This window comes from Martes martes, assembly GCF_963455335.1.
Source record: "Martes martes genome assembly, chromosome: X".
Taxonomy (NCBI): domain Eukaryota; kingdom Metazoa; phylum Chordata; class Mammalia; order Carnivora; family Mustelidae; genus Martes; species Martes martes.
Window position 1 is genome coordinate 18,245,275 of NC_137897.1, and position 72,089 is coordinate 18,317,363.

The 72,089-nt window shown below is 42.8% G+C and overlaps 2 protein-coding genes across 6 annotated transcripts; one reads left to right on the top strand and one right to left on the bottom strand.

The window, feature by feature from the left end:
* Window positions 1-7,867: 7,867 nt before the first annotated feature.
* Window positions 7,868-33,346, bottom strand: ACOT9 (acyl-CoA thioesterase 9). 5 transcript variants are annotated; one of them, XM_080795188.1, is made up of 16 exons: window positions 32,835-33,346; window positions 29,643-29,740; window positions 27,512-27,538; window positions 26,833-26,878; window positions 24,650-24,820; window positions 24,349-24,386; window positions 20,240-20,323; window positions 19,728-19,831; window positions 14,348-14,421; window positions 10,554-10,621; window positions 9,908-10,019; window positions 9,653-9,743; window positions 9,396-9,481; window positions 8,899-8,986; window positions 8,600-8,750; window positions 7,868-8,182 (listed from the first exon to the last, which is right to left on the bottom strand). In XM_080795188.1, exons 1-16 carry the CDS (start codon window positions 32,852-32,854, stop codon window positions 8,094-8,096), a joined length of 1,347 nt encoding a protein of 448 aa, XP_080651314.1. In that variant the 5' UTR covers window positions 32,855-33,346; the 3' UTR covers window positions 7,868-8,093. The 5 variants fall into 5 exon arrangements, with proteins under 5 accessions (XP_080651314.1, XP_080651316.1, XP_080651318.1 ...); XM_080795190.1 differs by having other exon boundaries at window positions 29,643-29,974; window positions 32,835-32,998; XM_080795192.1 differs by having other exon boundaries at window positions 29,643-29,721; window positions 32,835-32,985.
* A 35,338-nt stretch (window positions 33,347-68,684) lies between these two features.
* Window positions 68,685-71,787, top strand: SAT1 (spermidine/spermine N1-acetyltransferase 1). Its single transcript, XM_080795225.1, has 6 exons — window positions 68,685-68,972; window positions 69,191-69,242; window positions 69,337-69,420; window positions 70,795-70,896; window positions 70,994-71,034; window positions 71,175-71,787. Exons 1-6 carry the CDS (start codon window positions 68,907-68,909, stop codon window positions 71,343-71,345), a joined length of 516 nt encoding a protein of 171 aa, XP_080651351.1. The 5' UTR covers window positions 68,685-68,906; the 3' UTR covers window positions 71,346-71,787.
* Window positions 71,788-72,089: the final 302 nt, after the last annotated feature.

A 72,089-nucleotide genomic window follows, 5' to 3' on the forward strand; every position in this document is an offset into this window, starting at 1 on the left:
GATAGTGATTTCAAAAGGTGAATGTAGGGATTGAAGGAGAAACTACACTTGAATGTCATTAGCATAGTGCCTAACCCATAGTAAGACAAGTTGCCATGGACAGGAAACAACAAATGTTGGAGAGGTTGTGGAGAAAGGGGAACCCTCTTACACTGCTGGTGGGAATGCAAGTTGGTGCAGCCACTTTGGAAAACAGTGTGGAGGTTCCTCAAGATGTTAACAATAGAGCTATCCTATGACCCTGCAATTGCAATATTGGGTATTTACCCCAAAGATACAGATGTAGTGAAAAGAAGGGCCACATGCACCCCAATGTTCATAGCAGCAATGGCCACAATCGCCAAACTGTGGAAGGAGCCGATATGCCCTCCAACAGACGAATGGATAAAGAAGATGTGGTCCATACACACAATGCAATATTACTCAGTCATTAGAAAGGATGAATACCCAGTTTTTACATCAACATGGACAGGACTGGAGGAGATTATGCTGAGTGAAATAAGTCGAGCAGAGAGAGTCAACTATCATATGGTTTCCCTTATTTGTGGAACTTAAGGAATAGCATGGAGGACATTAGGAGAAGGAAAGGGAAAGTGAAAGGGGTAAAATTGGAGGGGGAGACAAACCCTGAGAGACTGTGGACTCTGGGAAACAAACTGAGGGTTTTAGAGGGGAGGGGAGTGGAGGGATGGGTGAGCCTGGTGATGGGTATTAAGGAGGGCATGGATTGCATGGAGCACTGGGTGTTATATGTAAACAATGATTCTTGGAACACTACATAAAAAACTAATGATGTATATTATATGGTGACTAACATAACACAATAAAAATTTTTTAAGAAGTTAAAAAAAAAACAAGTTGCCATGGGGTTCTGTAAACAAATAAAGAATCCCTAATTGCTCCCAAATGTTTTTGTGTTAAAGCATAAAACCTTGAATTTGAGCTTGAGGCTCTGGTCCAGAAACAGAAATTGGTACCAAACTTGTATTGTTGGTATCGAAATGGAAGAAAATGTAAACTAACCTTCACCGTCCCCCTCTGGCACTTCCTTTTGCCTCTCTCTTCCCATCTGCAAGGAGGTACAATGCTACAAGGTTATTGTTCAGAATTTGTTGTAAATTTAAATACATGTTCCTACAAGTTAATATTTTCTACCACATCAGCAGTGACAACAAGCAATTACACTCCCGTTAAAAGCAAGACTGTCAACACCTGAAAGCTGGAAATGTCAGTCAGATCTAACATGAGATCCTACATCTGGTTTTAAGAAATGTAACACTACTATTTGATTCTTCCTAGCAAAAGTGGGCATAAAGATTTACTCTTTGGACAACATACTACACTGCTTTTTCACAGCACAAAATAGAGAGTATGACCCCAAATTTGCACGTTATAAAAAATCTTTGTGTGTACAGTTTGTTAAAAGCTCTTTTTTTAAGATTTTATTTATTTATTTGACAGAGAGAAAGCCAGCACAAGCAGGGGGAGTGGCAGAGGGAGAATCAGGCTCTCTGCCCTGGAACCATGACCCGAGCCGAAGGCAGATGCTTAACTGACTGAGCCACCCAGGAGCCCTTGTTAAAAGGTATTAATAAGAAAAAAGACCATGGAAGGGACACCTGGGTGGCTCAGCCAGATAAGCCGCTGCCTTCAGCTCAGGTCATGATCCCAGGGTCCTGGAATTGAGTCCCACATCGGGCTCCTTGCTCAGCCGGGAGCCTGCTTCTCTCTCTGCCTCTGCCTGCCACTCTGCCTGCTTCTGCGCTGGCGATCTCTCTCTCTCTCTCTCTCTCTCCCCCTCTCTCTCTGACAAATAAATAAATAAATAAGTAAAATCTTAAAAAAAGAAAAAAAGACCATGGTCAAATAAGGTTCTTGAAAGCTGATTAAACAAAGTTAAACAGGTGTTCTTATGGGCCTACTTTTCAAAGAGTCTTTTGTAACCCAATATGCATTAAAAACTTCCACAGGACGGGTATCTGATGTAGTGTTTCTCAATGGGACTTGTTGATAAAATGTCTTTAGGAGAGTATCTGATTAGCACAGGGTCTGAGGAATTCACTCAGGAAAGAGAGCAGGACTCTGGGAATGACTCAGCCCATTCCCACCCAGCTCCAGACACCCAGCTCCCATTTTGAAACTTTTTTCTTACCAGTGACCTCTCAATCATCCCTCTGGGGGCCTTTACCCAGTGCTCATCTTTGTCAGCTCATGCCCCAACAGCTCACTCCCTCCACAGAGATGGCTCTGAGAGGCAGGAGGATGGCACAGTTTGGATCTGGAAATCTGGCTGGCCCTCTGTGGACCCCTCAAGCCACCTGTTTACAGGCCTGGTCAGCCCCCACCAATTCCAGCCACCCCAGCTGAGGTGGGAGATGTTCCAGGCCTGGCCATGCTCCCAGCTCAGCTCCCTGCTGCACACAGCTGCCTAAGGGACGGAACAGCCAACACCACATGGGAAAGAACCTTCCAGGTTCTTCCAGCCATCCCACAGAATCAAATATGTCTTTGATGGGCACCTGGGAGGCTCAGTAAGGGAAGCATCCAACTCTTGATTTCAGCTCAGGTCATGATCTCAGGGTCACGGATCGAGCACCGCACTGGGCTCCATGCTGAGCACAGAGCCTGCTTAAGACTTTCTCTCTCCCAGGGCGCCTGGGTGGCTCAGTGGGTTGAGCCTCTGCCTTCGGCTCGGGTCATGGTCTCAGGGTCCTGGGATCGAGCCCCACATCGGGCTCTCTGCTCAGCAGGGAGCCTGCTTCCCCCTCTCTCTCTGCCTGCCTGTCTCCCTACTTGTGATCTCTCTTTCTCTGTCAAATAAATAAATAAAATATTTGGGAAAAAAAAAAAAGACTTTCTCTCTCCTTCTGCCCCCCAACCCCACTCTTGTGCATGTGTGCTTGCTCTCTCTCAAAAAAAAAAAAATGCTTTTAGAAAGATAAAATTACTTTCTCTGCACAAACTTACAAAAAGAAAAATTAAATGTTGAACTCCCTGGGGTGGCAGTGCGGGGAAGACTTCAGTTCTTCAGCAGTCAAGCTCCTGGCCCTATTCAAAGAGATGAGAGAAAGCAGACCACATCCCAGAGAACACGGGGAGCAAAGGGAGCATGCAGTGTTCAGATTCGCAAGGAATGGATGCACAGCAGCACACAGGTACACACAACACAGCGCCAAGCACACTACCGTGAACTCTTCCCAAAAAGCAGCGCTAAAGACGCCATCGTCAGAGACGGCCTGCTGAAGGAATGCCTGAGCAGAAAGAAAGAACATGGTGATAAATAAGTAAATTGGGGGTATCTCAGCATGGACAACCCCGTACAAACCAGGCTGACTTCCGTGCTAGATATATTAACAATGCTGGGCTTAGTTTAAAACTCACTATTCTTTTTTTAAAGATTTTATTTATTTATTTGAGAGAGAGAGAGAATGAGAGCAAGAGAGATGGAACACGAGTGGGGGAGGGTCAGAGGGAGAAGCAGACCCCCCGCTGAGCAGGAAGCCTCATCGGAGACTGGATCCTGCCATTCCAGGATCATGACCTGAGCCAAAGGCACTCATCCAACTGAGCCACCCAGGCACCCAAAGCTCCCAATTCTTTAAAGAGGGACAGAACATTAAATACCTAGAGGCTCCTGTATGTCCTATTTGTTTGCTTCATCTTATCTTCTTAAAGCCCTGTATTAAAAATGAAAATCTCAGGGCACCTGAGTGGCTCAGTGGTTAAAGCCTCTGCCTTCAGCTCAGGTCATGATCTCAGGGTCCTGAGATCAAGCCCCGCATCGGGCTCTCTGCTTGGCCGGGAGCCCGCTTCCCCCCATCTCTCTCTCTGCCTGCCTCTCTGCCTACTTGTGATCTTTGTCTGCCAAATAAATAAATAAAATCTTAAAAAAAATGAAAATCTCTTTTTCTTATTTTCATGTGCCTGTTGGCCATCTGGATGTCTTCTCTGGAAAAATGCCTGCTTGTGTCTTCCATCCATTTTTTAGCTGGATTATTTGGTTCTTGGGTGCTGAGTTATATAAGCTCTTCATATATTTTGGATACTAACCCCTTACCAGATATGTCATTTGCAGATATTTTATCCCATTCCGTAGGCTGCCTTTTAGTTTTGTTGGTTGTTTCCTTCGCTGTGCAGCTTTTTATCTTGATGAAGTCCCAATAGTTTTTGCTCCTGTTTCCATTGCCTCAGGAGACATGTCTAGTAAGAAGTTGTTACAGCCGAGGGTCAAAGAGGTTGCTGCCTGTTGTTTTCCTCTGGGATTTTGATGGATTCCTGTCTCACACTTAGGTCTTTCATCCATTTTGAATTTATTTCTGTGTGTGGTGTAAGAAAGTGGCCCGTGCTTTCATTCTTCTGCATATGGCTTTCCAGTTTTCCCAACATCATTTGTTGAAAAGACCATCTTTTTCCCGTTGGATATTCTTTACTGTTTTGTCAAATATTAATTGACCATATAGTTGTGGGTTCATTTCTGGGTTTTCTATTCTGTTCCATTGATCGATGGGTCTGTTTTTGTGCCAGTACCATGCTGTCTTGGTGACTACAGCTTTATAATACAACTTAAAGTCTGGGAATTCTGATGCTCCCAGCTTTGCTTTTCTTTTTCAAGATTGCTTTGGCTATTTGGGGTCTTCTGTGGTTCCATACACATTTTAGAATTGTTTCTTCTAGCACTGAGAATTGTTCTTATCCTATGAAAACCCATATTGGGAGGTAACAGATTTTGAGTTAAGATTCTGATATCTAAAATTACTTGAACTAGTAATTTAACTAAAAAGATAAAAATTAATTTTTTAAAGTTCAACCTCAGTACAATTCAAAGAAAGGCCATTTGTGAATGTCCTTTTTCACCCATCAAAATGGCAAAGCTGTTTAAAAAGGACAAGATTTGGCAAATTTTAAGGAAACTGAGGCATAAATGAAGGTGTCCAACTGTTCTGGAAGGTTATGTCAAATGCATATTCAAAGCCTTCAAAGTCTGTATACTATTTGGACCTAGACAACACTTCTCTACAAATTTCCTAAGGAAGTCATTACAAGGTTAAGTATTTCAGCTATTTAGGATATTTTGTGCAACCCTGCTTAGAACAGCAAAAGTTCTAGAAAGACCTTCAGTGAAGAGAGCAATAAATACTTAAATGTATAATCTATGCAATAGCATACAGTAGGTCTCTTAACTGAACTGCACTTACCGCACTCACACAACTCTCAGGGTCACCGAGTCACGGGTGAACAGGCACAATGCTGTGCCACGGGCAGTGTGGGCAAACTAAAAGCTGAGCGAGCAAGCTAATGCCCCGCAGCCCTGACTGCTCTCCGGTAGTCAACCGGCATGCCTCCTGGGGGGCTGGTTCTGTTCCCCTGACCATGCCACAAGTGCCTGTTCATATTAACTGTGATTCCAGAAAATATTAACATAATATTGGACAGCTATGAAATGAAACTCGACCATTCTCTTACACCATACACAAAGATAAACTCGACATGGATGAAAGACCTCAATGTGAGACAGAAATCCATCAAAATCCGCGAGAACACAGGCAGGAACTTCTTTGACATCAGCTGCGACAACTTCTTTCAAGACATGTCTCCAAAGGCAAGGGAAACAAAAGCAAAAATGAACTTTTGGAACTTCATCAAGATCTTCTGCACAGGAAAGCAAACAGTCAACAAAACAAAGAGGCAACCCACCGAATGGGAGAAGATACTTGCAAGTGACATTTACAGATAAAAGGCTGATATTGAATATCTATGAAGAATGTCTCAAATTCAATACCCAAAAGACAAATAATCAAGTTAAAAATGGGCAGAAGACGTGAACAGCACTCCTCAAAAGAAGACAGACCAATGGCCAAAGACACATGAAAAAATGTTCATCATCATTAGCCATCATGGAAATTCAAATCAAAACCACATTGAGATACCACCCTACACCACTCAGAATGGCAAAAACTGACAAGGCAGGAAGCAACAAGTGTTGGAGAGGATGTGGAGAAAGGGGAACCCTCTTATACTGTTGCTGCAGATGCAGGTCGGTGTAGCCACTTTGGAAAACGGTGTGGAGGTTCCTCAAAAAATTTAAAATGAGCTACCCTATGACCCTGCAATTGCATTACTGGGTATTTATCCCAAAGATACAGATGTAGTGAAAAGAAGGGCCACATGCATCCCAATGTTCATAGCAGCAATGTCCACAATAGCCAAACTATGGAAATAGCCAAGATGCCCTTCAACAGACAAATGGATAAAGAAGATGTGGTCCACATACACAATGGAATATTACTCAGCCATCAGAAAGGATGAATACCCAACTTTTATATCAACATGGACGGGACTGGAGGAGATTATGCTGAGTGAAGTAAGTCAAGTAGAGAGAGTCAATTATCATACGGTTTCACTTATTTGTGGAACGTAAGGAATAACATGGAGGACATTAGGAGAAGGAAGGGGAAAAGGAAGGGGGTGAAGTCAGAGGGGGAGATGAACCATGAGAGACTATGGGAAACACACTGAGGGTTTAGAGGGGGAGATGGGAAATGGGTGAGCCTGGTGACGGGTATTAAGGAGGGCACGGATCGCAAGGAGCACTGAGGGGTATACGCGAACAGTGAATCATGGAACAGTACCTCAAAAACTAATGATGTACTGTATGGTGACTAACAACAAAATAAATAATGTGAACCTTTTTAAAGATTTATTTCTCTTAGAGAGAGAGAGCAGAGGCAGAGGGAGAGAGAGAATCTCCAGCAGACTCCCCACTGAGCACAGAGCTCCACACAGGGCTTAATCTCACGAACCGGAGATCATGACCTGAGTTGAAATGAAGAGTTGAGATCCTCAACCAACTGAGCCCTCCATGCACCCCAATATTAATTTTTTTAAAAGAAAGCACTTCAGCTAATTCTGTGACAGAACCAAGTTTGTGATCACTGATCCCGAACCCACACTGAGGACTGCTTCCTTCTTAGGAGCACCTGCTCAGGGAGGACTCTTCTGTGCGGCCTGGGTTTTGTCTCTTCCGGACTCAGCCGACCTCCTGTTCCATCCAGGAAGACACCGTCTCAGCTAGACTCATGGGAATACCTCCCTTTGGGTTCTTAGGTGACACTGTGATACTGGACACGGACTTCCTTGCTAGATTCCCAGGAAGCAGTACAGTGTTCTGGTAAGAGTGCTCACCACCTGTCTCTGAATGCCAGCACCACCACTTACAAGCTGTGGGGCCGTGAGCAAGTTACTTAACGTCTCTGTGCTTCAGTTTCCCGAGTGGACTGACCTGAGGGGGTTGTAGAACCTACCTCTAGCGTTGGTGGGAAAATAAATGAGCGAATACATGTCAAGTGCTTCAGACAGTGCCTTAGCACAGGGGCAAGCGTTTGGTAAGCATCCGCAGCTGTTATTATTACTGTTCTGTTTTTGAATCAGATACATCCTGGCCAGCCCCTGGCCGAGTGTGCTGAAGAGCTGCCTGGCAAATGGAAGAATGAACGTGTGGGTTCGGTGTGTCCTCATGTGCATCCGCTCTGAACAGCTCCTCTTGGTACGGCTTTAGATCTAAAGCTTCCCACAGATCCTTCCAAATTCCTTACCTTTTGTTGGATCCCTTCACCGACTTTTCTTCTGCCCTCTGTCAACAACAAAAGCTGGGAAGCAGAGGGAGGCAAAACACAGAGGAATCGTGTCGGGTTGACGGGATTTAGACAACACAGGGAAACTGCAAGGTCAGGCTTAAGGAATGCCCTCCAAATACCTTGGCAGGAAAGAGCACATATGGATATTTTGTGATAAGTGTAAGAAAGGAATGTTTCCAACTGCATATAAAGGCATTCTGCCCTAATTTCTTTACCACACAGGAGGCAACATGGTAGGGTCACAATTTAAACTGTCTTGAGAGTATTTATTGTTTAATAACTCCTCCTCCCTCTGTCCCACCCAGCTACCCTCTCAGTGTACTTTCTGATCATCCTAAAGGCTGAATCCATCCTTCTCTCTGGAGGAGGAGAATAAACGCAGAAACCAGGACACGTGATCAGGCCTCCATCGGGCACTATGTCCGTGTGGAGAGTCGCTCTTCAACAAATACGGTTTTCCTAGGGCTCCACAAGGTAGTTCTTCCTCAAGTTCACCGGTATGCTCATGGAATTGAAATGCCGCTTCCCGTCTAAATACAACATGGACTCTGAAACACAGAAGAGAGAACCGTGAAGAAACCGACGGAACCTTACAGTATCATTGAACAAACACGAGACTACGAGAACACGAGGACAGCAACGAGCGTGCACGTGACACTGGGCATGCCCTGTGGGGCCAGGGCCAGGGCCGTGCAAGGCTCCTGAGGGAGCGGGCCTCCACTCGCGCCCCTGTCCTTGGGCTGCACCAGTCTCTGACCACCACCAGTGCCGACCCCTCAGACAACGGCCAGCCCGGGCAGAGCAGTGACAGCCACCGGCAGGCAGCAGCCCCTCAAAAGCACAATCTTCTAAAAATATGTTCCTGAGCTAACAGGCAACGGTACACGTCCTACACAATTTAAAAGAAGGAAAATGTCTTTGAAAGTTCTTCCATTCATTAGGGACAAGCAGACACCGCCGCTCACCTCCATATGTTCTGGGGAAAACCAAGGGCACTTCTTTTTCCGACATGAACGTGAAATGAAAGACATTGGTGGTCATATGCTCTTTACTCTCAAGAGAGGCCACTTCACTGTGTACTCGGACTTGAATGTACTTGTCCTGAGTAAAGCAAACCTAGGAGATTTAGACATGACAGTCAGTCAAGTGCATTCGCGAGGCGGGGAAAGGCAGTCATAAGATAAACGGTGGCTTTAGAAAAACAAACTTCTCTTCTAGGCCCAAAGGATAAAAAACTGTGTTTTGCCTCTCATCGCACACCTACCTGCGAAGACAGAAACAGCAACGATCCAACATCCACAGGTTTTTGAAACATGATATCGTCCACTGCTACTACAAACGGTCGGGAGCCACTAACGGAAAAAGGCAGAACTGGGGTCAACCACAAAATCCACACGATCTCTATTTCTCCCCTAACAATGAGCTGAAGCAAAATTTCAATGATAAAAGAATAAACCTAGGGAAGGGGGAAATAATCCTACTAGTAAGAAATGGTAAGCGAGGCCCCTGAGACCAGACCACCCCTCTACCTCTTCCCTTCTGCCTGTCATCACTTCTTCTCAGGTCTTGAATGTACTAAGTGACAAAGGCAGAGCAACAGCCTTTGAAAAAGTAACACCAAAGGCAGGTGGTATCACTGTAATGTGTATCTAATAACAGAGCAAGTGCCCCAACACATCCAGACTGGGCCAAAATGTTTCAATTCAAGGGGGCAGTACACATTGCTTCTCAAAGGTTACAACCACCTTCCCCCTAACTCACCCAAAGTTACAAGCAGTAGCCCATCCAAGTTCATATGCTTTCCTCATAAGGAAGCCACCAAAGATCCGATTGAAAATGTTGCGCTCCTATTGGACATAAAATAAGGCTGAACATACACAAGCTCATGGCCACCCTCAAAGACAGAAGAAAGAACAATGCTGCGGAACGGAGGTCAGTTTAAAGGTGTGTCAGATTTTACGTGAGAACCACGAATGCGACTTATCCTATTTAAAGGATTTTTCATTAACTTACAATACCTGCGGGTGGCAAACTTCCAAGCTCTTCAGTTTTGAATTCTCCATCCACACTGCGTTGGGGGGCAAAACTCGACTTTGAAAACTTACAGTCCTGTACAAACAGAGACTTGGTAAACCCTCTTGAAATGCCAGGGTTTTGCTGACGAAAAGTAAAATATTTGCAAACAACTCCCAGTATGCCAAGGCAGGCCTAACTGTGGAGAGGGCCAAAGTTTAAACGCTTTCACAACCTAAGATCTCACCATGCTAACTTACTTTGGATCCAGCGTGTTAAGAAACATCTCGTGGATGGTAGTCCTCTCCTCAGCACTGGGAGCCATTTTCAGTAATGACTTGGCACTGAAGGCGACCCTTCTCCCCCTGTTCACTGGAACACAGGACAATAAGGAGCTACGAACAGGGTGGGGGTCACACTACAGCACTGGGGTCCCTGACCTGGGCTGCGCTGGACCCTACAAAGGGAACATTTCCAGATTTCGTAAAGCCCACGGGCAATTATACACATATCCCAGAGAAGGCTGCTGAGGCTACGTAAGCTGTCCGGCGATTCTTGGCCTCCAGGAGGAAACTGCACTGGCTCAGGTGGGACTAATTAAAGACCACACGGAAAGACGATCCCGGCCTAGACCCTTGCCCAGCAGTTATCTCACTGATCCATTTATTACAAAATGAGAAAGCAAATTCTTTCACTTAACGAATATTGTCTAATTGATAAAACTGTTCAAACTAAGGACTCCAGTGGAAAAAAAAATAAGGTATTTTTAATTTCAATAAATTACTGGCACGAGAAAGACACGTGACTGCTATGAGGAGCCCATCCATACTCTTCCATAACCTCCTCTGCAGTACAGTTAATGGGCTTTTTAAACTGTATCTTTACATTATAAACAAATTAATATACATTCTCCTTGTCTAAAGAGCTCTTCTTCCTCTGGGCTTTCAGGGATGAGTGGATTTACAAACGCCGGCCTAAAGAGAAGAAAAGAAAAAATTACAGTTTAAGAGGTGTCATGACCCAGTAAATATGGAAGGTGACCAATTACCCACTCATTTCAAGAAGTCTTTGCTGCTGGTCTTGGGTAATGCTGTCTGACTGCTTCCCTAATAACTCTAGAACAACTGAGGAGCTTTCTGGTCATGAACTAGTCTGTACACTAGAAAGTTCACATTTATAAAAAGGATACTGCCTCTCCCCGAAAAATTTCACCTGATCGCAGTAACGAGGAAACAGTCAAAAATAGGCTGTAGAACATTCTACAGGACACCTGGCCTGGACTCTTCAAAAAATGCCAATGTCCTTAATATCCAGTGGTGGGTATTAAGGAGGGCACGGATCGCACAGCGCACTGCGTGTTATATGCAAACAGTGAATCATGGAACACTACAGCAAAAACTAATGATGTGCTGTACAGTGACTAACATAATAAAAGCCAAATAAAATAAAAAATGTCAACATCTTAAAAAGACAGGAAATGGCAAGGGGGCTCTTTAAAAAAACAAAACAAAACATGTTAACCACATGCAGTACATGATCCCTGATCAGATCCTGACTCAGGGGGAAAAGCTATAAAACTAGGGACAAGTGGCCAAGTCTGAATGTGGGTCGTACATTAGATAGCACCACTATACCACTTAAATTTCTGGCTGTAATAAAGGCATCGAGGTTATGTAGCAGAATGACCTTATTATCAGGAGGTACAGGCTGAACCATCTACAGAAGTAGTCTCAAAACTTACTTTCAAGTGATTCAGGGAGAGAGTGTCTATGTGTGTACGTAGAGTGAGGGGGCCACAGAATAAGGCTGGTGGCAAAACGTTAACCGGTGACTCTAGCTGAAGCCTAATCGGTGCTCACTGCACTATCCTAGCTCTCTATAGGTGGCAAATTTTTCAAAATGGAAATAAAGATACTGAAATGGCAGCTCGGAAAATTCAAAAGCATCATCTGCAAGAGAGTTTAAATCCAGCCCTTTCCAGGGTTGGCAAGGAGGCCCAGGCCAGCCAGCAGCAGCAGGTCAGCCAGGCTGCTGGGAGGAGTGAAGAGCCGCGGGCTGCATTCTACGCTACCAGTCACCAGAGGACGGTTTGATCCTAACTCACTCTTCCGAGTCAGCTCTCCATGCAGCAGGAAAGGTTTCTCACTGCAGACTCCTTCAAGTTTCTAATACAAATCAGACTCCCCACAGGCCCCTAGAGTGTCCTGTACCAACAGCAATCCCATTCCATTCCGTCCCACCCCAGCACCAGTGCTTCTCCGTTTCAATGTCTTGGGTATGACTCCTGTTAGCAACCAAAAATACAACTTAAGAGAAAGAAAGTATAAAGCCAAAGAAGTTAAAATCTGTAAAGTTCAATATGACTTGGAATTGATGGTATAAACTCATGACGCTGGGTGTGTGTTTGTTGCTTTTCAACACGCAACCTAGCTCTGTCCACTGAAAAGGCATAGAGACAACGACAAACAAGAAACAACATACAGTTCTTATGCCCAGATTCTGGTCTCTGAATACCAGTGCTTGCTAAGAGGAAACCTTGGCCTCCGTGGAGAAATGGCTGATTCCAGACCCGAGGCAGGAAATGTGTTAGATGAGCCCAAACATCCCACTGTACCAGAGAACAGGAAGACTGGAGGGGAAATAGGAAAAGGGCTGTTCACAGAAGCAAGCTTAAAGGGGGTCCTACTGCCCAAAGATGGTACACTCTGAGCCCCAGGAAGAACAAAGGCTGCAACTTACTGACATACATACCATTACAATCCATGAATTCACAATGACGCTTTTTTTAAAAAGCCGAAAAGTAGACACGCCATGTCATCACTAGCTAGTCAAGCAACCCATTACTTGGAAAACGTGTAAATAAAGGGCAAGAATGAAACACTAATCCTGACTTTCCTTTACAAATCAAACTGCCCTAGTTAACAAAGGAAGGTTCTTCTTTCCAGAACTCCAAGTAGTAAATATAGGAGGAAAGACAGGATTTACCTTAATGATTAAAGCAATGATCAGCAATGGACATTCAAAGCACTGAAAGAAGGGGCACCTGGGTGGCTCAGTGGGTTAAAGCCTCTGCCTTTGGCTCAGGTCATGATCCCAGGGTCCTGGGATCAAGCCTCAAGTCGGGCTCTCTGCTCAGCGGGGAACCTGCTTCCCTTCCCCTCTCTCTCTCTGCCTGCCTCTGCCTACTTGTGATCTCTGTCTGTCAAATAAATAATAAATAAAATCTTTTTTTTTAATTTCTTTTCAGCGTAACAGTATTCATTGTTTTTGCACCACACCCAGTGCTACCCACGGAATGGGAGAAGATATTTACAAATGACAGTACAGACAAAAGGTTGATATCCAGGATCTATAAAGAACTCCTCAAACTCAACATACACAAAACAGATAATAAATAAAATCTTTTAAAAAAAAAAAAGGCACTGAAAGAAGACAGGGAGCTAGCTACTCACATGGTGACAAAGTACACTCTGGGAATACCCTGTACCCCACTAGGACCTGCAGATTATTGCTGATCACAAGAGGATCAAGTGAGCCCTCCAATGAGAAGGCCAGTTCAGTCACCACTGATCCGCCACACACCAATCTCAGCAGCACAATGAGCGGGACAACCTGTATCTGACTTGATATGTGAGATTCATTATAATTTTGAGATGCACAGATCTCATCACCTACAAGATGCTCTCATCAAATAAGCTGAACCCGAATCCGATCAAAGCTTTAGATCTAACTTCAGTTTACAGAAAATACTAGGGATACAGAAATAAGTAAAAAAAAAAAAAAAAAAAAAAAAAAAAAAAAACAAAAACCATAAGGGAGCCACGAGACAAATCCAGAAAGCCGGACACCGTACAGAAGAACCCATCTGGCCTTTCAACAAGTTGATATGAAACACTAAAGGGGCAACGAGGACACACAACTGTTCTGGATTAAAAAGCCTTAAGAGATCATACAATTCTGTGAATACACTAAGAGACATTAAACGGTACCCTTTCAATAGGTGAATTGTATGGTATGTGAATTATATCTCGATAAAGCTATAACAAAAATAAAAGTCTTAATAGACATAAAAATCAAATATAGTACCTGAACTTTGTTTGGATCCTGAGTCGAACAGATCATTAAAAAGATATCTGGGGGGGCACCTGGGTGGCTCAGTGCGTTAAGCCTCTGCCTTCGGCTCAGGTCATGATCTCAGGGTCCTGGGATCGAGCCCCACATCGGGCTCTCTGCTCAACAGGGAGCCTGCTTTCCTCACTCTGTCTCTGCCTGCCTCTCTGCCTACTTGTGATCTCTGTCTGTCAAATGGATAAATAAAATCTTAGAAAAAAAAAAAAAAAAGATATCTGGGGAAAACTGAATATGCATTGACCATGAGAGTATATTACAAACATACTATTATTTTTGCTAGGCATTCTAATGGTAATGTATTTTTTTTTTTTAGGAAAATATCCTCATCTCTAAAGTGACCCCTACACAAAAGTATTCAGAGTGAAAGGTCATTATGTTTAGGATATGCTTTAAAATATAACAAAGAAAGTAATATAGTTTGGAAAAACAGATGAAGCAAATATGGCAAAAAATGTTTAAAAATTCTAAGTCTAGTTGATGGGTATATGGAAATTCATTACAGTCTTCTCTCTAGTTTTAGGTCTCTTTGAAATTTTCAAAATAAAGAATTAGGAAAAAAGAGAAGTTACCCTTTATTTTCAGAATCACGAGCCACCATTACAAATGTCGCATCCAGAACAGGACAAAATTCATTGCCATGTAACTAAAGAACAATGGAAAGAAAATACAGATGTAAGAAATGCATTTACTGGGAAGACTTGCTGCAATTCTAACAGCTAGCACGCAGGCTTTGAAAAGGCTGCAATTAGAAAAAAGCGCATGCATTAACCACCATCTGCTGAGCTGCCAGGCACAGAACTAAGCTCTGCGTGAAAGGGCAGCAAGACCAAGGAGCCTGTGGTGTGAGAGAGGAGAAAAACTTCCTAACGTTCAAACAGCATCCATGAGAGAAGGGCTGGGATGGCCATGACCCACAGGCTCTGGAACCACGCGTGACTGAGACTCAAGGGCAAGGGTCACAGAGGGACCGGCCCCATCAGCATCATGGGACCGTCGGGCAGCACGCAAGATTCTGCATTCTCCACGCCCGCCCACCCTCACGAAGGCACACAGAGCCAGGTGAAGGGCCCACTGCTCCCACAGACGTCAGTGTTTTCAGTTGCCAATGACCAGCCCATTTGGCTTTCCTTAGCTGAGCCTGGGGGCTCCCAAGGAAGGGTGAGGATCAGTGACAATTCTGTGGATGAAGTGAGACATGTACAATGCACAAGGCTTTGAGGTTTTAAGGCATTTCTTATCCTCTAGGGGTCTGTACTTGCAGGAAAGTTATGCCGTGAAGTCCCATCATCAGCTGGGGGTGCGCGAGGCTCGCTCGTCAACAGACCTCACCCCTCATCTTCCTCCCTGTGCCCGTTCAGGCCCCATCACCCTCCCCCTCGACCTTCTTCCCGCATCTTTTCTAAGCCCGAAGGCACTACATATAAAGCCTTCCACAACACGGCCCAGATTCCTTTCTGGCTGTTCACCGAACACCCCCCTCACACCTGCACCTTTTGCCCTAGCCACTGCTGACAACTTGGGAGGTCCTGGAACGTACTACGCTAGTGAACTCGTCCTGTCCATGCCCGTGCCTGATGCCTTCGTCACAGCCGCCCTCCTCAGGACACTCCTCCCCACCCCTGCCCCATCCCTCCTCCCAAGGCAGAGGTCACCATTCCCTCCTTGGTTAGCTACAAGAATGGAAACGAAATCCTCCCCTGAAAGTGGTTTTCAACACAACAGACGGATACCACCCCTGCTGGGAGTGTCTGGATATGTGTTGGAGAGGTTCTGGTTGTCACATGACTTGAGGGACATCACTAACGGGGCAGGGGTAACCAAGGAGCTAAACACCTCACAACGCAGGGGACTGTCCTGCATAACTTCCTACATGCAATGCCAAGAGCGTCCCTGTGAAGAAATACTGTACAATGCTTCAATACTACAGAGCCTCCCCAATTCACAGTGAGATTGTATGCCAACAAACCCACCCTAAGGCGCAAATGTCATTAAGTCGAATACACATGACCTACAGAACGTCACAGCCTAACCTAGCCTACTGGAAGCATGCTCAAGAACACTGACGTTAGCCTATGGCTGGGCGGAATCATCCAACACAAAGCCTATTTTATAGCAAAGCGTTGACTACCTCAGGTCATTTATTGAATACTGTCCTGAAAGGAAACAGGGAATGGCTGCCCGGGGAACAGGCGGGTTGCAAGTGTATTAGTCATCTCTTCTCACGAACACGTGGCTGCCGGGGAGCCGCAGCTCACAGCTGCTGCTGTGTTGCCTATCACTCGCCCAGGAGGAGATCAAAATTCAAACTTCAAAGTACAGTTTCTACTGAACACTGTTTCACGCCATCGTAAAGCTGAAAAATCAAACCATCCTAAGTTGGGGGCCAAATATCACGGTCATTTACATACGTGGCGGAGTCCCTCCACAGCACGCACGCCCTGAGGACCAAGACCATTTTCGCTCACATCTGCATCTCTAGCACCTAGCACAAGCACCAGCAGAGAGCAGATAATTGCTGATGTATTAATTAAGGCAGAAAATGATTGAGCATTACTAGACTGTAAACTCTAAGAGAATGAAACTTTGTTTAGCTCACTGCCGCATGCCTAGCACAGAAGAGGCCCTCCAGAAACAGTGGCTAAGGGAACAACAAATGAATGGATGTCAGGAAGTGGGCTGGCCGACTCACGCCCAGATGCTGTTGTGAAGACATGTATAGCCTAGCAGATAAACAGATGTGTTCATACGCAGCTCGGTGGAGAAGAGATTCGCAGGCACCAGGAGGAAGGGTCAGAGCGGGGGTGGTGGGGAAGGAGGCATGGGAAACGAACAGGGGCTGCGAGCTGCAAGGATGAGGGAAGCATCCGGGCATGAGGGGACCTGGGAGCAAAGGCGGAATTCAGATCTGTGGAGCCAGAGCATGAGGACGTCAGGCCAAGAAGAAAGCATAAGCAATGGTACTCATCCAACCCACTGTTCAAAGTACATGTTATCAGAAGGAACACCTACTAGGGCTAAACATCGAGAATGCAAAAATGAACAACGCTCTACTCTTAGGAAGTTCAAAATGTCCCGCAGCAAGCCCTAGGAAGGTATATAAATGCTAAGTTGGTGCGAATACGGTTGTGGAGCTAGTTTATGGAGCGCCTTGGATCTTAACTAGTCCAAAGAGTTTAGATTGTAATGCACAGAGAACGGTCACAGAAGGTTTTTGAGAAGGAAAGCAAGGTGATTTGAGGTCGGCTCTGGAAGGTCTAACTGGTCCCTCAACAGAGGGACAACAGACTGCAGCAGGGAGGCTCACTAACTAGGCCCCTGTGCTTCATTCAAGGCCTCACTGCCTCTTGTGTGACAAGAACGAAGTCTGGTGAGCTGTTCTGGGTGATGAATTTGTAAGGCTTGCCCAAAGGCTGTGGAGGCAAAGGCGAGAATCGAGGAGGATTAGGACCGCAGAAGAAGCTGAGGTGCTCAGTTTGTAACACGCTGGATTTGAGGCAGCAAGAGCACAGGCAGGGGCAGAGATGTAACAGGTGCTCGGAAGATAGGTCTGAAGGTCAATCCCAGAAAAGACTTGGGACCACCTCCACAGGAGTGATAACAAATTAACATTACTGCCAACATAGCATTAGTGGTCACTGTGTGACAGGCAATTATACCAAGTAATTAAGACAGTTGGGTTGGTTTTTTATTCATACTTACCAAACAATATAACACGGTACTGTTTCCATGCTACACTTGAGAAAACAGAAGCTCAGACAAGGTACGTAATCTACCCACAGTCTCATGGCTAATAAGAAGCAGAGCTGGGACTTGAACCTACAGGTACTCAAACCAAAGGCAAAGCACCTACCACCAAGTTTCCTCTCTGGAATGGAAGGATCACTCAGCTCTTGAGTTATTAGCCAAAATAGCCAATGAGAAACACAAACTTAAAACAGAAGTCTGTACTTGTCTGACATTAATTTTCATTGGCTCTGTCCTCGCAATAACTCCTGCGTCTCTTTTCAACCTATTTGGCCAAGATTCAAATTACCAAGAATCCTCCAAAAAGCAGATCCGACAGCAGGAATCGGAGCAGGAATCAACCATGAAAGTGGCTCAGTCAGGTAAGTGTCCAACTCTTGGTTTCAGCTCAGGTCACGATCTCAGGGTCCTGGGATCAAGCCCCATGTCACGCTCTGTGCTCAGTGCGGAGTCTGCTAAGATTCTCTGTCCCTCTGCCCCATAAATAAATAAATCTTTAAAAAAAAAACAACACTCTCTGCTCACCAGGGAGCCTGCTCCCCCCCCCCTCTCTGCCTCCCTCTGCCTGTCTGTGATCTCTCTCTGTCAAATAAATAAATAAAATCTTAAAAAAAAAAAACAGTGTGGACAAATCATAGCTATATCCCCTACGATCTGCATTTTGTTCTAAAAAGTGTTACTGTCAGTTATAGCAACATGGGAGTTAAAGAATCCAACTGCTTATATATAGCATCAAATAAAAAACTAAACTATTCTGATAAAACTTTAATTACTGCAGAGTAAGTTTCAGACTTTTCTAAAAGGTGAAATGCTTTATCATTCCAGAATAGAAAAAATGTATCTGAATAATGGGCCTACTGAATACCTTGGCATAACTGAAGAAGCCATTCTTTTTGTCCCTTATTATTTCTTTTTGAGTAAAGTTGACACACACTGTTACATTAGCTTCAGGTGTACAACACAGTGATTGAACAAGTTTATCCATTATGCTATGCTCACCATTCGTACTCTGAGTTATCTGATTTCTGTGCTACTATCCTCCTTGAGGAACCTTTTCTGGTCAAATGTCTTTATTTCTTTATAATAGCTACTCTGAATTCTGCTCATTAGAGGACCTGTTCCTAACTGCTGTATTGGTCTAAGTGACTGTTACGGGTTGAACAGTGTCCTGGAAAAAGATATGAAGCCCTACCCCTCAGTACCTGTGAACATGACCCTACTTGGAAGTCGGATGAGGTCATACTAGAGTAGGGTGGGGCCTTACTCCAACATTACTGATGTTCTTGTAAGAAGAGGGGCACCTGGCTGGCTCACTCGGTAGAGCATGTGACTCTCAATCTCGGGGTTGGGGTTGTAAGGTCGAGCCCCACGCTGGGCATAGAGATCACTTAATTAAAAAAGAAAAGAAGAAGAGACACAGAGACACAAGAGGGAAAGAGTATAGGGCAATGGAGGCAGAGATTGAAGTGTCAGAGCTGCAAGGAACGCCAAGCACTGCCAGCAAACCACCAGAAGCGAGGAAGAAGCAAGGAAGGATTCTCCCCCTACAAATGTTAGAGGGATCATGGTCCTGCTGAGGCCTTGATTTTGGACTTCTAGCTGCCAAGCGGTGAGACAATTTGTTTGAAGCCACCTACTTCGTGGTACTTTGTTACCGCAGCCCTAGGAAACTGACAGAGTGACCATTACCATTCATGCCTAATGGAACTCAGACTTGTGTGAATTCTCTGGGGTAAATAGCTATATGTGATTTGAAAGTAATACACACTGAACATAAACACCAAATAATGTGTCAGTCTTTACAGAGGAAGAGGACGTTAACAACCCACCATTTACCGGGCGCCTGGGTGGCTCAGTCAGTTGACCGTCCGACTCTTGATTTCGGCTCAGGTCATGATCTCAGGGTCCTGGGTTGGAGCCCCTGGTTGGGCTCCGGGCTCAGCAGGGAGTCTGCTTGAGATTCTCTCTCTCCCTCCGCCCCTCCCCACATTCACTTCCTCTTTCTCTCTCACTCTCTCTAAAAATAAATAAATAAATCTAAAAAAAAAAAAACCACCATCTGCATGACATGAACTTTCAATTATTTTTTTCTAGAAGTGGTGAGCTGTATACCTGTCTATTCACAGAGAGGTAAACACGCTTTTCTTTCACCAGGCCTGGCCGGTGGTGTTGGAACAAGCAGGCAAACTTTAGATGCATACACACCTGCAACATTTGCATCTTCACTTCCATGGATGTCTTCCCAACCCAGCTAACATGGCCACTGAACTTAATGTCCTGTTCTGGGCTTAAGCTCATCTTACACATATCTACAAAACAGAAAATCAATCTGAGTTCAAACCATACCCAAAATTTTCTCTATTACAACTGGAAAATTTCACTTGAAATTCTGGCAAATTCTACCACATTTCCTTTTTTCTTTTTTTTTCAGTCTTCAAAACCAAAAGAACTTTTTTGACATACAAAAGAAATTTATGTATCTTTTGGAAAACTGCAGACAATGCAAAGAATATAAAAAATAAAATGGAATCACGCAAAACCCTTCCACTCAAAGAATACTATAATAAATATGTATCTTGGTATACAGCATTCTAGACATTTCCCTTTGTATATATACATAAAGATACCCCCATAAAAGGAAAATATTTCCCCTAATTTTAATAATCTCTTGTAATTACTAAGAATTCTAATTATGTTCAGAAAACAATATCGCTTACCAATCTTATCCACCAGGGCTGTAACTATTGACAAAGGAGACATCTTAGCTTCATGAATTCTGGTGTGCATGTAGCAAATAAGAACTATTAGAAAAGAGAACAAAATAAAGGAAAAACAAAATTATTTCTCAACATTTACAACTGATTCCCTGAAATTATCTTGTTCTGAAGACCCAACCCCCCATATCCCACTAGTGGTCTTATCTGAGGACCAAAGACTTTTCATACATTGAAGAGATTTGGGGATTCTCTAATCTAACTGCCCACTCAATTTTAGATTTGGTGAAGAAACCGAAGCCCAAAGCCCAAGCCTACCAGGTGGCCTGTTACCGCTGCCCAGAGATGCAGTGCCTCAATTAGAGAAAGACCCCAGCGCATGAGTCTGACAGCGTCAAACATCTTCAGAAAAGAGAAACAAATCACAAGGACTCAGCTATCTAATTTCCCTCTGATTCTTTCCTAATCATAAAGCAATTATTTCACTTAAGTTTTCCCTCCTTCCCCATAACACCCTTGACTCCTACACTACCCTGTGGCTGTGTACTTTCCATATTTCAATAAGCTTAGCGTGGCTCTATGCATCTTATGAATAACAACCCATTTAAAGTTGCATTATACTTCTGTGTTTGGTGGCCTCATTGCTTCCCCATGATTCATTCAAACTTGGATCAGTAACCCTCAGGGTCCAGGGTCTGCATCCTATAAATATTAGTTAAGTGAGAATAAATCCTTCCATCCATGCACCTGCTAAAGGATGCACTGGGGGAATGAGAGGCTAAAGGCAGGAAACTCCATTAAAAGCCTCTGTGGTGCTCGTAAAATAAATCGCGTGTGGCTGACCTATGGCAGTACCAATGGAAATGAAAAGATCCTAGAGTTAAGAAGAAGGTACACTTGACAAGATTGTCATAACCCCAGGTCTTTAGTTTGCCTGAGTGAATATGGTACACCAGTCACTGAAAAAGAGAATACGAGAAGAGTAGAATGGACTATTTTCAACATGTTAAATTTGAGAAGCCTATGGCATATCCAAATGGAGATGTCCAGGAGGACAAATGGGTCTAGAACTCAGAAAAGCAAGGCAAGAAACACAGCTTCCTAAGGATTCCACATACAGAGAACAAGTGAAGCACTGGCAGTAAACGCGATCATTTATTGTGAGCGTACAGACAAGCAAGAAAGCACAAAGGACAAAACCCTGGGCATAACCAACATTGAAAAGGTTACTAGAGAAAGAGGAACCCACAAAGGAGACTGGGAAGGAACAGCCAGAGAGGCAGGAGGAAATGTCCCCAAAGCCCAAGGATGAGTTTGGCAATATTAGGAGCCACAAGGGGATCAGGTAAACCTTGAGCACCCATTAGATCATGAAATAAGGGGGCCAATGGAGGGCTTGGCAAGAGCAGTTCAATGGCAAGGAGGAGCAGAAGCCAAAACATGTGAGACTGGGAAGTAAACAGGAAGTCAAGACATAAAGGAAATAAGAGCAAATGACTTTTTCTAACTCGTTCCAGAAAGTTAGCTCTGAAGTGGGGGAGAAAGTTCGACAGTGTTGTAAGGGAAGGTGGCCTTACATAGTCTTCCTTGTAGGACGGAAGAACCTTGAACATGTTTATAAGCTGAAGGAAATGTGAACTTGAGAAAAGGCTTGAGATATGAGAAAGCATAGGTGATAAGGCAAGTTGCTGGAAGAACTAGAAAGAACAGAATCAAGTCAACAGGTGAAAGGAATGGCCATTAACAGGAGCCAGGGAGCCCGATGTGGAGCTCGATCCCAGGACCCCGGGATCATGACCTGAGCCAAACGCAGACGCTTAACTGACTGAGCCACTCAGGCGCCCCTGACCAAGTTTATTTAATCTGGAGGGACAAGCAGCTGGGTGTTAAGCCTAACAACGGACTCAATGTCTATATTGTAGAAGTCATTAGAGCCTTTCTTTAAATCCTTTCCCAACAGTTCAGTCCAAAAGTCATTAGAAAGCGCAAGCAAGGTAGCCCAGAGTAGGATGCTGAAGCCCATATGGGGTCAGGAGGACATAAAGAAGGAGGCAACAAGAGCAGTGGCCCAGCATGTTGCAGGCTGAGCACAATGAGGAAGGTGACCCTGCAGAAGGGGACCTAGGATGAATCCCAGTGAGATGAGGGGAGTATCCATGAGGGGTCCGTGAAGGGATGGGGTGGCAGAGGTATGAAATTAGTTTCATGCAGCGGACACTGATCAAATAAGTAAATGGATTTAGGACAATGGAGCCAGCTGGAAAGGGAATTACAAATACGAAAAGGGAAGAAATCAATGAACCTGTGGTGCTGAACCAGAATTGGAACTGTCAGCGTGAACCCATCATTTTCATAGATGGATAAACAGACAGTCAGAAAGACATAGATGTAAATGTATGTGCATGTGCATAGATTCCCCACCTCATCTACTGAAAGGGCATGGGAGCAGTGATACCCCAGCTGCGAGGACCACTCCCAGCACCGTTATCTTGGTTTCTAATTACCATTCTCCATCAAGAAGAACCAGAGCTCCTTGGAGCTTTGGCTGATTCTGGGATGAAGTCAGGGCAAGTACAAATAAGCCTAGAATGTCTTCCTGTGCCAGAAAGTGAGGACGTGCTCAAAGAATGACAGGGACACATGAAAAAAAAAAAAAAAGAAAGAAAGAAAAACACAAAAAACAAAGGCCAGTGTGAAAGGACTGGGACAGTCCCAGCCCAATCTGAGCACCATAAGAGATGAAAGTGACATATCATAATCCACTCAATAAAATAGGAATCCTTGAATCCATATAGATTTTAAAATAATAAATTGGAGGTCTGATGAGAAATGGACTGTTTGTAAGGTCTAAATTTACCTGCCTACAAGGTATGTATTCATTACAAAGGGGTAAAGAGTAACTTTACAGTGAAGAAGTCTGGCTGAATAACACTCCATCAGAAATGATGAGTACCCACCATTTGCATCAGTGTGGACGGGACTGGAGGAGATTATGCTAAGTGAAGTCAGTCAAGTAAAGAAAGACAATTATCGTATGGTTTCATTCGGAGGACCATAGGGGAAGGGAGGGAAATCCAAAGGGGGAGAAATCAGAGAGAGAGATGAACCATGAGAGACTATGGACACCGAGAAACAATCTGGGGGTTTCACAGAGGAGGGGTAACCAGGTGATGAGTATTGAGGGCATATGCTATGATGAGCACCGGGTGTTATACTTAACTAATGAATCACTGAACACTGCATCAAGGACTAACTATGTACTATACGGTGGCTAACTGGACATAATAAAAAAAAAAAAAAAAGAAGAAGAAGCCTGGCAGACACCACCTTCAACAAGGAATCAAAGTTAACATCCCAGTGATGGGACAAATGAGAATTATGTACCAGTTGATGAGATGCAGTAAGAACACACCATCATTTCTGTGATGTTCCTGCCAAAGATGCAGGTCTCAAATCTAATCTTGGGGAAGCATCAAATAAACTGAAACTGAGAGAAATTCCACAAAAGAACTGGCCTACCACCTTCAAAAGTATCAAGGTCTTGGAGATCAGAGAAACACTGAGGAGCTGTTCTTGACACAACAACTAAATGCAACATGGGATTCAGAACTGGATCCTCTCTACTGCAAAGGACCACTAGTGAAAGTTGAATGGGGTCCGAGGATTAAAGAATCTCAAGTAGCAGGGTTAATTTCCGGATTTTGATGACTGTATTGTGGTTATGAAGGAGAACGTCCTTGTTTGTAGGAAAGACTAATGAAAACCACCGGGGGTAATGGGCATCACATCAGCATTATCTTACATGACTCAGAGAAGAACAATTCTTTGCACTATACTAGCAACTTTTCCATAAATTTAAGACTTTTTGAAAAGTTATTAGAAAGAAGAATTAATGAGATTACAACTGTTAAACAGGAATCTACATTTTCAGGAAAAAATTTATGACAACTCAGAGATAACAGAGACTCTTCTTTTACTCCTCTTTTAGAATATCCTCATCTGTGCAAGTTAAAGAATTAAAAAGTCCCCTCCAGCCAAAGCATTCAATGTATATCTACAGAAATACTAAAATAGTAAGTATCTATTTAGAAATACTAAAATAATACCAGTACCTCCTAAGCTGTCAAGGTCCTCAAGAATCCTGCCAAATCTGTGAAAAAAAAGACAACTGCGATTAAATGAAAATCATGATGATCATCCCTTAAAAAGGAAGAACAGTTTGGAGAGATGAAAGGTTCTCAAACTGATTGTGGTGATGGCTGCTTGACTCTACGAATATACTAACAACCACAAAACTGCTCACTTTACATAACTGAATACTATGATATGGGAATTATATCTCAAAGTCACAGTAATTAAAGGAAATAAAATAAAAACAAATAAATGACACCAATAAAAAGAGCACTGTGTTACCTTATGGTGTTTTGAACAGTCAAATATTTCTCTCGTAATTCAGGCTGACTACCCAAAGGCAAGAGAACCTCAATATAACTGTCTCTCATTCTCCTGGGCGGCAGTCCTTTCTGTGACTCGGCCAAAAAACTCTGAAGTAATTTTCTCTCCTCCATTGCTTTCACATGGTCTCTGAGAAGAAAGGATGCAAGCTTCATGAAACACAGAGGCAGTGCTCTCCCGCATGCCAGTGACATGCAGGCACATCAGACACCATCAAAGGAGGAAAACAAAGGTCTGGACCTACCGCATCCACTCTTCCTTCCCTCCCGCCCCACCTGATACGTGGTGGAATTAAAAATTTTCTGTTAAAATGCCTTGGGCTTGTAGATTAAAAAAAAAGACTTATAAGTGTTAGAGATACACCCAAACAAACCATATATATTCTCCTCATCAAAAAGTGTATTCAAACAACAGAACACCTGACATCGAATTAAAAATGCAGCGATGGACACAAACATGTGTATGGGCTGAAGAACACAGTGGCCTTTGAACACCACATTCCCATTTCTCACCTTGACAATTCTCACATTCTCTGTGCCCCAGCTCCCTCTCTCTCCCTCTCTCTCTCTCTCTGCCTTCAATTTCAGAAGAGACAGAGGAAGAAAATGGAGCATATCCAAAATAAGTACGGAAGGCAGAGCAAAAGGTAAAGAGGAAGAGAACGTGAAAAGGAAACGGGAAGGGAAGAAAAAGAAGAGATAATTAAAGTGGGAGAGAAGAGAGAGAGACAAGGGGATAGGAAACTAAAATGTTGACAATATCATTAGTTCAGATGTCTTTCTAAGTTTCACTTACAAGGTATTATTGCCAGAAACTGCTAGCTTACCAAAACTAGAGGGGGTAAAGGAACAAGTTAAATGGCACCAGGTAAATCCTAAATATGGAACATTCTACGGGACAAACGGCTTGACCTCTTTAAAGTGAAGCTCACAGGAAAAAAAAAAAGGAGGGAGGGTAATTGTCTACTATTCCAGATTAGGGGAGACCAAAGAGCCATAACCACTAAAGGCAATATACAATCCTTTATTGGATCTTGGTATTTTTTTAAAAGCTGTAAAAGACATTTGAGGAATTACTATAAATTTACATCTGTAAGAGAATATTGTGTTTGTTAAAGTTACATAACGCTGATTTTGTTACACAAGAGTATTTATTTATCGGAGATATATGCTAAAGTGTCATGCTATCATGATACCTATAATTTACTTAGAAATAGTTCAGCCACGGGCGCCTGGGTGGCTCCGTTGTTAAGCGTCTCCCTTTGGCTCAGGTCATGAACCTGGGGTCTTAGGATCAAGTACCACATCGTGCTCCGCACTTGGCAGGAAGCCCACTTCTCCCTCTCCCACTCCCCCTACTTGTGTTCCCTTTCTCGCAGTGTCTTTCTCTGTCAAATAAATAGATAAAATCTTAAAAAAAAAAAAAAAAGAAATAGTTCAGCCAATACATGCATATTGGCAAATCTGGAAAACCCTACATATACAATCAAGATGGTAGGGACATAGGTATTTTTTTTCTACTTTTCAGTAATTTGAAAATTTTCATATAAACAGTTAAAAAGAAGTCCTTAGATAATTTCTATACCAACAATAGATTATTTTATGTCTAGTGACTGCTTTTTCTTTTTGTCTCATTTAGTCTCAAAATTTGGTACGCCAAGAAGGATATTATCTTATTTCACAACAGGGAAGTACTCAGAGACCAGGTTAACTATGGACTGACAAGAAGCAATAAAGGAGTCAGGATGCATGAAATAGAAAAACCAAGAAACTTGGGTTTAAGTCCCAAACCCTAAAACTTAATCCTTCAGTCTCTCTGAGTTTCAGTTTCATCATCAGTAAAAAGGATAGGAATATACGCCATAAGCATGTCACAGGTTTTGCTGAGAACCAGTGAGGTAAAATACCAGAATACACTGTGAAAAAGGCAGAGTGCGTGTAAATCACAATATTTTATGACAACAGTACATCAAATGATGAGTATGTTGGAATGCTGGTCTTCTCCCCCAAGGAAAAAAAAATACCTCTCAACCCATTTCCGAACACAGGACCCCTTCCATCCCTACAATGAGACCATCAGCTGGGCCTAAATACAGCCTTGCCTATAGGGATGAAGAATGAATGACCACAAAGCGTGCTTACCTCCAGTTTGTGGATGCTCCTACGATCTCCCGCAACTTATCACGAACTAAAATAAAAATGAAGAGGTTACTCTAAGAAACAAAGAAAAATTGGAACTGGATTACGGCAATGAGTTCAAGAACTATGAAAAGCAGTTAATAAAAAAAAAGAAAAGAAAAGCAATTCATGCACTCAAAAGCTTTAAAGAATGATTAATTTCCATTTAATGCAACAACAAACAGCTCAGGAAAGGGATCAAGCCTCTGCTTTCTAAAAACTTGAAACAACTATTGTCTCCTTCGAGCAGAAAAGAATGCTCTGGTGCCAATCACTGGGATTTATTTACGCAAACAAAAAGGGTAACTCTGATTATTCATCAGGTGGGGCAGTATCACGGTCAGTAGGAGCCCCTTTATGATGGAGATATTATGACCAAAATTGTCACCTCCTTTCTTATAGGCAGTAATAGATCAGATTGCTTAGTGCAGGGACTAACACTGATAGCCAAGTCTCATTCTGATTTTTTATACTATCCTAAGTGTTAGAAAAGTTTAAGCCACAAAAATGAAGCAAAGACATAGATCAAGGAAAAGCAAAGAAAGCAATTTAATTTTAGTTAATGCTCAAAATGTGCAAGAGTAAATTAATGCCAAAAAAATTAAGCACTTAAAAAAAAGTTGATACGAATTACCACACACACCGTGATTCACATGTATAGGTGAACATGCTATATGGATAAAGGGAAAATAAATTAGAAAAGCAGTGGAAATTAAAGACTAAAAAATAAATCTATTTACATGCATTTATACAGGATTCATAAAATATATATTTTAGTTATAGGAAATTAACTATAGCAATCCTTGGTCCTTCAATAACTAACTGATCAAAACGAAATAAGGTTAGATAAAGATGCACTTTAATGAAAAATAGTTGATTTTTCTGTCAAATAATTGTTATATGCCATAAATTTGGTACAAACTCTAATGACAACTAAATCATCAGGGCGTCTGGGTGCCTCAGTCGGTTAAGTGTCTGACTCTCGGTTTTGGCTCAGGTCATGATCTCAAGAGTTGTGAGATCGAGCCCCACACTGGGCTCTGCACTCAACCTGGAGTCTGCTTGGGATTCTCTCCCTCTCACTCAGTCCCACCCACTACTCTCTTGCGCTCTCGCTCTAAAATAAAAGAAAGAAATAAAATCTTTAAAAAACAACTAAATCATAGAGAACTGCAAAATATACAGGCATATCCCATGTTATTGCATTTCACTTTACGTCCCTTACAAATAGGATGTTTGTTACAAATTGAAATGTTGTGGCAACCCTGCGTCAGTGCCATTTTTCCAACAGCACTTGGTCACTTCATGTCTCTGTGTCACATTCTGGCAATTCTTGCAATATTTCAAACTTTTTCATAATGATTATATTTGTTATGCTGATCTGTGACCAGTGAGCTTTGATGGTACTATTTTAATTGTTTTGATATGTACACTGTTTTTTTGGACACAGCACTATCGCTAAAAGACTACAGTGTAGTCTCTACAGTATCGTTAACAGACTACAGTGTAGGGTAAGCGTAACTTCTAAATGCACTGGGAAACCAACAAATTGATTTGACTCACTTTGTTGTGATCTTCACTTTATTGTGCTGGTCTGGAACTGAATCTGCAATATCTCTGAGGTATGCCTGTAACCTCTAGGAGACTGGACTTATTTCTGACCTTTTTTTCCCTCCTGAGCTCCTTGAATAAAAGAATGGCCGGAAAGTATGCCAAACAGTACACTTGCTAATCCCCGCTGACATAAAATGATTATTACTAGTTTAGTCAGCATAAGAAGAAAGATGGGTACTGAGGGCCAAGAAAAACTAGAAATTTTAATTGTGTGTGTATATATATATATATATATATATATATACAAAATAAATTTGTACCTTTCCAAGAAGCCACAATGTTAATTATAATGAATATTCCTAAATCAATACAGACATCCATAATTTACATATCAGACTAGTAATTAACTTCAACTAAGCAAGGATTAATATGTTGTTTGTTTGTTTTTTATTTATTTGAGAGAGAGAAAATGAGAGAGCGAGCGAGCACGAGAGGGGGGAGGGTCAGAGGGAGAAGCAGACTCCCCACCAAGTGGGAAGCCCGATGCGGGACTCCATCCCAGGACTCCAGGATCATGACCCGAGCCAAAGGCAGTCACCCAACCAACTGAGCCACCCAGGCGCCCCAACTAAGCAAGGATTAATAGCTTCTCTAATAAAACTATAGATTAGGAGCATTTAGTTGCTACAAGTGAAGAGCCCATGTCTTACTTATACAACAGGTGTCTTTTGTCCATGTTTTCCCTGTAGTACTGATACAAGGAAGGTGGAAATCATTTACTGAAAGAGCTCCATCTCCCAGGCTCCCAGGAACAAAAGCTCCAAAATTCTGAATGTGGTTTCTACTCAAAGCTATACTGATCATTTTATAAATGAGAAGTTTATGAAAGGTCTACCTTTAAGGGGGCACCTGGGTGGCTCAGTTGGTTAAGCCAGTGCCTTCATGACTCAGGTCATGATCCCAGAATCCTGGGATCGAGTCCCATATCAGGCTTCCCCTGCTCTGCAGGGAGCCTGCTTCTCCCTCTCCTTCTGCCTGCCACTCCCTCTGTTTGTGCTCACTCTCTCTCTCTCTGTCAAATAAATAAATAAAATCTTAAAAAAAAATCTACCTTTAGTATGTCTCATTTGTCCTAAACTACCTATCTATATGCCTCCCAAGTAAGACAGGTTGTTTTTTTTTTAACCACGTGGGCCTAAAAGGTAAACACCTATGCTTGCCTTCATGCATATGGATGACTCCTTTTTTCTCTGGATTCTGGGATCCTTGAGTCAATCTTCTGCCAGGAATAAGCAGCCCCTTGTTCAAGGAACAAAACCTATGAGACAAGATAAAACACACTGGACTAGGTTCCACGGCTTCTAGGTAACCCCAAAAACCAGCCCCTCCTCCCAGAACACTTGGCCATCCCACATCCTTAGTATATACATTCCTGTAAGGGTCTGTACTTGTTTCTCCAGTGTATGTATATTTCCATATGATGCTATTCCATAAATCATCTCTCCAACTGGAGTAAACATTTCATGAGAGCAGAGACCAATTAGCTAACAATCTATAAAATAAATAAAAGATATCAGCCAGGTTTAATGGATCCACTCTTGCTTTTTTATTAACTTCAGAAGCCCAAAATCAATTTGGTAAACAGTTAAGTAAATTAATTATGAACGTTTATTTTGTTCTTTATTCTCACACCATAAGTTAAAGCCAATTGTAAGTTAATCAATGTGAAAACAGAATTAGCCCTCTCCAGACTCAAAGAGAATATTTATTGGGCTGGGGCAGAAGTCTCCTAGTCCCCAAACAAAATAAAAACTATTGCCCAAATGTGCCTAGCCTAGTCTGCCAAAATAAGTTAAGTTGGTTTTAGTTCACTGTTTACATGTTGACTCCTAATCGCTCACTATCATATCAGGGATAGCACACATATAATATCAGAGATTAACAAGACAATCTCCTGAATGCACAGTTGAAGAAAGCAAGGCAGTGGAGAGGTCCAGAACCCCCAATACTGTTACTCATTCTAGTTCAGATTATTAGTAAATTCTTACTACCTCATGCCAGGACAAGTGAGGACTAACTTCCCACCACCCCCAAAAAAGTTTTTTCATCTGTAAAATGGGGTGGTTATAGTGCCTTATCCTACAGGACTGTCATAAGGAGAAAGACGTTCACAGACACACATGCACGCATGAATGTATCTTCAGGAAGCTGTATTTTTCACAATCTCGGGCTACTTCCCTTTTATATATGCAGCACTGAGGTGGAGGGAGCATAAGAATGGTTTCATCACTACCCTACACCTCAGTATCTCAGGGATATTGGTTTATCCCCTGATTAGCTCTCTGGAGTTTTACAGTGAAATTCCTAGGTAGGCCTTTAGGAGAAACTGTCAAGAGCCTTTGAGACATTCAGGCCCTAGGACTCTGTGATTGAACTTTTCCAATGAAAGAAGATCAAGGAGGCCAATCTCTTCAAGTCTTGCCTAGGAAGTCACCGAAGTCACCTAAGGTGTGAGCAGAAGTGTCTTAGCTCTGTTCTGGGTCCCTAGCTTAGGGTAGGTGTCCAGGAAGAGTTTTCAGTACATTAACAGGCAATGCCACCCATATGCCCTGCAGTCTGGGGAAATGCCTCAGTTTAGAACCTGAACAAGGGGCGCCAGGGTGGCTCAGTGGGTTAAGCTTCTGCCTTCAGCTCAGGTCATGATCCCAGGGTCCTGGGATCGAGCCCCGCATCGGGCTCTCTGCTCAGCAGGGAGCCTGCTTTCCCCTCTCTCTCTGCCTGCCTCTCTGCCTACTTGTGATCTCTGTCTGTCAAATAAATAAACAAAATCGTTAAAAAAAAAAAAACCTGAACAAAAGTGACTCTCTGTTGAGTCTGGGGGAAAAAAAGAAGCTACGAAGACTGCCCACTTGTCAAATAACCTAATCATCTCAAACAGTCAGTATTCGTTGATGAACTCTTGCACTCACTGAACACTAACAGAGTACCTGCTTAAGGTTCAACAGAACTCACAAGAAAGGAACACAGGTTTGTGGGAGTTCAGGGCAAAGAAAGACACCTCCAAAGGGGAGAGGAGATCAAAAAAGGTCTCCTTGGGGAAAGGCACATGGCAAGACCATGTAGCTTTTTTTTTAAAGACTGATTGATTGGTTGATTGATTGACAGAGAGAGCACGCCATGCACAAGCAGGGGGAGCTGGAAAAGAAGAACCAGACCCCCCACTAAAAAGGGAGTCGGATGTGGGGCTTGACCCCAGGACCTCGAGATCACACCTGAGCCGAAGGCAGGCACTTAAGTGAGCCACCCAGATGCCCCAAGACTGTGTAGCTTTGTGGAAGGCCCCTCACATCATGTCCAATGTAACCTGAAGTCAACTGTGGCCCTTCCTGTAATGTAACACTGTCTAAACAATGTTAACAAAGCTTTTATTTTTTAAGTTCTATGAAAGCGAGGGAGAGAACCTTTTTCAGCCAACAGCAAGATCCATTAGGACAGTGAGTGAGAGAGAGAGAAAGAGAGAGAGAGAGAGAGAGAAATACACGATCCCCAAGAGAAATGATGGAGTTCAGTGTCAGTCAGCGCCGGTGTGGGCCACACTGAGTTGGTGGCACCTGTAGTGGGATGATTTCAAACGCTGTAACAGGGTAAGGCCCCTGGGGACCTTGCTAGGCACAAAGAACCTGGGGACAGCTGGAGTGCCTGGGTGAAAGGAGCTAGGGGAGAGCCAGACTTGTCCTAGAGTCTAAGTCCCTAGGCGTTAAGTGGGCAAGCTGGCATGTGACACATACAAAAAGGCATCCTCCTTGTCCAAGTAGCCTAATCAAGTCCCCCACCTCGCGCCCTTGCTGCTCATTAAAGGTAAAATTTAGATCGGCACCAAAGGCCCTAGGAACACGGTCCTAGTGAGGTCCTGACAGCCCAAGAGGTACCCCGCAATCTCTGCGCACATTAAAATACACTTTACCCAGAGTCCAAGTGGTCAAGCACTTAACCCCGAAAACGCTCTCCAAAGGAGGGCAAAGTGTTGGAAAGTTAATGTGGAAACCTAAAGGCGAGCTTTCCGACAAGAGGCTAACTCCAAACCACACCCCTGATGAACACAGAGAAAGGAATTTCAAGGAACACCCAACTTCCTCCCTTAAAGTGCCGCCTCGCTTTTAATACCAAACTCTGCTCCAGAAGCCTTTAAGGTGGGGGTCGCGGCGCCCCACCCTAAGCCAGACAGCACCGGTCCGGGCGCGGTAGCGGAAGCTGGGGGGGCCCCTTCCCACCCGGCCCCCCTTTCTGCCCCCAAACCAGGGCATTAGTCCCTGCAGCTGGCAGCCGGTTCCTTCCGCCCAGGCCCGCTAGCAGCCCGGAGCGCGAGCGTGGGCGACCCCAGGACGGCGCCACGCCGGCCCCCTGCTACCTACCGCAGCGCCGCCCGCCTCATCGCGCTCTGCGGCCGCGTGCACCACCAGAGACCCGGGCCACGCGAGCCGGTCGGCTGGGGGAAGTTGAGGGAATGGAGAGCGCGAGCGCGGGACCCGCCGTCGCTCCCCACGACCGCACCCTCGCGGAGCAGCCGCCCGGGGGCGGAGCCTCGCTGCTCCGGGGTGGGGGCTCGCGGCGGTCCGGGGGTGGTGCGCGGCGCCTGCAGCCTCTGTCATTGGCGGGAAGCCGGAGTCGGTCGCGGAGGAGCTTCCCACTCAGCCGGCGGCGTCGGGCGTGTTGCTGCCGGGAGGACAGACCAATCCCCGCCATTATCGATGAAAGGTACCACGCAGCACGGACAGAGTGTGACGTGGAGGCCGGGGGTCGTCGGAGCTTGTCTCCGTTATGGCACCGCGCCCTACGCCGCGCCATCTTGACCCCCATGCCTCGGCTCCTGAGCTGTGGTTCTTGCCCTTAGCGGCGCATCGGAATCTTCTGGGCAGCTTTCCGGAACCCTGATGCCTGAGCCCCACCCTCTGGGGATTCCTCTATAGCTAGGAGTGGGGTCTGGCCTTCAGGACGTCTAAAGGCACCCCGAGGTGATGCTTACGTAAGCGAAGTTAGAAACCACTGACCTTAAGGGAAACAATCGTTTCTATGCTAATCTCGGCCTGCCCCCTAGTGTTTGAAAGTTGGAGATTTTTGGCTGGCCTAGAGATTTCAAGGCCAGAATGAGTATGATTTTACCCTAAGACCTGATGCTCCATTTCATTCAGCGAATGCTTATTAAGCCGTGTGCAGTGCGCCAGACGCTGTTGAAGATGCTGGGGATGCAACAAAATGGACTAAAATCCCTGCCCTTAGGGGGCTTTAGAAGGAAAACAAGTCAGCAAGTTAGCAAAGGACATAATTTCAAACGTCATAAAGCAGTCTAAAGAAGAAACAAAACAAGATAATGAGACAGGATCCTTCCAGAATATACACAAATCTTGACTTTCCCCTGAAGATGTTTATTTCCTAGGAGGCAGTGACTGTACCGTTACGCTTTTTATGATACCTCATGCTTAGTAAAAATGTGTCCATTTTAACTAATCTGGGGTTTTTTTTAATCACTTCATAAATTACAAATGGAACATGGTCTTTGCTTTTGTCTTTCCTCTCTACCTACCTTTCCCTTTTATCAGATCCACATCCAGAAGGCTCTCAGCCTGCAGGGATACATAATCTTCCATTTTTGTTCACTCTGTACCTTTTCACTGATGGTTTTGATACATTTTGTGTCCCTTATACTTTTAACTACTCTACCACATCGGGGCTCCTGGCTGGCTCAGTCGTTAAGGGTCTGCCTTTGGCTCAGGTCATGATCCCAGGGTAACTGGGATGGAGCCCAGTGTTGAGCCCCATGTCGGGCTCCCTGCTTGGCTGGAAGCCTTCTCCCTCTCCCACTCCCCCTACTTGTGTTCCCTCCCTCGCTGTCAAATAAATAAATAAAACCTTTTTAAAAAATAACAATACTCTACCACACCTAACACAGTACAATAAATATTTAATTGAATTACACTATTTTTCTTCTTTTTACTTTTAGTTAAAGCAATGTTAGAAGTGGAGAGAAAAATTAAAAGAGAATTTTTCAGGTTACAAAGATAGTATAATAATGGATAGGGACAGCTCATAATTTTTGTGGGACCAAGTCACCTCCCAACCAGACACATTCTCAGCATATAAATGGTGTGGATTTGGACAGAACAGCTGAAACCTGGGACTCAAGGCCATGCAGATGCCTTCTTTCCATCACTTATCTTCGTTTCCCTTTGCACACTGGCCTCATTCTTTTTTCTCTGTATATTATCTTTCACCACATAGCAAAAGAAGTTCCTGAACTTTACATCTTATAGCTGTAGCTATATACATAGAGACTGACTCAAATTTCTGTGTCCCAAGTACAAAAATTCCTGAAAAGAAAGGGGATTGAAAAGTATAAATTTTCCATTATAAATTAAATAAGCCAAGGAGATGAAAAGTACAACATAAGAAATATAGTCAGTAATATTTTAATAACTTTGTATGGTGACAGATGGTGACCACACTTAACGCTGAGCACTGAATAATGTATAGAATTGCTGAATCAATATGTTGTATGTCTGAAACTAATATAACATCTTATGTCAATCAGACTTCAATGAAAAAAAGTCCTGCAAAGGGATTCACTGGCCCAAGTGGGATCAGGTACACACCCCTGGACAGATCAACTGCGGCAGCAAGGCAAGGTCATATGACTGGTCCATGTGACTTACCAGGAATCCCATCACCCAGAACCATGGTCAAGTACTAGGTCACAGTCTACTAACATGGCGATTTCCAACAGTCACCACATAGATAGGGAAATGGAGCACTTCCTAGAAAAGAAGAACTGAGCAACCAACCACAGAGATGTCCACTACATATGTAATTTAAATGGGAAAAAAAATGATCCTATCACTTAACCCACCTACCTTAATTCTAACCTCACAGAACCCCTATTAAACCCAGCCAGCCCAGCATTCACCCATGTGTCTACAATTTTTTCAAATGGTAGATGCATAAAATTCTGAAAACAGGGGCATCTGGGTGGCTCAGATGGCTAAGCATCTGCCTTTGGCTCAGGTCATGATCCTGGGGTCCTGGGACGGAGCCCCCACGTTGTTGTCCAGCTCCCCACTCAGTGGGAAGCCTGCTTCTCTCTCTCTCCCTCTGCCCTTACCGCCCACTTGTGCTCACTCTCTCTACTGCTCTCTCTCAAATAAATAACATCTTAAAAAATAAACAGAAATTCTTAAAACGGTTTAGCAACCCTGATTTCTGGGTATGTGTAATGTGTGTAAAGTATATATGGTATACCAAATTCTGGGTAGCAGGGATAGAAGGCAAAGTGGCCAAAAATCAGACCAGGAAACATCCAGCAGTTGTATAGTGGTGAGAACACTGTCCTTAAATAAAAGATTCTCCACCCCACCTTTCTGTTTTCTGTTCTGTTTCATTAGTTCTATTTTGATTTGTTGTCAGGGTAATGGAGATAGTACCAAGAAAAATCATGCATTGACAGATACATAAGATATTATCAAGGTCACTATTACAAGTAGAAGAATAAAATAAGGGTGCCTGGGTGGCTCAGTGGGTTAAACGTCTGCCTTCGGCTCAGGTCATGATCTCAGGGTCCTGGGATCAAGCCCCGCGTCGGGCTCTCTGCTCAGGGAGCCTGCTTCTCTCTCTCTCACTGCCTGCCTCTCTGCTTACTTGTGATCTCTCTCTGTCAAATAAATAAGTGGAATCTTTAAAAAAAAAAAGAATAAAATAAAATAAAATAACAAAACTTAAAATGTTGTCTGCTCGTTCATATAATATGAGTGAAAAGTATCTAGTAACCATCTTTCCTTACTTGGGCTCTTGAACCATATAACTTTTGGATATCTAATTTAGGTAGAATATGTTTCTGGAAAACTATGTCATCAACTTTCAAACAAATTGATTCTTGCTATGATTTCAATTAGGATCCAGAAATTACTTTTTAAAAAATTAGTTTATTTCCTGGATTATAGAGATTACACAGAGGGATCCAGAACTGGGAGGTAGAGGATGAAACAATGGAAAAGTATTCTCCCCCCAAACCTTAAAGAAAAAACTGGAAAGACTACTGAGCTGTTACATGAAAGCACTTAATACATACCCGCTTGCACGAGAAGCAAAACTCGGGGTAGGCAATTTTACTTTTTTTTTTTAAGATTTTATTTATTCATTTGACAGAGATCACAAGCAGGCAGAGAGGCAGGCAGAGAGAGAGAGAGAGGAGGAAGCAGGCTCCCTGCTGAGCAGAGACCCTGGGATCATGACCTGAGCTGAAGGCAGAGGTTTTAACCCACTGAGCCACCCAGGTACCCCCAGGGTAGGCAATTTGGAAACAGCAGTGATTTTTATCAATTTCCCTACCTTTCCTCAGTTCTACTTTTACGACTGCTTATCAAATCCAAGTGTTGAAAGGTTTGTTTCTTTAATGTTCTCCTTCTCCTCTAACAATTTCCTCTTGCTTAAAAATACCAAATTTTTACAACATGTCATATTATTACTGATATGGGATCAGAGGGCCTCCTTAGGATAGGTACATCTTCATTTCAGGGTGTCATCTTCAATAAAGATGCCTCTTTCAATAAAAGAGGGCTGAAACAGTACAATTTCAATGGTGTCTCCCCTAGCAATGCCTAACCTGATCGTTCTTCACCCTGTCATGCCCACCCTCTCTCCCAGTCAATCTACTTTCACCAACAAATTCCATTCTCTTCCATTTATTCCTCACTCTGCGTACTAATTCTCTCCACTCTCCTGCCCAGCCACTTTGCATATTTTGTCACACCACCCCGAGTTCTATCATCCCAGCTAGGAAATAGAGCCCCCCGTTAGTTCCCAGAGGAGCCTGATCAGCTGGGCCGGTGTAGAAGCCAATTCTGCCATTCCTCAGGCAAGGAAAACCAACAAGTACCTCCAAGACAATTACAGCTGCATTGGGAAGCAGAACCATGAAGGGAACGAAGCTGTAAATATATTTCATTCTCTTTGTAAAAGCTCATGCTTCAGAGTACATGCAAGCTTTTAAAACTTACTTTACAGTAAGATTTATATATTTCATATACGCTAAGATCATGCTGACTGTTTGAATTCATAAAACATGCTTTGGGGTATAAATCTGTATTTTGTGCTTTTTGGAGATGGGTCACTCAAAAACAGGGCAGTGCCAGTAGTATTCATTTACTTTATCTTTAGAAACACTGATATTACTCTAGCTGGTTTCATCTCTATGTGTGATATTCATAGGATTGTTAGACTGCTTTGTTTGGTTTATAAAAGTAATTAACTAGCACACTGCACAAGACACCACATATGGGTTGTGTTTGGCTTCATCTGTGGGGAGGAAAGATCCTTATTTCACTCCTAAAAGGCTCTTCAAAGCGCCCATTTCTACCTTGACTCTAGTGCCTACTGTTACCCACAATTCGTCACTCCCTGTGTATTGCTTGGGTTCCTCTATCTCCCTCACCCTGGCCCTGGCTGTTCTCACGACACTTCCCTGAGGAGATAGATAGTGAGAGGGAGAGACAGAGACAGAGATAAGAAGAAGAAGAAGCAGAAGAAGAAGGAGGAAAAGGAAGAGGGGAAGAAGAAGTGAAGAGAAAGAGAGAGATTGCAGATACACACACACACACACACACACACACACACACACACACACACACACACACACACATACACAGAGAGCTTGAGTTTGCTAGTAGAGGACACATTCAGGGTCCCCAACAGTACCGAGGTCTAGCGTTGGGACTAGAGAAACAGCGGCACCCGCAGGAAGCTCAAATGAAATACCTCCGTGACTGGAGCTGCTCCATCTCTAACTGAAGTCTGGCTTCCCGCCTGGGACTCTAAGGCTTGAGAAAAACAATGTGGGTGGCAGGCGAGAGAGTGGACGAGAGGGACCTTGAGCGGGGTTCTCTGTTGACGGGGCATATCCGGGAGGCTCGGAATACTGTTGAATCATTTTTGAGCCAAGAGCCCTACCGAGACCAAGCTGCTTGGGGTGCTGCCTCCCCATGCCAACAGCCGGCCTGCAAATTCTCTGCCTTCCACACAAGCCTGCCCACACCGGAAGAGAATGAACATCAGCCAGATTCAGTCCCCTCCAGTTCTCGGGCTTTCCCTCTCTAACACTGCCACTGCCACCATTTCGTCTCCTCCCCTCATGGCCTCCCCACTTCCTCCTTGAACACCACAGACACCCACAGAGATTCAATGACATTTGAGAGATTAAAAGCACAGAGATGTAAAAGGCACAGTCCTAGACCAGGAGAAGCAAACAGCCTGAGAGGGAGGAACGTGGAAACAAATCAACATAATTTAATAACATTAACTCTAATAGAGGAATATGGAAAGTTCCCCTGATACCACAGGAATGAATTACTTCTGGACAATGTGATTTGGATAGTTTTTCCTCACCCATGATATTTGTTTCCTACAGCTGCTATAACAGATTTAGGACAAATTCAGTGCCTTAAGACAACACAAACTTGTCACTTTACAGTCTTAAAAGTCAGAAGTCTGACACAGGTTTCACTGGGCTACAATTAAGATACTGGCAGGGTTGTGGTTTTTTCCTGGAAGCTCTAAGAGTCCATTTTCTTGCTCTTTTCAGCTTCCAGAGGCCACTTGTACCACTTGGCCCATGGCTCCTGTCCACCCTATGTGAAGCCAGCTACACTGCATCTCTGTGCCTTGCTTCCAGAGTCACATCGTCCTCTGGCTCTCTCTCTTCCACTCTCAGTGACCTGTGTGATTACATTGGACCCACCAGGATAACCCAGGATAATCTCCCTATTTTACTGTCAGCTGATTAGCAACCTTACTTCCATCTGCAACCTTAATTCCCCTTTGTCATGTAAACTAAGATACTGACACATTCTGGGAATTAGGATGGGGACCTTTTTGGGAGGCGGCAATTCTGCCTATTGCACCCACGAAAAAACAAACAAGCAAGCAAACAAACTCTATAAATATACAAATACACACACCCTAACCTGAGTTCCACACACATTCATCCCGGTCCCATTGTAGAGCAGCACCTTTCCTTCCTCCTGCTGATTAAGGGCAATCACCCCTGCCAAGACAATGACTCCTTGGCCACAGGAATTCAAAGTCCTGGCAGTAGCCATACTTGTAGTTCAATGGACCCTTGCTGTGTCCATTGGCAAGAGTATGACCTTATGTGGAACAGAACCTCAAACTCCACAGAGCCCACAGTTATAGATTCAGAAAGCATAAAGCTCCCCTTATTGGGTCATTAGGAGTTATAGTAATTGAGGCTACACCTGCTTCTGCCCTTTGGTTCCCAGACTTAATCTATTTTTCTTAATAGAGGCACAGTGCCATTCAGAGGTCTCTCATTCAGGGCTTGTGGTAGACAGAGTCCTAAGATGGCTGCCTTGATTCCCACTGCCTGATATCCATGTCCCTTTTATTCAGTGCGGGTGGAACCTGTGAATTTGATAGGTGTTGCTCCCATGATTGGGTTATGGTATAAAGCAAACATAAGGGGGCATCTGGGTGGCTCTGTCAGTTAAGCCTCTGCCTTCAGCTTAGGTCGTGATCTCAGGGTCCTGGGATGGAGCCCCGCATCAGGCTTCCTGCTAAGCTGGGAGCCTGCCTCTCCCTCTGCCTCTCCCCCTGCTTGTGCCCCTCTCTCTCTCTGTCAAATAAATAAAATCTTAGAAAAATAAAAATAAAGGCATTTTGCAGATCTGATTAAGGCCCCAAACAGTTTGACTCTCAGTTTAGTCAAAAAGAAGAGCAGCCTGAAAGGGCCTAACCTAATCAGGTTAGTCCTTAAAAGACTTGGGGTCTTCAGCCTTCCTTGGAGATAGTCTCCTGCTGGCTTTGAAGAGGCAAGCCACCATGAGTTCTACATCAGCAAAAAAAATGAATTCTACCAACAACCACTTGAGCTTAGAAGACCCAGAGCCTCAGATAAGACCCCAGCCCTGCCTGACACCTTGAGTGCAGCCTTGTGAGACCCTGAACAGAGGCCCCCGCTAAGCCATGACCAGACTCTTCACCACAGAAGCTATGAGATAATAAAAGTGTGCTGGGTAAGCTGCTAAGGTTGTGGTATTTGGTTACTCAGCAAAAGAACATTATATCTTGACTTTTTAATACCAGAATTCTCCTCAGGCTTATGATCCTATGCCTGATCTTATTGCTCAAATTTGTCTGTAATTCTCCACTTACTCTTTGAACTTTGACCCTATCCCATAAGGAGTCTGCTTCCTCCCTTGTTCCTCTTCTCTCAGCCTCTTACCAGAACCACCTGCAAATCAGTTCTGGGGATGGCATCTTACAGTCTGAGCTAGAGAAACTAAAGATAAGGAACATGAGGAATTTTTCTGATGAACTTTATCTCTGATTCTTTAAAAATTATCAATAGATGCGGGTCCCTGGGTGGCTCAGTTGGCTGAGCAACTGCCTTCAGCTCAGGTCATGATCCTGGAGTCCTGGGATCAAGTCTCGCATCCGGCTCCCTGCTCAGCAAGGGGTCTGCTTCTCCCTCTGACCTTTCCCCTCTCATGCCTGCTCTCTCTCATTCTCTCTCTCTCTCAAATAAATAAATAAATGAATAAAATTATCAGTAGATGAAAGGGTGAAGAAGAAGTGGTAATATAGATACAATGGAATATTACTCAGCTATAAAAAATAATGAAATCTTGCCATTTGCAACAATGTGGTTAGAGTTAGAGAGTATTATGCTAAGTGAAATAAGTCAGTCAGAGAAAGGCAAATACCATATGATTGTCGCTCACATGTGGAATTTAAGAAATAGCAAACAAGCAAAGGGGAAAAGAGAGAGAGAGAATAACAAACTAAGAAACAGATTCTTAATTATAGAGAACAAACTGATGGTTAGGAGAGGGGAGGTGGGTGGGGGATGGGTTAAAAAGGTGACGGGGGGGGGGAAGTGGAGGGGATGAGGGAGGGCACTTGTCCTGATGAGCACCAGCTGTTATATGGAAGTTCTGAATCACTACATTTTACTCCTGAAACTTATATGTATGTTAACTAACTGGAATTTAAATAGAAACTTGGGGCACCTGGGTGGCTCTGTTGTTAGGTGTCCAAATCTTTTTTTTTTAAGATTTTATTTATTCATTTTACAGAGAGAGAGATCACAAGTAGGCAGAGAGACAGGCAGAAAGAGAGGAGGAAGCAGACTCCCCGCCGAGCAGAGAGCCCGATGTGGGGCTCGACCCCAGGATTCTGGGATCATGACCTGAGCCGAAGGCAGAGACCTTAACCCACTGAGCCACCCAGGCGCCCAAGGTGTCCAAATCTTGATTTGAGCTCAAGTCTTGATCTCAGGGTCCTGAGTTCAAGGCCCAGGCTGGGCTCCTGCTGGGTGTGGAGCCTGCTTTAAATAAATAAATACATACATACATACATACATACATACATACAAACAAACTTAAAAAAATAATCAATAGAGCCAAAAGACTAATTTAATCCATTTACTGAGCACTGATGATATACCATGTGCTGTGATGGGAGCTGAGGCTACAAAGATCAAACAGGGAGAGGTCCTGACCTCCATGAATTCACTGCCCAGAAAGGAAAAAAAACAGAAATGTAATCAAATGCACTGTGATAATTGCTCCAATGAATAATGTGCCACAGGCCCTCAGAGGAAGCAGTAAATAATGCATTCTGCTGAAATGGAATACTGAAGGAATCTTGGTGAGGTGACAGGATAGTGGCCTGGAAAGCCACAGAGAGGAAGTGACATTCGAGAGAGTTCTTCCCTTAGGAAAAAAAGACACTAAATTATCCTAATTGAATTTTCCAGTTTCATAACTAAACCCTTTAGAAAAAGGCTAAGAAAGTTTTCCAAGAAATTAAAGGGGACAACGTTATCTGTCCCTCTAACTCACATTAACACACATACCTGGCTACTTAAAATATGTCATTTGAGTTAAGGACACCCATGGAAGCTGGCCAGGTACCTCTGCTCATTTCCTGGCCGGAGAGTTCCCTGAGTGACCAAATCAAATAAATCTTGTGCTAGAGGCAGCTAGGGCTGTGTGCCTTCAACAGAAGGGAAGTGCAGAAGCAAGACATCCGTTTTCGCTGCATTCTCATAGGACTTAGGTCCACACCCTGGGAGAAGTACGTGCCTAAGTCAGGATCGTTCGGAGCTGGGCCCCAGCTTCCTGAAGGAGAGTCACTGTTGGCTAACATAAACTTTATCCCTGGGTAGACAAATCCCCAAGCCATCTCCTCCGTATGTCATATTTGTTCAAGTCAAGACCCACAGATCTAGTGCCAATTCTACGAGAGAAACTCTGCTGCATGCTGGACCCACAGGACCGAAAACAGCAGTTGCCGCCCCAGAGGAGCTCGTGTCTTCCTTCCTGACTCATTTCACAGATGAGGAAACTGAGGCTCTGAGCTTTCTGGTTTCCTCCTCTGCTGTGTTCATGCTCTGCCCCCTTTGCCGAGCATCTTCCTGGTTTTTTGTTTGTTTTTTAAGAATTTATTTATTTATTTGGCAAAGAGAGGTCACAAGCAGACAGAGAGAGAGAGGAGGAAGCAGGCTCCCCGCCAAGCAGAGAGCCCGATGCGGGGCTTGATCCCAGGACCCTGAGATCATGACCTGAGCCGAGGGCAGAGGCTTAACCCACTGAGCCACCCAGGTGCCCCAGCATCTTCCTGGTTTTATGGATTGGCAGAACCTAACTGAAGTCCTGTTTCTTCTAAGAGGATTTCCTGACTCTTGTTAGTCATCATTAACTTTCAATTGCTCTAAACTCCTATTTCACTAAATCTGAATCTGACAATTTATCACTTAATTATACTCTGCTTTGTATTATATCTTTAATGACTTGAAGTGTCCATCATGGTACTCCAATGATATAGCAAGCTTCTTTAAGATTTTTATTTATTTGAGAGAGAGGGAGAGAGGGAACACAAGGGGGGTGGGCAAAGGGAGAGTGAGAAGCTGTGGGAATCGATCCCAGAACCCTGAGATCATGACCTGGGCTGAAGGCAGATGCTTAACTGACTGAGCCATCCAGGCAGCCCTATAGTAAGCTTTTTGAAGGCAGGAGTCATCTTTGTTTTTTTTGTTTGTTTGTTTTGGAGTTGTCTTTTAAATTTTGAGTCTGGGCACATACTTAATTCTTTTTTTTTTTTTAAGATTTTATTTATTTATTTCAGGAGGGAGAGGGAGAGAGAAACTCTAAGCAGACTCCTTGCTGAGCACAGAGCCAGACACAGATCCATCTCACGACCCTGAGATCAAGCTGAAACCAAGAGTCAGATGCTTAACTGACTGCACCACCCAGGTGCCCTTGGACACAGTTAATTCTCAGTATCTAGTTAAGATTTAATTGATCAGAAGATGTAAACCAGCTTTTGAGGAGGTTAGTAACTGGAGGGAGAGGAATTATAAGCAATGCTCCCACCTTCAAAGGCTAGTTTTGTCCTAATCCAGCCTTTAAAAACCAGCCAGGGGCGCCTGGGTGGCTCAGTGGGTTAAAGCCTCTACCTTCGGCTCAGGTCATAGTCCCCGAGTCCTGGGATTGAGCCCCATATCGGGCTCTCTGCTCGGCAGGAAGCCTGTTTCCTCCTCTCTCTGCCTGCCTCTCTGTCTACTTGTGATCTCTGTCTGTCAAATAAATAAATAAAATCTTTTTAAAAATAAATAAAAAATAAAAATAAAAACCAGCCAGACAGAGCTGTAAGAATCTTCCATAAGAGCACGACATAAAAACAAAAGTATCTACATTATAGGTCATATTCAGAGTCCAAATTAAAGATTGGGTCCATCACAGTAAAAAAAGGATGATTTATTATAGAAGAGAACAATGTCATCTGTGATAAATGTCAACCTCAAAAGCTACCCTCCCTGGCACCATAAATTCAATCTAGTCAATTATCCATGCATTAATCTAAAGCCTTTGAAGATGTTTTTTTAAACTAAAATTAACTTTTTTTCTTATTACTCTAAAGGGTTATTTTTCTGCCCCACCCACCCACCCCCACCCCATTGCCATCCTTATTCTTGGAGCCTGGCGCCTCCTACGAAAGCTTGATTAACAGAAGAGGACATTTAATAGGGAAAGAGACAGCAACTCTTTGTAGCATTATAATGCCTGAAAGCACATGAATGTTGGCAGTGGGAAAGGTCTGATTTTTTATAGCTTATCCTCTCTGAGGGAGGACTATGATAAGGGCTTCTTTCTTTTCTTCCCTCTTCTACTGGATTCAAGCCCTAGGAAATGCTCAGTCCTTTTCTACCCCCCTAGCCTGTCTCATCCAGAAGGAACTGGATGACTGACACCCATTAAGGAGAGGAAGAAGTTCAAAAGGCTGGGTTTTCCCTATGGACCGGGAAAATAACAACTCCCCTACTTTCTTCTCCTCTCTTGTGGGAAGATCAAGAGTGGACATTTTGGTCTGTGTTGCTTTGGGTCTATATTCTTTTCTCCTGTGACAGCAGAATTTTCCTCCTAGTACTTTCGCAGAACTTCCCGCCGCCCCCCCACCCTGCCTTGGTACACTAGGTTCTTCTGGAAAGGAAAGGCAAAGCAAAAGTCCCCTATCTTAAGCAGCTTATTTCCCACCTGCCTATATGGGGCAAAGGCTGTTCACATTTTTATACCCTCCCTTCCATCCTATAGTCAACCAGAACTTGGCACATTACAGAAAGACATCCGTGATCTCTTTGGAAGAAGTCCAGAGAACTCATAAGGGAGAAAAGAGACTCACTAGTAGAGCCAGAAAAACTTGTCCAGAGTCTTAAAGGTTCGGTCTTATTTACTCCTGTGGCTCCCACCCATACCTGGCACAGTGCCTGATACACTGTAATTTAATTACATAATAATATGGATTGGCCAAATGACTAAAAAGCAATATGATAGCTACCATGTGCTGACTATTTATCTCAGTGCCTAACATATTGAAAATACATGATGAATATCTGTTTGACTATGAGGGAACAGTAGCAGGGACAGTAGTAGTATTGAGCACTTGGGCTTGTGGCTCAGTTATTTGTTTGTTCGTTTGTTTTAAGATTTATTTATTTATTTATTTATTTGACAGAGAGATCACAAGTAGGCAGAGAGGCAGGCAGAGAGAGAGAGAGGGAAGCAGGCTCCCTGCCAAGCAGAGAGCCCGATGCGGGGCTCGATCCCAGGGTCCCGGGATCATGACCTGAGCCAAAGGCAGAGGCTTTAACCCACTGAACCACCCAGGCGCCCCTCAGTTATTTGGTTTAATCCTTGCAACAACCATAGGAGATCAGTATTCCCATTTTATAAATAAACATTTGGGGGGGGGGGGAAGACATTAAATATCTTTCCCCCAAAATCAAAATGGCTAGCAAGTGATGGCTAGCAAGTATTTCCCAAATAGCTATTACCAGACACGCAGTAGCGGTGTCCTCCACCAGAGGGCACGGTCTTATACCCCCAACTTGCCCAGAAAAATAGGATATGGGTAGATCTGGGGGAAGTAGTCTCATGATCCCAGCCATATATTAAATTAATTAAACAGCAATTAAATTAAATTAAGCAGCAATCACTGCTAGACTCAAGCAATTCTGCAGAGTCAGGGGAGTCAAACGGGGAAATGAGAAATTATCTAGAAACCTAGATGATCACGGGGCCTCAAATCATAATCCTTGAGTTCCCCTCTCATGCACACATTCAGCATTTTCCAGGCCTTTAGCCAATATTTCTCTCTGATTAGTTTCCCCATGTGGAAAAAGGTTTTCTAGGGATGCTTGGGTGACTCAGGCAGTTAAGCATCTGCCTTAGGCTCAGGTCATGATCCCAGGGTCCTTGGATTGAGTCCTGCATTGGGCTCCTTGCTCAGCAGGGAGCCTGCTTCTCCCCCTGCCTGCAGCTCCCCCTGCTTGTCTGTGTGCACATTCTCTCTCTCTGTCTCTGACAAATAAATACAATCTTTTTAAAAAATATTCTATTTTTACTTTGGTAAATTATAAAGTAACAACACATGGTTCTAGCTTAATTGATGGGTTATCATCAAATGGCTTCCCAACATAATGCAAAATGTCCTGAAATTTGTCATTTCAGAATACTATCTCTGAATGTTAATTTTCCTAAACTGGGACTCTTTTCTATCTCAAGCCAGTAAATAAGGAAACTCTATTTCTACTTCTTTCCACTGCACTTGGCAAAAATAGATTCAGAACTTATTACTATTTCACTGGATCTGAGTCTGTCTCATTTATTGGCTAGATCCTTACACACATATCATGCTAATCCACCCCCTGGTGCTGTCCACCACAAAAGCAGTAAGTGATGAAGGGGCAGAGGCAAGCATGAAATTCAAAACCAGAATGATAAGCATATAAGCTGGTACTGGCTACAGGGCCCATATTTTCTGCAACTGGGGTGGACCATTCCTACTCGTCTGTTCTCGTTATGACATTAACATAATGATACAGCAAGGTCAAAAGTCAAGATTAGGAGAAAAGCTCTATCAGGCAAATACTTACAAAAGTAAAACTGTATTTGTTGTATTTGTTTCATAAAAATGAACTTTAAATTTTATTTTATTTTTTTTAGAGTGGGAGAGTTGGGGGGAAGGACAGAAGAAGAAGGAGAGAAGAGTCTTAATAAGACTCCACACCCAGCAGAGCCCAACATGGGGCTCAAGCTCACAACCCTGAGATGCTGACCTGAGCCAAAGTAAAAAGTTGGACACTTACCCAACTGAGCCACCCAGGTGCCCCATCCCCATGAACTTTATTTTTTTTTAATTTTTTAATTTTTTTTAAAGATTTTATTTATTCATTTGACAGACAGAGATCTCAAGTAGGCAGAAAGGCAGGCAGAGAGGGAGAGAGAGAGGAGGAAGCAGGCTCCCCGCCGAGCAGAGAGCCCAATGCGGGGCTCAATCCCAGGACCCTGGGATCATGACCTGAGCCGAAGGCAGAGGCTTTAACCCACTGAGCCACCCAGGCACACCCCCCATGAACTTTAAATTTTAAAGGCCACTAAAGATAGGGGTGCCTAAATGGCTCAGTCAGTTAAGTATCCGACTCTTGGTTTCAGCTCAGGTCATGATCTCATTGGTCATGGGATTGAGCCCCACACTGGGCTCCATGCTCAGCAGGGAGTCTGCTTGAAGATTCTCTGCCCCTCCCCCCACTTGCAGGCATGAGCATGCTGTCTAAGTAAATCAATCTTTTTAAAAAGCCCATTAAAGATAAAGAGCCACAAATATAAGGATAAGGAAAATTGACCATGAAAATATAAAAATTCTGAACTTCCCTGTACCCAATAACATAGTCTTATTTCAAAATGGATTGATAAATTTGACTATTATAAAATGAAAAACTGGGTGGCTTAGTGGGTTAAAGCCTCTGCCTTCAGCTCAGGTCATGGTCCCAGGGTCCTGGGATCGAACCCTGCATCAGGCTCTCTGCTCAGTGAGGAGCCTGCTTCCCCCTCTCTCTCTCTGCCTGTCTCTCTGCCTACTTGTGATCTCTGTATGTAAAATAAATAAATAAAATCTTTTAAAAAAATAAAATGAAAAACTTCCATTTAACAAAAAAAAAACCACTTTTTTTTTTTAAAACCAAAGACACTATTAACAAAGAAAAATATCCTAGTCACAGATTTGGTACATGTCTGGAATAAAAACAACAAAAAGGAGGGGTGAGGAGTTAAAATAATAAATTATATAAAAGAGTTACTACAAATGAATAAGAAAAAGATAAAGAAGCCATTAAATAATAGACAAAGGTCATGAATTGGCAATTCAAGTAGAATTAAGAATATATGGCCAAAAAATATGAAAAGATCAACATCACGTTAATCAAATTCAAACCATAATGAGATACCATTTCATACCCTTCAGGTAAGCAAAAACCAAAGAGTCTGAAAATACCAGCTGTTGGTGAGGATGGAGGATGCCAGACAAGAATTCCCATTCACTGCTAGTAGAAGTTATGAATTGGTGTAATCACTCCAGAGAGCCATTTGCCTCTATTCCATAAAATTGAACATGTATAAGCCCGTTGACCCAGCATTCCAGTCCTAGGTAAATACCCTATAAATTATTGCTTCTGTACTCAAGGATATATACAAGAATCTTCATAGCAGCACTGTTTGAAATGGCAGACACAATCTAAATGTATATCAACAGGAAATTTTTTAAAATCTTGAATCCTCTGAGGAGGAATTTTAAATCCATCAGTTCATAATACATTACACAAATCACAGAGTTTCAAGATCAGTACTCCTTTTTTTTTTCAATATTCCCTTCTTGTATCCCTTTTATACAAATTAATAAAAATAAACAGTCCAAATGGAAGAAACATGCAGTACTGGGGTATTAACTAGAGAAAACTGTGAGGCTTTCTGTCTCCCATGATGGCTCACAGGATTGAAACACCTTATTGAATTTACCATGATTCAGGTATTGGCCCTCAGATACACAGGTCAAAAACAAGATTTGTCATTTCACTATAAATTCAACAAAAGCTGCAATCACCAAGACATAGCATATTCAAATTCACAAAATACACAGACAAGGAAATAATCCTGAAAGCAGCAAGGGGAAAAAAGTCCTTAACCTACAAAGAAGACAGACCAGGTTCCCAGCAGATCTGTCCACACAAATCTGACAGACCAGAAGAGAATGGCAGGATATATTCAATGTGCTGAATAGGAAAAATACAGAGCCAAGAATCCTTTATCCAGCAAGGCTGTTATTCAGAATACAAGGAGAGATAAAGAATTTCTCAAACAAACAAAAACTAAAAGAGTTCATGACCACTAAACCAGCCCTTCAAGGAATATTAAAGGGGACTCTGGGTGGCAGGGGCAGGGGGAAAGACCAAAAGCAACAAAGCCTAGAAAGGAACAGGGAACATCACCAGAAACACCAACTTTACAGGTAACACAGTGGCATTAATTCGTAACTTTCAATAATCACTCTTGTTTAAATGGACTAAATATTCCAATCAAAAGATACAGGATATCAGAATGGAGGGGGGAAAAAAAGACCCATCAATACGCTGCCTACAAGAGACTCACTTTAGATTTAAAGACATCTGCAGATTGAAAGTGAGAGGATGGGGACACCTGGGTGGCTCAGTTGGTTGAGCAACTGCCTTCAGCTCAGGTCATGATCCCGGAGGAGCAGGATCGAGTCCCGCGTCAGTCTCCCAGCTCCACGGGGAGTCTGCTTCTCCCTCTGACCTTCTCCTCTCTCATGCTCTCTCTCACTGTCTCTCTCTCAAATAAATAAAATCTTTAAAAAAAAAAAAAGTGAGGGGATGAGGAACCATCTATCATGCTAATGGATGCCAAAAGAAAGCCAGAATAGCCATACTTATATCAGACAAACTAGATTTTAAACGAAAGACTGTAACAAGGGATGAAGAAGGGCATTATATCATAATAAGGGATCTATCCATCAAGAAGATCTAACATTGTACAAATATATAAATCAGTTAATAACAAACATAAAGAAACTCATTGATAATACAATAGTAGTAGGGAACTTTAACACCGCATTTACTACAATGGACAGATCATCTAACCAGAAAATCAACAAGGAAAAAATGGCTTTGAACGACACACTGGACCAGATGGACTTAACAGATATATTCAGAACCATGCATCCTAAAGCAGAGGAATACACATTCTTTTATTTTTTAAAGATTTTATTTATTTATTTGACAGACAGAGGTCACAAGTAGGCGGAGAGGCAGGCAGAGAGGGGGCGGGGAAGCAGGCTCCCCGCAGAGCAGAGTCTGATGTAGGACTCGATCCCAGGACCCTGAGATCATGACCTGAGCCGAAGGCAGAGGCTTAACGCACTGAGCCACCCAGGTGCCCCCACATTCTTTTTAAGTACACATGGAACACTCTCCTGAATAGATTACATACTGGGTCACAAATCAGGCCTCACTCAGTACAATAGGACTGAAACTATACCATACAAATTTTCAGACCACAGTGCTATGAAACTTGAAGTCAACCACAAGAAAAAATTTGGAAAGGCCACAAATATATGGAGGTGAAAGAACATCCTACTCAAGAATGAATGGGTGGGGTTCCTGGTGACTCAGTTAGTTGAGCGTCCAACTCTTGGTTTGGCTCAGGTCATGATCTCAGCATTGTAAGATTGAGGCCTGCACTGGGGGGGGGGGGTCTGTGTTCAGCAGGGAGTCTGCTTGAAGATTCTCTCTCCTTCTCCTTCTGCCCCTTTCCCCTCTCTAAAATAAATAAACAAATCTTTTTTTTAAGACTTTCTTTCTTTCTTTCTTTCTTTCTTTCTTTCTTTCTTTCTTTATTTGACAGACAGAGATCATAAGTAGTCAGAGAGGCAGGCGGGGGCGGGGAGCGTGGGAGGGAAGCAGGCTCCCTTCTCTAAGCAGAGAACCCGATGTGGGGCTTGATCCCAGGACCCTGGGATCATGACCTGAGCCGAAAGCAGAGGCTTTAACCCACTGAGCCACCCAGGTGCCCCAAATAAATAAATCTTTTAAAAAATAATGAGCAGGTCAACCAGGAAATTAAGGAAGTAATTAAAAATACATATGGAAGCAAATGAAAATGAAAACATGAGTCCAAAACCTTTGGGACACAGCAAAGGCAGTGGGAGGGAAGTATATTGCAATACAGCCTACCTCAAGAAGTAAGAAAAGTCTCAAATATACAACCTAACCTTACACCTAAAGGAGCTAGAAAAAGAACAGCAAATAAAGCCTAAACCCAGGGGCGCCTGGGTGGCTCACTGGGTTAAAGCTTCTGTCTTCAGCTCAGGTCATGATCCCAGGCTCCTGGAATCGAGCCCCGTATCGGGCTCTCTGCTGAGCAGGGAGCCTGCTTTCTCCTCTCTCTCTGCCTGTCTCTCTGCCTACTTGTGATCTCTGTCTGTCAAATAAATAAATAAGTAATCTTTAAAAAAAATAAAAATAAAGCCTAAAGCCAGCAGAACAAGGAAAATAATAAAAATTAGAGCAGAAATAAATGATAGAGAAACAAACAAAACCCAGAAGAAGAGATCAATAAAACTAAGAGCTGGTTCTTCGAAAGAATTAATAAAAATCATAACTCCCTAGCAAGACTTATCAAAAAGAAAAGAGAAAAGACCCAAATAAATAAAATCATGAATGAAAGAGGAGAGATTACAGCCAACACCACAGAAATATAAACAATTACAAGAGAATATTATGAAAAAGTATATGTCAACAAATTAGACAACCTAGAAGAAATGGATAAATTCCTAAAAACATATATATTACGAAAACTGGAATGGGAAGAAATAGAAAATTTGAAGAGACCCATAACCACCAAGGAAATTGAATCAGTAATCAAAAATCTCCCAACAAACAAGAGCCCAGGGCCAGATGGCTTTCCAGAGAAATTCTACCATTTATTTTTTTTTAAGATTTATTTATTTATTTGGCAGAGAGAGTGTGTGTGCAAGTGGGGGAGAGGGGCAGAGGAAGAGGGAGAGAAGGAAACTGAAGTAGGCTCCCTACTGAGCTCTGAGCCTGATGCAGGGCTCACTGTCATGACCCTGAGATCAGATCTGAATAGAAACCAACAGTCAAATGCTCTAACCAACTGTGCCACCCAGCCACCCTTCTACCAGACATTTAAAGAAGAGTTAATACCTAGTTTTCTCAGACTGTTTAAAAAAATAGAAATGGAAGAAAAACTTCCAAACTTATTCTATGAGGCCAGCATTACCTTGATTCCAAAACAAGACAAAGACCGCACTATAAAGGAGTATTTCAGGGCAATAACCCTGATTAACATGGATGCAAAAATTCTCAACAAGATACTAATAAATTGAATCCAACAGTATGTTAAAAGAATTATTCACCAAGATCAAGTGAGATTTATTCCTGGGCTGCAGGGGAGGTTCAATATTTGCAAATCAATCAATATGATATACCACACTTATAAAAGAAAGGATAAGAAATATATGATCCTCTCAATAGATGCAGAAAAAGCATTTGACAGAGTACAGCATCGATTCTTGATAAAAACACTCAACAAAGTAGGTATAGATAGAACATACCTCAACATTATAAAAGCCATCTATGAAAGACCCACAGCTAATATCACCCTCAATGGAGAAAAACTGAGAGCTTTTCCTCCATGGTCAGGAACACAACAGCGATGTCCACTCTCACCATTACTATTTAACATAGTACTCCAAGTCTTAGCCTCAGCAATCAGACAACAAAAAGAAATAAAAGGCATCCAAATCAGCAAGGAAGAAGTTAAACTTCCACTATTTGCAGATGACAGGAGACTCTATTCAGAAAACCCAAAAGACTCTACCAAAAAATTGTTGAAACTAATACATGAATTCAGCAAAGTCGCGGGATGTAAAATCAATGTACAAAAGTCTGTTGCATTTCTATACACCAATAATGAAGCAGTAGAAGAAGAAAACAAAAAATTGATCCCATTTGCAAATGCATAAAAACAATAAGATATCTAGGAATAAACCTAACCAAAAAGGTATAAGATCTGTACTTTGAAAACTTTGGAACATTTATGAAAGAAATTGAAGAGGACACAAGAAAATGGGGAAAAATTCCATGTCTGTGGATTGGAAGAACAAATATTATTTAAAAAAAAGTGATTTACACATTTAATGCAATCCCTATCAAAATACTGATAGCATTGTTCACAGAGCTAGAACAAACTATCCCAAAATTTGTATGGAACCACAAAAGACCCCAAATAGACAAAGCAATCTGGAAGAAGAAAAGCAAAGCTGGAGGCATCAGAATTCCAGACTTCAAGCTATAATAAAAGCTATAGTAATCAAAACATTACAGTACTGGCACAGAAACAGACACAAGATCAAGGGAACAGAATAGAAAGCCCAGAAATGGACCCAAAACTATGTGGTCAACTAATCTTCGACAAAGCAGGAAAAAAATCCAATGGAAAAAAGACAGTCTCTTCAACAAATGGTGTTGGGAAAAGTGGACAGCCACATGGGGAAGAATGAAATGACCACTTTCTGACACCCTACACAAAAATAAACTCAAAATGGACCTAAATGTGAGACAGAAAACCATCAAAATCCTAGAGGAGAACACAGGCAGCAACCTCTTTGACCTAGGACACAGCAACTTCTTACTAGACACTGCTCCAGAAGCAAGGGAAACAAAAGCAAAAATGAACTACTGGGACTTCATCAAGATAAAAAGTTTCGGGGCGCCTGGGTGGCTCAGTGTGTTAGGCCTCTGCCTTTGGCTCAGGTCATGATCTCGGGGTACTGTGATCGAGGCGTGCATCGGGCTCTCTGCTTGGCAGGGAGCCTGCTTCCCTCTCCCTCTGTCTGCCTCTCTGCCTACTTGTGATCTCTCTCTCTCTGTCAAATAAATAAATAAAAACTTAAAAAAAAGATAAAAAGTTTCTGCACAGCAAAGGAAACAATCAACAAAACTAAAAGGCAGCCTACGGAATGGGAGAAGATATTTGCAAATGACATATCTGAAAAAGGGTTAGTATCCAAAATATATAAAGAACTTATCAAACTCAACACCCAAAAGACAAATAATCCAATTAAAAAATGGGCAGAAGTCATGAATTAACATTTTTCCAAAGAAGACATCTACACGGCTAACAGACACATGAAAAGATGTTCAGTATCACTCAGCATCAGGGAAGTACAAATCAAAACTATGAGGAGATATCATACTATAACTGTCAGAATGTCTAAAATTAACAATACAGGAAACAACAGATGTTAGTGAGGATGTGGAAAAGAGGAACCCTCTTATGTTATTGGTAGGAGTGTAAACTGATAGAGCCACTCTACAGAACAGTTTGGAGGGTCCTCAAAAAGTTAAAAATAGGGGGCACCTGGGTGGCTCAGTGGGTTAAAGCCCCTGCTTTAGGCTCAGGTCATGATCCCAGGGTCCTGGGATTGAGCCCTGTGTCAGCCCCCCTGCTCGGCAAGAAGCCTGCTTCCCCCTCTCTCTCTGCCTGCCTCTCTGCCTACTTGTGATCTCTTTCTGTCGGTCAAACGAATAAATAAAATCTGTAAAAAAAAAAATTTAAAAAAAAAGTTAAAAATAAGGACACCTGGGTTAAAATTCTGCCTTCGGCTCAGGTCATGATCCCACGGTCCTGGGTTCCAGTCCCTCATCAGGTTCCTGGCTCAGCAGGGAGTCTGCTTCTCCCCCTGCCTCTGCCTGTTGCTCCCCCTGCTTGTGTCCTCTCTCTCTGACAAATAAGTAAATAAATTCTTTTTTTAAAAAAAGTTAAAAACAAAACAAAAAAAAAAGTTAAAAACAGAACTACTCTATGATCCAGCAATTGCACCAGGAGATATGTACCTAAAGGATACAAAAATACAGATTCGAAGGGTTACATACAACCCAATATTTACAGCAACATTATCAGCAATAGCGAAACTACGGAAAGAACCCAAGTGCCCATCAACTGATGAATGGCTGGAGAAGATGTGGTGTGTGTGTGTATATATATATATATACACATACATACGTACATACATACATACATATACATATATATGTATATGGTGTATGTATATGGTGGCGTATCACTCAGCTATCAAAGAGAATGAAATCTTGCCATTTGCAATGACATGGATGGAGCTAGAGTGTATTATGTTAAGTGAACTAAGTCAGTCAAAGACAAATGCAATATGATTTTACTCATATGTGAAACTGAGGAAACAAAACAGATGAACATATGGGAAGTGGGAAAAAATAGAAAGCCAAGCAAACTGTAAGAGACTCAACTATAGAGAACCAACTGAAAGTTGATGGAAGGAAGTTCATGGAGAATGGGCTAAATGAGTGATGGTGGGTAAGGAGGGCACTTGTTGGGATGAATGCTGGGTGTTGTATGTAAGCAATGAATCACTAAATTCTATTCCTGAAACCAGTATCACACTATATGTTAACTAACTAGAATTTAAAATAAAATTTGGAGAAAAAAAATAAAGCCTCTATGACTTAAGCTACTATAAGTAGGCTCTTCCCTTAGCTGTAGTTAAAAGCACTCCTAACTGATAAAATGATCAAGTTCATTATAAGATACACCACCTCTCTCTAGGTGTGTTAATACATGCAATTAGTTTACAGTCAAATATTAACTGGTCTGGGATACAGTTTGATCTCAATTTCACTTTCAGAGGCTACCCTAACTTCACTCGTTTCTGACTCCACTACCCCAATCATGCAATCACCCCAACTGTCACAGCACTGAGTACCTCAGGTCTCCTTTCCCAGCACTCCTTTTCCTGTTCTTTCAAATCTTTCCAACTCCAGCCAGGTTGTGGGCATTTCTGAATCAAAATAATCTCTTCTACCAAGATAAACAACTTATTTCCGTGCTGAAGGATTCAGAATGTAGTTGATGTTACCATTAACAAAAGCTATAGAATTCCATTTGTGGGAGTCTGGATACCACGTTTACTTACTTATTCTTTATCTCATTCCAGTTTCAAGAGGTAAAAACAAGATGTGGTAAGCTTTTCCTTTGGGGGTTTCTTACCTGATAGAGGAACAACAGTAGCCCTGTGTTTCCGTTTGTCCTATTTGTTCTTTGTTCCTTTTTCCCTCTTTCCCGGTCTTCCTTTGGATTATTTTTTACGAGTCCATCTTATCTCCTCTATTGACAAATTAACCACACCTTTTTAATTTTTTTTTTAGTAGTTGCTCTAAGCTTTACAATATGCATCTTTAACTTAGCACCATCTCCCTTTGAATGTTATAGCATCTAACATACAATGTAAGATAATCTTTTTTTTTTGAGATTTTATTTATCTATTTGACAGAGAGAGATCACAAGTTGGCAGAAAGGCAGGCAGAGAGAGAGAAGGGGGGGAAGTGGGCTCCCTGCTGAGCAGAGAGCCCGACACGGGACTCGATCCCAGGACCCTGACATCATGACCTGAGCCAAATGCAGAGGCTCAACCCACTGAGCCACCCAGGCGCCCTGTAAGATAATCTTTTAACGATATACTTGCATCCTATCTCCCCCATTCTTTCTGCTGTTGTGCTCATACATTCTACCTCTATAAATGTTATAAATCCCATAATATACTGTTATTATTTGTACTTTAAGCAGTTAATTTTCTTTTAAAGATATTAAAAACAAGAAAAATGTCTCTTGTATTACCCACATATTTACCGTATTTATTCTTCATTCCCTTGTGTAAATTCATGTGTCCATCTGGTATCCTTTTCCTTTAGCCTGAAGAACTTCCTTTAGCATGCTTGTAGTAGAAATTCGCTATTGAAAAAAAAAAAAAGAAGTTCGCTATTGATGAATTCTCTTGGCTTTCGCTCAACTGAAATGTCTTTATTTTGCCTTCATCTTTGAAGAACATTTCCACTGGGTATAAAATTCTAGGACCATGTTTTTCTTATAATGCTTTAAAGATGTTCCACCATCTTCTTGTTAGCATTATTTTTGATGACAAACCAGTAATTAATCTCATCTTTAAGATTTTCTCCTTATCCCTAGTCTTCAGAAATTTAATTCTGTAGTGTCTTAGTGTGGTTTGTGTTTATGTTGCTTGGGGTTCATGTGGATTCCTGGATATGCTGAAGAGAGTTTGCAATAACTGTGGAATAATCTGGAAGTTGAACAACAGAATTACAAAACTGTACATTGTGTTTCACTGTTAACATGTTGCTTAACCACTATTGACAGCTCCTGAACAGCTTTTTCTTTTTAACCATGGTTTCAGAGACCAGGTACCGAAAAGAAAGTTTGGGAAATTGTTCTGTCTGCTGTCCTGCCCAGATTCTAAGCACTGTAACTGCATAATTTCCCTCCATCTATTTTATAGGTAAAATACCTGTGAAAAGGAGAAAGGGGAAAAGTTGCATGAATTAATATGTTCTGCATAATGGCCTTTTCAACATTTTCTCCTATTTTCACTAAGCTGTTCCTTTTTTAAAAAATCTCCAGGTATGGTTTAGAGTTGAATATTAATCAGGTCATGGATGAGGTCCACTTCTAAAGTGAGACAGAGTTGTAAATAATTTATCCTGGGGATCTGTCTGGAATGAACCTTGTCTACAAGATGTCTGACCAGGCAGATAAAATACTGCAGGCAGAGTACAATAGGGAATACAATACTAATTACCCAGCCTCTGTAATGATTCCTGATTCTATGGCCACTGAGGCAGGCCTCATTGGTTGGCAAATGTTAACAGAATCATTGCACAAGTACTATTCATGAGGAAGGTCAAAGCTTCATGAAATAAGAGAATGATCCTGCATAAAGGCAGAATAAAAAATACATTGAGAGATAAATCCTTCTCTGTCCTTATTGGACCATTCACAATTATTCTTCCTAATCCAAAAACCATTACACTTCTTATATCACCAGCTAGACAGAAAGGAATAAACATGGGGCACCTGGGTTGCTCAGTCGGTTAAGCGGCTGCCTTCGGCCCAGGTCATGATCCCAGGGTCCTGGGATCGAGACCCGCATTGGGTCATCAGTGGAGAGCTTGCTTCTCCCTCTCCCTCTGCCTGCACTTTGCCTACTTGTGCTCTCTATCTCTCTGTCAAGTAAATGAATGGAGTCTTGGGGGAAAAAAAGAAAAAAGGAATAAACATTTAGAGGGTACCTACTTTATTCTAAGCACTCTATTAATGGTTTTTACTAAAACACTATTTAATATTTACAATCATAGGAGGAGGAAATATTTAACTCCATATTCCAGATGAGCACAACTGAGATTCAAGAATCTCATCTGAAGTCACACCGCTGGTAACTGGCAGCCCTGGAATTTGCCTCTAGGTCTGCCTGGCCTCAGAACTTCCTGCTTTTGCTGCCACACAGTGCATTCAGCTCCAGCTTCCAAAAAGTACTTCCTGAGGGGCGCCTGGCTGGCTCAGTGGGAGGAGCATGCAACTCCTCTGATCTCAGGCTTGTGAGTTTAAGTCCCATGTTGGGAGCAGAGCTTACTAAAAATAAATAAATACACCTTTTTAAAAAAAGTACTTACAGAGCCAACTGCCCTTTGGTTTCATGTCAAAAGGTTGGCACTCGGTAAGTCACTCGCTTAGATGGAAAAACCCACTCCTCCTGTCAGATGGTATGTGTGTACTCTATCTGGAAGGGAGTACTGGGTTAGCACTCATCTCAGAAAGAATGATGAGAGTGTCATGCCCCAGATTCACCGGCGAGATGTTCAGAGGGGAATCCTCCATGAACACAAAGCCCTGTGGCCTCTAGAATTCTCCTGCGAAGAAGTCTGGATGGGGGCAGCTGCTTGCATCCTCATGGGGTGGCATGGGTCTCCTCGCAAGTTGATTGTTTACTTGTCTCAGGCTGTAGGGTTCCTGATCCATACTGCAGAGTCCTACTCACCAGTCCTGTCCTTGGGACAGGGGACAGGAGTGCAAGGCAGAGGAGGAAGGCTTAGGAAAAGGAAGAAATTGAGGAGAGGAACTGTCAAGGCCAAGCATTCTTTGCTGTAATTAAAACAAGGCATGTGCCAGTGAAACTTAATTTGTGAGCAGTGGACCAATGCATGGAATGTTCACAGTTTTCCGCCTGAGCTCCAGCCTCGGGACAGTATTTAATACAGTCTCTTAATTTTCCACTTTTGCTATAAGATCTGTGAGGTATAGTAAAAGATCTCTTGACTTAGAATCAGGAGACCTGAGCTGTATTTCTGACTCGGCCACCTTCTAGCTGTGTGACCTTGGACAAGTGCTTTACCCTCTCTGGGCTTCAGTTTTCTTAGCTATTAGGTAAGAAATTTGTACTAGTGAACAACCACCATTCTGTGCTTCTATGGTGGCAGAAATCTCAACAGTAGAGGTTGGAGAGCCTTAAAGAAAAAAAAAAGAGAACATATTATTCCAGATTACATTCATCCAGGGCAGTTTCATTTAAATGGCTAATTTTATTCCCAGTTTTCCCTGAAGCTCTGGAATGGAAATGTATAATTAACCTTTTTTTGAAGAACAACAACAAATATCTTTTTAATTTAATAAAATCTAGATGACAAAACAGAACATATGTTAAAAAAAATCAGTTATAGTACATAGTAAGCAAGACTACATGAAATCACATCCACAAAATGCCAAGCAAGGCATGCCACTCATAATAGGCAGTAAGAAAGTCTAGTCGCAGACCTGATTTCTTCCTCTCCTATGCACTCTGCTATAATTAATCTTTTAAGGAGACCTTAAAATGTATTATAATTCTTTCAATCCTATGGTCTTGGGTCCCCTTTTGATGTTCTTGTCCTCTTTCTCCTACCTCCATCATTTCTTCAAAAGGAATGACTCACCCCCTTCCCCTCTACCTCCAGAACCAGCACTCAGGTAATAACCTTTGGTGTCTCTGGCACAATATGCCCAACATCCGCTCACATAAGGGCCAGAACATGGGTCTGTTCCTTGTTCCTCAAGTCAGACAGACGCTGCTTGGGTGGAGTTCACTCCCTTGCCCTTCCTTCTTTGAAGTATCCTCTATTTTCCTGAATTCACAGTTAACACCTAATTGCCAGTTTATGAATGGTACAAAGATTGGTAAGCAGGATTCTGAACTTGCAAATCTATTGCATGTACCCAGGGGCCACAGGGAAAAGAGGGGGTGTCTTATACTTTGTGCACTAACAGGCAATTATTTCCTATGATCTTCTTCCCGGGTAACCTCCATACCCAGATTCAAAGAGCTGATACTTTGAACGGCGGCCTAAGGATGGCTGACCGCACTCTGCAGCTTTCCTACGTATTTATGAGGAGTTAGAGCCTTGATCCCTGAGCTGAGTGGTTGGCAGTAAGCAGTCTTCCCTTCAGACAGGACTTCAGAAGGGAAGAGAGGGAGTGTGGCTTAGAGGAGGAAGGTGACACTGAATGGGTGACACACCGTGTAGCTGCCCCCTCAGTTCTGGCGGTTCCTGTCCCTTTTCTCTAGGAGGCTGGGTCCTTTTCATCCACGACTAGAACCTGTAATGTTTAACTGTGAGGCCCTGGCGAGCAGGGACTCAGCCACGTTTCTTTCATATTCCCCAAGCACAGTGCTTAATAAATGTTTGTTAAATGTTAAATAACAAACGGGCTTTTGCGGACCTTTCAACCTTTCAACGTAGACTGACCTCAAGGTGGCCTCCGCGATCCGGCCTCCCGATGCTCATGCTTCTGCGCGCGCCTCTCCACTGTGCCCAGGCAGCACCTGTGACTTGCTTTTACCCAAGAGACTATGGTAAGGGTGACACCGTGTCACTCCCATGATCATGTTACATTCTGTAAAACGCTCTCTTGCCAGGCAACAAAAGCAAAACTAGACAAACGGGACAACGTCAAACTTAAAAACATCTGCACCTCAAAGGAAACAATCCACAGAGTGAAAGTGCAACCTAAGGAATGGGAGAAAATATTTTCCAATCGCGTGTCTGATAAGAGGTTAATATCCGGAATACAGAAGGAACTCCTACAGCTCAACCATCAAGAAACAAATAACCGGTTTAAAAATGGCCAAAGAACTGAAATGGACATTTCTCCACTGAAGATATACAAATGGCCAAAAAGCATATGAAAAGATGCTCAACATAATCATCAGGGAACCGCACATCAAAATCACAGTAAGCTATCACCTCACCCCTGTTAGGATGATCACTATCCCCCCAAAAATGAAAACAAAAATAAATCCTATCATATCATATGATCGCACTCACATGTGAACTTTAAGAAACAAAACAAACGAGCAAAGAGGGAAGAGAGAGACAGAGAGAGAGAAACCAAAAAACAGACTCTTAACCATAGAGAACACACTGCTGGCTACCAGAGGGGAGGTGGGTGGGAGGAGTGGGTGAAACAGGAGATGGGGATAAGGAGGGCACTTGTCCTGATGAGCACCGGGTGATGTACGGAAGTGTAGAATCACTATAGTGTATGCCGGAAACTAATATTACACTGTATGTTAACTAACTGGAATTTAAAAAAGACTTAAAAAAATGAAATTAGTGAAACTTACATACAGACACGCGCGCGCGCGCACACACACACACACACACACACACAATGGAATATTATTCAACTTTTAAAAAGAAGGAAGTTTGGGGGCTTCTGGGTGGCTCAGTCATTAAGCATCTGCCTTCAGCTCAGGTCATGATCCCAGGGTCCAAGGGACCGAGTCTGCATCAGCCTCCTTGCTCAGCAGGGAGTCTGCTTCTCCTTCCTCTGCCTCTCCCCCTGCTTATGCGCTCTCTCTCTCTCTCTCTCTCTCTGACAAATAAAATCTTTGAAAAAAAAAAAAGAAGGAAGTTTGATCATAGGCCACAACATGGATAAAACTTGAGGACATTATGCCAAGTGAAATAAGCCAGTCACAAAAAGACAGTGTATGATTCACGTATATGAGGTATCTATAGTAGCTAAACTCAGAGTCAGAAAGCAGAATGGTTGTTACGAGGTGTCAGGCGGAGGGGGAAATGAGAAGATATTCAATAGGTGTAGAGTTTCAGTTTTGCAAGATGAAAAACTGCTAGAGATTTGTTATACAATAGTATGCATACAGTTAATACTATGGTATTGTACAAATGGTTAAAAATGGTAAGATGGTAAACTTTATGTTATGTGGGAGTTTTTTCACAATTAAAAGAAAAGACTATCTTGCTAACAGTCTACTCTGTAGACTCTCCTTGTTGGCTTGATGAAGGAGATGGCCATCTGCGTAAGCCTAAGTGATAAGGAACTGCAGGCAGCTTCTAGAAACCACAGGTGGCCTCAACCAACAGCCAGTAAGAAGCCAGCGTCCTCAGTCAAGGAAATGAATTCCACCAATGCCAACAACTTGAACTTGTAAGTGGATTCTTCTTTAGCCATACTCCCACACAAGACTACAGTCCAGCTGATGCCTTGAGTAGAGGAACCAGCTAAGCCATGCCTGGACTCCCAGCCTATAGAAACTGCAATAATAAATGTATGCAATTTAAGCCACTATGTCTGTGGTCAGTTGTTATGTGGCAAAAGATAACTAATACAAAAGGGATGGTATAAAAAACTCGCTTCCAAATAACTGCCTTGCTATTGTGGAACTCTGAAAAAAAAGGGGGGTTCATGGTGGAAAGTAATGACCCTTGGGCCAACAAGAACAATCTTAAGCCATAAACATTCAGAGACTTGGAATATGTCTACATCTTTGCTTGAAAGTCACTCAGCCTCTACATCTTGTTTCCAGGAGGTAACTGCTGCAGATTTAACACAATTGCCAAGAAAGGGGGAAAAAAGAGTCATGATAACACATCTTAAAGTTCAACCCCAGGGTCTCAGTGGTCTCTCTCTGCCATAATTCTTAATGATCTTCAGCGAGAGCCCCATGGAATGCAACAGTAATAGCCTGGGATAGGTTAAACTAGGATGGTAAATTTATAGATCTCATCTTATAAACACATAGGGAGGCTTAGGATATCTCGTTATAACATGGGAATGTTTCTGCCTCCGTCTAATGATAATGGCTTCTCATTCCTCGGTTTGTTGTAGGCATTCCTTGTGGCAAGGGTCAGAAATGAGCAGAACTTGGCACATCCACGGGATTTCAAGTATGATCACTCCTATTTCTGCACGTTCCTGAATAGTATCTACCACTCCCAACCTTTCTCTTTGGCCAAGGAGATTCTTATTTCCACTTCTTTGTAAAGTGAGTGGAATGGAGACTTTCTGGCCTTTTGGCTCCCTTTTTCCTTGCAAGTATGTAAAGTGGTAGACGTGGGTATGGGGGGTATGTGTGTGAGATGGACAAAAATAAGCAATGGGGGTAGTTGGAAACATGCAGGCCATCCCATCTGTGGCTAAGCCGAGCCAGAAACTCAAATGTGGTCAGTCTTCCCTGGCAGGTTGAAGACATTGTCTCAGATCTCCACGTCTTCCCTGATGTGCCAGCAGAAATGAAAGTACTTTCTCGGTGCCAATGAGAAAAGACACTGAATGGCATGGCTTGGATCAGAATATTGACAAAGCAAGTGGCATGCTGTGATTGGCAGCCCCCCACCACTGCCAAGGAGAACCATGTATTTGGGTGTAGTTTACATTTACGTTTGGGTGTAATTACTCAAAAGGAGAAGATGCTTTTCTGGGAAACATGAGCCCTGATCTTTCCTCTTGTTCACTATATTTTAGACTGTACCACAAAGTACTAGTTTCAGTCATACCTGTGCTCCTTGTGGTGAGCAGTGAATCTCCCTTTTGTCTAAGCCAGTTAGAATCAGGTACTATCACTTGCAAACAAGAGTCCTGATGGATATCTCACTTATTACTGACCAGCCTCTTAACTGCAGCCTAAAGTAACACAATACTTTACATTTACAAAGAGAAGTCTTATACTTTTGATGGTCCATCCCTAAAGAAGAAATAGATTTCCAGATCCTGGAACATATAATTTCTCAAATAAAGAAAAAGATTAGAAAAAGAAAAGAAAATCTTGGGCCAAAACAAGGTGTTTTCCTGGAGCTAGTTGTTTTATTACCTTTATCCCAAAGGGTGTCACCCACACGTAGCAAGAAAACTCCTTCTGGAGAAGACCCAAACTTTAGTCTATCCCAAATATTATAACCTATGGCATATAGATGACAGATGTTAGCAAAATTTAGATACTTTGAGCTAGAGCAAGCACATCTGGACAAGTCATCTCAAATTATACTTTCATGTAATGAGGAACCTGAATTTACAGCATTTCTCTGGCTTCAGATCAACAAAATTATATCCCTGCTCACCTAGTAATTTCACTTCTAGGAATTTTCCTAAGTAAACAATCAGAAACCCAGGCCAAACTTGGATGGAAAGATGTTAATCAAAGCATTATTTATCATCAGAAAAAAAAAATCTGGGGCACCTGGGTGGCTCAATGGGTTGAGCCTCTGCCTTCGGCTCGGGTTGTGGTCTCAGGGTCCTGGGATCGAGCTCTGCATTGGGCTTTCTGCCTGCCTCTCTGCCTGCTTGTGATCTCTTCTGTCAAATAAATAAATAAAATCTTTAAAACAAAACAAAACCCAAAATTTTCAACAAGAGAATGGTAAAATAAATTGCAAAGAATTGACCTCTAAGAAGCCATTACATTTTTTTAAAAAATTTAAATACACTTAAATACACTACAAATGTTAACACTTAATAAATTTAGCTAACAGGCCAGGTGCTATGCTGAGAGCTTCATAATGTACTACCTCTTTTAATCCTCACAACAACTAACCATATTACGGATATTCTTATTATTTATTCATTCTAGACAAAGAAAGGATGACTTAACAAGGTTAAGTAAATGACACAATCACTCAGATGGGGAATCCAAATGCGAAGCTGTAGCAGCTAAGAAGCCACTACACTACTCTGAAGGATAGAAATTATAGTTATAGGATACCAATTTGTTATTATTACACACATACACATACAGAGGTAATTTTTAAACTACTTTAAAAGTACAGCAAAAAAGCACAGACCAGTCAGAACTGACACTACTACCAATCATAATGGAAGCCGGAGGTAAACAACCAAAATGGCCATCTAGTTTCAGTTAGCCTTTGCTGTATAACAAACCACCCCAAAATTTAGTAGCTTTCAACAACTATTTTATTGGCTCATGATTCTGTGAGTTGATAATGTGGTCTGTGATCAGCTAGGTGGTTATTCTGTTGGTTTTTGCTTAGGGTCACTGGTATGACCACAGTCAAACCTGACAACTCAATTGGGATTAGATGGCCCAAGATGGCCTCACTTATATATCTTGCAGTTGGTGCTGGCTACCAGCTGGGCCCCTGTCTTCATGAGGTCTTTCCTCCTTGAGAAGGCTAGCTCAAGCTTCCTTGTATGGTGGCAGCAGTGTTCCAAGAGGGCATGAGCAGAAGGCTTTAAGATCTTTCAAGGTCTTGCTTAGTTGTCTATTACCACTCCTACTGCATTCTATTTGTCGAGGCAAATCACAAAGCCAGTCCAGATTCAAGGAGTGGGGAAACAGACTTTACCTCTTGGTGAGAGGAACTGCAATGAATTCGTGGCCATGTTATATCTTCTACAACTAAGTATCTGTCCTGCATATATATGTACACAGGAAAAAAAGATGGGAAGGAAATCAACCTACCAACAGAATTACTTTTATTAACTTTTTGTATTTCTGCCATGCTCCAATTTTCTTAATGAATATGTCTTACCTTTATAAACAGAAAAAGAAAACCCTGACACTTTCCATAATAGTTCAACAGGGCAGCTTGGACAGCTTCACTTTGGCATGGAAATCAACCTAATTCCTTCTTTCCTGGCTCTATCACTTCCTAGCATTGGCAATTTTGTAACCCTTCAGAGTCTCCAATTTTCTCAGTTGTAAAGATGGAGCTAATATCACCTATTTCACAAGACAGTTGTAGAGATCAAATGAGACAATGAATATAAAACACTACCCTCCCCACATCCCCCCCCCTTGCTTTGGTGGTTTCCCTTCCTCCTACTCTACCCAAACTAAGACCTCCCCAGTTTTACTGGAATTCTTTCTCACAAACCTTAATTCTGTTACAGTAAACTCATACACATCTCTAAAGATAAACTGTATACCCTGAGGGCTGGTTTCAAAACTTAATCCTCCTTTATAACTTCCAAGTTCCTAGCACAAGACTCAATAAGTACTTGTTGATGTGTTGACTCATTAACCAAATCAAAGTTTTCCAGTTAATCCCTTTTTATGCAGTTTATTTTTTTTTAAGATTTTATTTATTTATTTGACAGAGAGATCACAAGTAGGCAGAGAGGCAGGCAGAGAGAGAGGAGCAGAGAGCCTGATGCGGGACTCGATCCCAGGACCCTGGGATCATGACCTGAGCCGAAGGCAGAGGCCTTAACCCACCGAGCCACCCAGGTTCCCCTTTTTATGCAGTTTAAATATAAATTCCAGTATCAAGAGTAACATCAGTCATCCATTGTATCTATTCCTGACAATGGAAAAGCCTAACTTGTTCACCACCATAAGAAAATTCAAATTTCTTATGGTTCTAAGCTTCTACATGTACACAAATACAATCACAATGAGTCCTTTTTGTTTCTGGGGCTTTTAAAAAACCCATATGCTTTTCATAATAAGTTCTTCTTGGGGCACCTGGCTGACTCAGTTGGTGGAGCCCATGACTCTCAGTCTCCCAGTTGTGAGTTCAAGGCCCAGATAGGATGGAGAGATTACTTAAAAAAATAAAATCTTAAAAAAAGAAAAAAAAAAAGAATAGGCTCTTCTTGCCATAATGGCAAAGTGGAGCATAAAAGCATGAAATTTAAACTGGAAAAACAGAATTCATAGATAAAAATGAAACAAACTTTAATGAAACAATCATTCTGAAAAACTAAGGAACCCAAACTGAAAACAGCCTTGGTATTGCTTCAACGAAGGAGGCAGCTCTCATTAGTGCTTAGTCATGGAGGTCTAATTTACTGTTATCAGTAAACACAAAGGTAACGCGCTCTTGTAGCTCCTCCCACAAGTTAGATCCAAACAGAGTAGGGAAGGGTCTGTAAATGGTCATCCATATGTCACAGTGTCAGGATAGACACTATCTGAGTGGCTTAGGCAGATGAGAATCAATGCTATTTTTAAAGATCTCAGAGAAAGACGTTTCATAAACTCCTGGGTGAGTCACTTTGCAACATCCCCAGAGGGTGGGAAGGGTAACAAAGAGTCTACTTTTGCTTTCTTTTTTACATACAGGATATTGCTAGGAAAGGCAGAGAATCACTTGTTGAATGTTTGGGGGGGGGGTGTCATCTGATGATAGTTCACCTCTTATTCTATGGACTGAGAACCCTGTGGGCCCCTTTCATGCTTTGACTCATCCTGGAACCGGGGCAGGGGGGCCAAAGTAAGCCCTCACAGGCTGTCTGGGATGGTGGGCTGTAAAAGAAAAACTGCATCTGCAAGAGGCTTGAATACTTACTCCAGTGGGTACAATCAGGAAATAGCTATACTCTAATTCAAATGTTCTCAAACATTTTGCTCTCAGGACATTTAAAAACCACTGAAGAATCCAAAAAGCTTATCTTTGAAAATTCTTTTAACATAAGAATACACAAAACACACATTCCTTTAGTCACCAGAGCAATGTCATCACACATTCCATAAATTTGTAATTATTTCAAAATGAAAAGTTAAAGAAAAGGGGAAAAAAAGAAGCACATAGGATGGAGCAAGTAGGGATTACAACAACTTCCAACAGCAATGGAAGCCAGAAGATAATCTGACATCATCACTAGGCGGAAAGAAAATAACTTCCAATCTCAAATTCTGTAAGCAGTGAAATAAATCCTTCAAGAATTTTAAGATGAATTGAAGACATATTTAGACAAGGAAAGGAGAAAGTTTTTCAAAAGCAGATCTTTCCTGAGGGAAATTGTGAAGAGTGTACGTCAGGCGGGACAATGTTTCCACAAGGAAGGTCAGAGATTTAACAAAGAAGGAAAAAAAGTAAGAAAGAAAACAGTGTGTCAACTCTAAAAATTACAAGTATGAAACAAAAATTATTAAGGAATCCATATAGTTGGGGCGCCTGGGTGGCTCAGTGGGTTAAGCCTCTGCCTTCAGCTCGGGTCATGATCTCGGAGTCCTGGAATCGGGTCCCGCGTCCGGCTCTCTGTTCGGTGGGGCGCCTGCTTCCCCCTGTATCTCTGCCTGCTGCTCTGCCTACTTTAAATAAAATCTTTTTTTTAAAAAAAGGAATCCAAATAGTTTACCTTAGGAAATTTTAAAAAACACAAGAATATACAAGCACACAGTACATTAGTCATCAGAGCAATCAATGACTTCATCACTCACACATCAGGCCGCCTCTGGAAAATTCCAGCAAGAACGAAAAAGGCCAATGACGTCTTACTGTTATGAAACTAGTTTTGACACACACTCTCTGAAAGGACCTTGGGACCGAAAGGGTGCCCCGCCCCACACTTTAGAAAACCGCTGCTCTAACCCCCATGTTGCCCAAGTCTGGCTCTCCTGAGGTTCACTTCCCGGCCGGCCAAGGAATAAACGGCAAGGTCACCGTCCAGCGTTCACAAGAGGAACTCCTCTTCTCCCTTTGAGAAGGTGCCTGGGTGACGCGCAGACTATAGTCGGGTTTCCGGGAAGGCCTTAGAGGCGCCGCTAGAGGGCGCCCCGAGAGAACCCCGCGACGCACCTCAGCGCCCGCGCCCCGCCCGCACCCGCCGAGTTCACACGGAAGCCCGGAAGAGAAGGCGGCGCCCGGAAGAGGGGGGCGGTCGCGGCCTCATTGGACGAGGTGCCTCCGCTTCACGGTCGGAGGCGGGGCTTCTTTGCGCTAAAAAGCGGGACCCAGCGGCCGCTAGAGCGCGCAGGTTTAGTCGCAATTCGGTGTAGCTTTTCTGTCCTATACCGAGGTCCGCCGGGTCATGGTGCCAGCCTGACTGAGAAGAGAACGCTCCCGGGAGACGAATGAGGAACCACCTCCTCCTGCTGTTCAAGTACAGGGGCCTGGTCCGCAAAGGGAAGAAAAGCAAAAGACGAAAATGGCTAAATTCGTGATCCGCCCGGCCACCGCCGCCGACTGCAGTGACATCCTGCGGCTGATCAAGGTAGCGGAAGGCCCGTGCTCCTCCGGGGGCGGGGGGTGGGAGGTAGGGGGCGGCTCCCGCAGGAGCCCCTCTCTCCGCCAGCCTCCCCCGGCCTCGGCCGGGCCGTAATCTGGGGACTAATCGCCGCCTCGCGCACCCCATTCCCAGTGAGCTGGTTGCGTCCGGGCCTCACTGAGTGTTCTACTTCTCTCTCTCTTTTCCCATGCGCATCGCCCCAGGAACTGGCTAAATACGAATACATGGAAGACCAAGTAGTGTTAACTGAAAAAGGTAACGCGACCGTAGCTGGGCGGGTTTAGGGTGTCGGGTCCTTGTCCTCTTCACCGAGGCCATCACTGTGTGTCCTTGCTGCCCCTTGTTGCAGATCTACTAGAGGATGGTTTCGGAGAGCACCCTTTCTACCACTGCCTGGTTGCAGAAGTGCCCAAGGAGCACCAGTCTCCGGAAGGTAACCGCCCTCCCCTTCCAGAAGCCAAACACCAAGTGTTTTAGAAAACGCGTAGTGTCCCTGGTGTAGAACCACTGACGACACAAGCCAAAGTTACTGAGAAATTGGCCAGAAACAATAGCCAGTGTTCAAACTACTGAGGAAAAAGAAAATAGATGTGCTGCACATAATAATAGGGCGGGTTGAAAGAGCTGTTTAAGTAAGTATCAGAGTGCTGTGGAGACCCGGAAGAGTTAGGTATAATGTCATTTGTTGTAATTCAGTTTCATAAATGGTTCTTGTTTGACCCTAACGTAACCTTTTTTGTAATTATGTTAAATCACATTTTTTTCTTTAATTTGTCCCAATCTTCAGGTTACAGTCTCTAGCTTCGCCATGTACATGGCCCTTCCGTGTACATGGATGGGCGGGGAGGTAACTAAAAGATCCTTTACACAATAAAGTAGATGATCATGATAAATGAGGTAAGGTCCTATTATCACACACTTGAAACACGGTAGATCAGAAACTCCAGTGTACTCTCTTCCTGTGTTTGCAAAGGACTATAAAATGGCTAGAAAGTTTAATTTGAAACCTTGGCCTCCATTTGAAATTGAAGACACCCTATAAGAGGGAGTCAGATTGTTTTATTTTTTGCTGGTCCCTGTTGACTGGTCAGAAGACAGAGCTAAAAGGGGAAGTTGTTTGGGTGGGTGCTTCATTTTTTTTTCTGAAGTCTCTTCCCCAAGCTAGAAGAAATGAACAGAAAACATAAGGGATGAGGTACTTTTTGGAGGTACGTAGATGTTATATAATACCAGTTTCTGGGTACCTCTGCTTCTTCTGGCTTAAAACTGGGGAGAGCAAATTGAAAAGCTGTGAATTGGAAGGCAAGTTCTGAAATTAAACATTGCACTTTTGGCCTGATGTCCTGACCTTAAGGAAGCAGAGTTTCAACTACAAATATTTACTATTCTGAACTGCCGTGTAAACCCAACTTATTCCCAAGTCAACATACCAATATATCAGTAGGATGTGAATAATGTGTGTGTTTAGTTTAAGACTATAGCAGTCTTGCTCTGGCAAGTAATAAAAGCATTCTCACTTCCTGAGGGTGAGATCCAGCAGGTTGCAGAATGGCCAGTCCATGATTTTAGCCTCGCTTCAGCTAGTCCTAATGTGTGCTTTTTGCAAATACATGTCCTGAGAACAGTGAGATCATCCAACGGTGGCCTGGACTGCTCTAGCATAAAAATCAGTCCCGATTCAGTGGCTACTTATTTCTGTAATACATGCATGTCAATTTTTTAAAACCTACAATAGGCTTCCGATTTTGCAGCTACAACTTTTATGGGTTGCTTTTCGTCCACATCTCATGTGATACTCTTATTACAGGACACAGCGTTGTGGGTTTCGCCATGTACTACTTTACCTATGACCCATGGATTGGCAAACTCTTGTATCTTGAGGACTTCTTCGTAATGAGTGATTATAGAGGTATGGCTGAGTTTAGGAGGAGGGGTTTGCTCTAAAGAGAAACCAGGGCTTAAAGTCCTAAAGACAGCTTTTTAAACGGTACTTCTCTTCCCTTTAGGCTTTGGCATAGGATCAGAAATCCTGAAGAATCTAAGCCAGGTACGTTTTGGTTCGGGAGAGAGTTGGTTTGGTTTCCAAATTTGTTAGTGTTATTGAGTTATGTTAATGACCAGATCAGATCGGGTCTTGGAAAGCAGGTGAAATGTCACCGAGTTTGTTTCACTCTCCCGTTACAACAGGTTGCGATGAAATGTCGCTGCAGCAGCATGCACTTCTTGGTAGCAGAATGGAACGAACCATCTATCAACTTCTACAAAAGAAGAGGTGCTTCTGATCTGTCCAGCGAAGAGGGATGGAGACTCTTCAAGATCGACAAGGAGTACTTGCTCAAAATGGCAGCAGAGGAGTGAGGAGTGCTGATGCAGACAGTGACAGCTTCCATTCTATTTTAGATTAAATTCTCAACTGATCTTGCTTTCTATCCTATTTGTAGTCAAATAATAGAATGAACACCCATTCCAAAGCTTTATTACCAGTGGCGTCGTTGCATGTTTGAAATGCGGTCTGATTAAGATGGCAATCTTGTATGCAGTTTGGAGTCCGATTTCTCCTTGAACATCTTTTGATAAACAAGGTGGTATGATCTTCTTGTATATGAAAAAAACTTCATTCTTGTGAGTCATTTAAATGTGTACAATGTACACACTGGTACTTAGAGTTTCTGTTTTGATTCTTTTTTTTTTAATAAACTGCCCTTTGATTTAATTGGTATTAGCATTTTTACTAATCTTTTATTTCTCAAGACATTTCTCTTGCTGTTGAACGTGAAATAAAAATGACCAAGAAACGTAACTCGATAACCTTACAATTATTGAAAAACAGTTTTTAACCCAATTTAAAGTGGTCATGAGCTGTTCTCAAAGTCTGGAAAGAAGCCAGTTGAGTTCCGTAGGTTTATAGGTAGCAGCGTATAAAATGACTTGACGCTGGTGACACTGGACACTTCATCTGACAGAATTTTCAAGAGCTGAGAACCAGGTTAGCAAGCGAAGTCCACAACAAATAAGCCCAATGGTTACCCACGTAAAAGGCAGAGACAGGATGGAGGGGTGGCACATACCTTGCCCGAACAACCTCATCCCACCCAGAATCCC

Bases quoted from the DNA above. Each gene is read 5' to 3' on its own strand.
- ACOT9 (XM_080795188.1), bottom strand. From the start codon at position 32,854: ATGAGGCGGGCGGCGCTGCG. The intron at 27,539-29,642 runs GCAAGCATAGGT...TTATCCATATAG, and splicing joins AGTCATCCATATGCATGAAG to CATGTTCACCTATACATGTG. The intron at 10,622-14,347 runs GTAACTTCTCTT...TCTTCTCTTTAG, and splicing joins CGTGATTCTGAAAATAAAGG to GCCGGCGTTTGTAAATCCAC.
- SAT1 (XM_080795225.1), top strand. From the start codon at position 68,907: ATGGCTAAATTCGTGATCCGCCCGGCCACCGCCGCCGACTGCAGTGAC. The intron at 68,973-69,190 runs GTAGCGGAAGGC...GCATCGCCCCAG, and splicing joins ACATCCTGCGGCTGATCAAG to GAACTGGCTAAATACGAATA. The intron at 69,243-69,336 runs GTAACGCGACCG...CCCTTGTTGCAG, and splicing joins AGTAGTGTTAACTGAAAAAG to ATCTACTAGAGGATGGTTTC.